The sequence below is a fragment of the Silene latifolia genome, chromosome X, assembly GCF_048544455.1.
Source record: "Silene latifolia isolate original U9 population chromosome X, ASM4854445v1, whole genome shotgun sequence".
NCBI classification, from domain to species: domain Eukaryota; kingdom Viridiplantae; phylum Streptophyta; class Magnoliopsida; order Caryophyllales; family Caryophyllaceae; genus Silene; species Silene latifolia.
The window spans coordinates 71,719,125-71,791,213 of record NC_133537.1 but is presented as its reverse complement, the minus strand read 5'-3'; the positions used below and the strand labels follow the sequence as shown (position 1 = coordinate 71,791,213).

Sequence of the window (72,089 nt, the reverse complement as noted above, 5' to 3'; positions counted from 1 at the left end):
AACTTCCTTAAAACCGCTTTACTATATCACAACGCAACATATTACACGGAATAACAGATAATAACCTTATAAATATCATCCATACTATTACTCAGGAGGCCGGAACATCACACTATCATTTACAGATATCATACATACACATTCAAGTATCACTAGCCATACTAGATCACCCAAATTACCACTTTTTGAATATCATCCTATTAGGTTACCGTACACAACATATGACGCGGAACACTTAGATAACGACTTATAACTATCACACCATACCACTACTCGTGAGGTCAGAACCACACACAAATATTTACACGCCTCATAGAGCCATAATCGAAACTAACTAGTCAATCCTGATCACGTAAGTTACCACTTGATAACGGATATCTCTCACCGAGCTTAACTCAGATGCCCTTCATAACATATCCTCTCATCCTCACAATTATCACCACCCGACAAACGTAACCATATTGTCATAAGTACCCAGCTACTAGCAAACACCTCCTATATCCACATCTTATACTCCCTCACAACCATACATACCAATCAGGCCTCCACCAAATCAACCTCTTTAGGACGGCTAACTTCCATATTTAACATCATCCTTAACCACAAGTGACAACACTAAGACACCACCATCTTTCATGTAACTACTCTCTTGCCATCACCTCTAAATATAACAACTCATTTCCTCTCTTTGGTTATCATCCCAAATAACGAATATTAAATCCATCAAAAAAATTTACCTCAACAACTATTCAAATTTTATCCTTGATTATATCGTCATCTAGCTCACCACCATAGTCTCATACCATGCAAATACTCTACCAACTTCCCACTCCTTTAATTCCTCAAAACTCATGACTAACAAGTCGTCCTGCAATTTATATATATCCCTTAACTCACACCGTCATGATAATACCACACAATTCCATGATTCCTTACTTTCGTGTCCCCTAATTCTTGTGAATATTCACTCAACTTACCATCATCCTTCTCTTCCCATTACTTCCAAAAATCAAATTCCATTAGCCTACATCAATATTTTTCATTCATTTCTTATCAACAATCCCTCACATCATACTTCTCACTCATGCTCCCCACCGATAGATCCATCCACTCAATGATTTCTCATAAATTGGTTACATATTCTTTTAATAATTCTAGGCTTACCTTCGAGCAATACAACTTTCCATTACGCATCTCCCCACCCAACATCGTCATAATCATTACTCTCCAGAAATCACTATCTATCCCAAATTACAATAATTTTCACATCCCTCATTTCAAACTTTTGTTCTCACATTCCTCGAATTTACATTACCACTCTCATCATTACTCAACCATATACGGTCATCACTACACCATTTAAGACAACGACTAATTCACTCACCATAGCTCACAGAATGTGCTCCTTACCTCAATAACTCGTCAACTTTGCTTATTCTTTCCACTATCCATCACAATCCCGTATACTCATGTTCTCCCTACCCCACACGTATCCTTCATAAGCCGGAATCCTCCACATCATAGTATCTAGTAACTTACGTATCAAGACCGTCACATATGTAAAAGAATGCTTTAAGAACCAAAACATACGTGTGCACATAACCTACGACTCAAAACATATGTAAGAACGTAGCCTCCGACTCAAAACAACCGCCCAAAGAGCTACTCGGTCGAGTATATGACGTACTCGGTCGAGTACAGGACACTCGGTCGAGCAACTATACCACTCGGTCGAGTTTTCGACTCCAGAAGCTGTCCCAAATTATCACAGAATGATTACGCGGCCGAATATGAAAGCTACTCGGCCGAGTAGGCCCTACTCGGCCGAGTTCCGGCACAGTTCTCAACAACATCTAGTTTTCGTAAAACAGTCATATCTCACTCGTTACTTGGTCATTTTGGGCGTTGACCTATCGTTAGAGTCGTAAGAAGACAAACTGTCGCCTCAAATTGGAATCACGGCAATATCATTTGTAGAACTCGACTTATGACAGTTGTAAGACAGCCCTTCCATAATCGGTCTTCATACAAATCATTTTTTCTTAACAAAACAACTTGAACATGAATAAGGCAAACAATAACAACTCAATACTTCTAAAAATCAGTACATAGATGAACTTTTATCATACCCACATCTAAATTAAACACAACATTCATATATGTATATATACGCATGACCTTAATCACATGCTACTACCAACAAATCAAACATTAACATCATCATGATCATATAGACATACCCCACATCACATTACATATACTCCAATCACTTCCACTCAACCCAAAAATATACTTCATCCAATATATACTTAAAGGCATACAATAGATAACGATACCTTGACACCCCGTCGTGACCGGCTCAAAGTTGTAAGGGCAAAGTTGCGGCCTTAGGACGTCTCTCAAGCCTTTGCGGTAGCTCCAAACAACTCCTACCCGGGTTCATTTTATTTAGACTCCCTAAGTTCAGTATGTTCATTAGTTACAAGTTCTAAAATCGTCGCTCTGATGCCACTTTGTAACACCCCCACATACCAAGGTGCCTTACCAAGGACCACCCTAGCATGAGAAGCTGTTACCATCTCGGTTGTCCGAGGTTAGTATATCAAAAGTAACCATTCCGAAACATTTATTAAAGTATAAAGTTTAAACGATTACATTGTCTCAAAACAAAACCAAAAGAAAGTGTATATCAAATCTCAATACAACTGGAAATCAAAATAACTACTCGCAACAGCGGAAGCTAGACTCGAAATGATGACATCCCATCTCGTCTTCATAGCTAAACACAACCATCACCTGTCATAATCTGCTCACCATCCCCGAATGGATCACCACAGGTTTACAAAACAACAATGGGGTCAGTTCACTGTATAATTAAGATAACCAATCACAATAAAAGCAATGACAACAATTCCACAACATTCTCCATTCCCAATCATGTCTCATAACTGAATACACACTTAAGTGTGACACACTTAAGTGTGTAGTCCTGCCAGATTACTGCCGCGACAGATAATCCACACTGCTAGTGGGGGACCGCAGCCTTGCCCACCTAAGCCCCGCTCATCGCAACGAGCAATAACCCATGTTCCTTAATGTGCACATCCTCTCTTGTGGCGGGTTCCACAATGGGCGAATCAAGGGCGTGAAGCCACTCCCGCAAGTGACTCCACTCAGCCGAGGACGAACCTCACAATCATAGTCAATCCGTCACAACTCCAATACTCTAGAATACATTCAACAACAATACTTATCATATCAACTAAATCACAGCATCACATCTTAAATCAATTATGCAATCAACTGAGTAAGGAAACACTACCTTTTCGCAATCCAAGCACACACAAGCAATAAATAGCAATTCTCCATGACACCGTCACCTACACACAATAATCACAGACCATCACTATAAACCATTCCCCCAAATTAACCTAAATCAATCATTAGGCCAAAACCATAAAAGACAAACTGACAAAAGGTATAAGACTAGTGACTTACCGACGCAATTGACGCAAGAGAGAAATGAACAAGGACTCACGAACAATCAACGATCTTGGGAGAGATTAGAGATGATTAGAGTTACGTAAAATGGTTTAGGTTTTGGTAAAAGTGAAAAGTAAAACTGTTAATCGTAATTTATTACTCTAATCGTCTTTAATCAAACCGCGGAAATATTTTCCGTCAGACCGGATACTCGGTCTAGTATTGTGAATACTCGGCCGAGTATGTAACACCCCGTATTTTATAATAATATTTTATTATAAAAGTATTTTATTAAATTAATTAATTCGAAGTATATGGATGTATTTTGGAAATATTTATATTTATCGTCTTCGTTCTCTATTTTATTATTTCTCGTTTTAATCTACCTTTGTAAGGGTTAAAATGTCCGGGCACGATTTGACTATTTTAATTTAATAACTACTGTTCTTATTTAAGCTCTCATAGCGTTTTAATAATATCAAATTGGTTTTGTAATCAGATAATCCATTGTATGAGCTAATGGATCCAAAGCCCATTAGTTAATCCTCTTATAAAAGAAAATCCTAAGCAAGCTAGCAAGCTGCTCTCTCTTTTTCACGCGGGAAGTCCGCACGCCTTCTCCCTCCCTTTCCCTCTTTTGTTTTTCTTTTCACCCTTTAACTCCATTGTTGAATATCTTTTCTTCTACCAAACTCAAAAGAAAATTATATTTTCATAATCCTTGCTCTTATGCATACAATATATTCTTCTCCAAATATTTTTATGAGAATTATTTGTATGGACCTTTAGACCTACCTTTAAGGTCTCTTATTTTAATGGGTGAAGAACAAGAATAGCCTTTCATGGCGTTTTCAAGGGTTTCGGTCTGTGCTTTTATTTTTGTGTCGCTTTTCGGGATGTTGACACGTGTTGGAGACAAGGCTTTGTTGGTCGTATTCTTTATGAAGGTTTTCATTAATTGCTAAAAAGGTAACTAGGTGTTTCTCTTTTAATTATGTTTATGCCAATTGATGTAATTAATGTGATTTAATGATTGATTTATATGATTAGTATATGTTTGATTGTTGATTATCATGTTATTTATGTTTTCGCATGCTTGTATATGTTTTAATGTATTAATTATCTATCATTGTTGCTTATGCATTAATTATGGGTGTCATGAGCGTAATTAGGATTTACGAATGAAACCCTAATGGTGGCATGATAGGCGGCCAAGGGTGCTCTTCAAAGTTATAGCTAAAGCTAGTATAACCTTGATGATGATTCGAGTGTTATAGCTAAAGTTAGTACAACTTTGGGTTGTTACTCAAGTTACGGCTGTTTGAGGTATAACCTTGGAAATATGAATCCACGTTATAGTTGAATCTACTATAACATTGAAGTACGAGTTAAGGTTATAATTGAAACTAACGTAACTCTGAGATTATGGCTCAAGGTTATGGTTGGAACTAGTATAACTTTGAGTTTCGTGTCAAGGTTATGGTTGAGGTAAGTATAACTTCAAATTATATGTGTTGAAGTTATAGTTGAGGTTACTACAACCTCGCATCCAGAGTTCATGTTATGGTTAAGGTTACTATAACATTGATCGTTAATACTTGTTTCACATGTTATGTGGCATTCAGTTATATTGTATGACAATATGTGTGTATGAATGGTTGGTTACTCTTGTTCATATGATAAGTAGGGTAGTCAGTTATACTATCCTATGAGTTTGAGTCGTGATGTTGTTCACGCATGTTGGTACAGTCAGTTATACTGTGCATTTGTTTGTTGGCTGGTTTGAATAGATGATGGTAGTATCAGTCATATATTATCGAAATGAACAAACACTACCCTTCGGGGACTGGTGAATGGTCTATGGTCCGGGGCGGGGGGGGGGGGGTGGGTAACAGAGGCAGTGCGTTATACGCTCTGTTCCCCGAGTGTCGTTCGGTGTACAGTTATTGCACCGAGAGTCTATCCAGGTCTTAGACATATAGGCAGTGGTTATACGCTATACATAGTACCTTGGACGCAGTGCGTTATACGCTCCACGCCGATGGAGGCAGTGCGTTATACGCTCTAGCAGTTAGAGGCAGTGCGTTATACGCTCTAACGGCGTTCGCTCTATTCGGCTATGCTTTGATGATAGCTTTGTGCCTTCTGTTACTGTGGATCGTGTGTCACCATGTTTGCTATGCTTTAATGCTAGCTTAGTGCCTTCTGTGCTGTGGATCGTTTGTCGCTGCAGGTCTTGTATTTGTTCATGGTCTACTGGTTGCATATGGTCTAGGTTTGCATGATTGCATCCGTCTAAGGTTGACGAAGTCTTGGTAATTTTTTGTTAGGTTTCATGAGTGTAGATGATCTCACATGTTTTTTGTTTATCCCTTTCAATTATTACTGATTGTTGATTATATTCAATTGTTGTAAACATGACTGGGAGAGCATCTAGTTACTCCCGACTGAATTGTCGACCCCCTTCTCAGGTTGATCAGATGTTGTAGCTTGATGATGCTCGTTGGGATGCATCGAGAGGCGAGATTAATAATGAATTAGGATTTTGTTTTCAGTTCAGCTTGAGAACCCTTTGAATAATGTATTAGTTTGGTTTTCGGTTTTAGTAATGGTCCGGATTTGGTCAGGTGTTTCCGCCACCTAGACCCATTTGTTATCACATACTCTGATAATATCTTTATATCATATGTTTTTTCTTTGTTTTATAATCCGGGTTGTTACAGAGTATTCCTTACTCAGTCTAGTATTACCATACTTGGCTGAGTATTCCTGGACAGTAGCTTGACCAGAAACACACGACGCATTACTCGACCGAGTAAGCCTTATTCGACCGTGTAACAGGACTTAGAAAAACGTAGTATTATAACCTGGTTGTCATTCGGACCAGTTTAACCCATCAATTGGCATTCGAGTCAGGTCGACTTGACGTGCCCTATCAAATTAAGTTCAGTTCAGTTCAGACAGTTTCAGTCGAAAAGAACAAGGCTTAAGAGTTAGTTATTAATTGTGAAGAGAAGAGCTGAGCTGAACTGAACTGAATGAAGCTGAACTGAAATGAAATGAATTGAATAGAGCTGAACTGAACTAAAATAAGCTGAAATTAAGTCCAAAAGAATAGAGCCTATATTAGGGCCCACTTAGGCCTTGTCTTATATTGGGTTGTGCCCAAACTCCGTCTTGTATAAATAATTCCGTATGCTAATGAGAAATACAACACACACAATTAACCTATTCTAATCTCTTAACATGGTATCAGTGTTCTTTTCCAAAAAAAACCCTAAAACTACCTCCTGCGTTGTTCCTTCTCCAAAAGGTCGAGTATGATAACTAAACAATATAAGACAATACAAAATGCCAACATCGATAAAAGAACAATATAAGAATACAAGAGGACTAAGACCAACAACAGTAACGTCACACGACCCCAGGGCCGTGGATATCTCACCATCAACAACGACGTCACACCTCCCAAGGCCATAGATACCTCACAATAACAATGATGCCACGCCTCCCAAGGCCGTGAATACCTCAACTCCAACAGTCAATATTTCAACACAATTATAATTACACAACCAACATAAGAAAATACAATTACACTAATCCATCTTATAAAACCGTCTCAGCAAATTCCACATTAACAAATTAACAACATCAAGGAAGATTGAGTAGTTAACCAACCTTTAGCAAACTACTCCAATAAGATAAGCAATTAAAGCAAATAGAAGGCTTCCTCCACAAATCCTTCACCTAAACAACTATAAATTGTATACAATTATAATCTAATCATATTACCTAATTTAAGATGCAAAACTACCCAAAGCCAACCACTAGAATCAACCCCAATCCCACGACATACCTATGGCAGCCCCACAACGGCCAACAGGCCGATCAATGCCGATCAGGGGGTCGGTCAACGATAGGTCACGGTGGTCGGTCGGTCAATTGATTAAAGCTAGGTTTAGATTAACTTACGAAATTAGATATAAGGCAAGGATGCTGCTTTGTGTCTCTAGAATATATTATGTCTTAAGTTTATGTTGTGAAATAATGTGTATAAGGTGATAGAGGAATGGAATATTTATAGTAGTTGGTAGAAGGCTCTAGAGTAAGGATAATATTATAATAAAATAATAAAATATCTTAAGGTAGGTGAGACTAGACAACACCTACAGTAGAAAGGCCTCCCTCTTCCCTATTTTCACCAAAACCGGCGACATCTTCAGTGTGCTCCTTACTGGCCCGGATTGATGCTTTGCATGGCCGGATTGATTCTTTGCCTGACCGGCAAAAGGTATGTGGCTGCCCGGATTTGCTTTTGTTTGTCTTTCAGCTATCATACTAACATATGTCGTCGCGTCCTAGATTCATTCTAAACGCATTTTAACATAAATATAGTTGACTTTAACAAAAAATGTAGTTGACCTTAATTGACTTAAAAATACGGATTATTACAACTACGATTTCGTAATCTTATCATTCCCCCTCATGATGAATGGCGTAGGCAAGAGTCCGATCTTGCGAAGTAGCATTTGAACCGAGGTCGTGGAAGAGGCTTCGTTAGTAGGTCTGCTAGTTGATCGTCTTGTACCACAGGAACTATATGAAGATTGCCGGCTTGAACACATTCACGGATGAAATGGTAATTGAGGGTAACATGTTTCATTTGAGAATGTAAGATGGGATTGGAGCTAAGTTGAGTGGCTCCAATTTTATCACAAGAGAGCGAAGGGGAACAACCGAAGGTAGATTGGCTCTTAGTGTCACACGAAGCTCACTTAATAGGTGAGTGAGCCACGTCAGTTCGGTAGCTGCATTGACGATAGATTGGTATTCAACTTCAGTGGACGAGCGAGCAACCGTCTTTTGTTTCTTATAACTTCAAGACAAGGGATTACGATCGACATACACAATGTAGGCAGCTATAGAGGTTTAGTCAGTAGGAGAAAGCATGGAGTGTAATTGGAGAGTCTCGATGGATCACAATGTCTTGAGTGGGGGTGCCTCCAAGATACCTGAGAAGCGGCTACAAGGCAGACTCGTGAATAGATGTTGGCTGATGCATGTTTTTGGAGATCGTATTCACGGCAAAGAAGATGCCGGGACAGGTTAAGGAGTCGTATTGGAGGGAACCCACAAGAGCACAGAACTAGACTGAATTAGAGTGTAGAGTACCGTCCAGGAGAGTGAGTTTATCAGTGGCGGGCTTGGCATCCAACATATTAGCACGCAGAGGAAGGTCAGAAATGTATCGGCGCTGATTAAGAAAAAGCCCAGCTGGTCCACGAGTGACTTCTACGCCTAGGAAGTAGGATAGCGTACCCAGATCCTTGAGGGAGAAACGCTTAGCGAGGGCAGCAATGAACTCAGAATCCGCCTTAGGGCAAGAACCTGTAACGAAAATATCATCAATATACACAAGAACAAAAATAGTGACAGGTGAGTGAACATAAAACAGTGAAGTGTCCGAGACGGAGTTAGTGAAGGCGTGAAGCCAACGCTGAGGAGATAGGTCCAAAGTTCCGTGTACTAGGCTCGAGGAGGAGTGGCTTAGAGGGTTTGTGAGAGTTAGGTATGGTGGCCACGGAGGGAAATTTGAGCAACGGGTTAGAGGAACCCGTACGGTATAGAGGCCGGATCATCCTCCTTATACCATGTAATATTGAGTATTCTGCGAAAGATAATTCTTATTAACGAATTGACACAAGTATATATAGGATACAATAGCTTGGAGAACAAGGGGGGAATTATACCCATACCTAAATGCTAAAATTTACATACTAGCTAGAATATAAGAAGAGTATAACATACATAACAATGTACAAGATTACGATTCCTTAGTCTTATAATGCTTGATCATTACCAAGAGAATTAGTAAGAAACTTCATCTTTTAGTTATCCTTGTTTGAAGTTAGATAGAATTCATATTTCACAAAATCTCATTATAGACGGCACATATCCGTCTATAACTAAAGACGGGCCAAATACAATGCCACATTCCTAATAGGACAAGCAGCAAGTGGGGTTGTGGGGGCAAAAAATGTCACAACTTTCAAGCTATTTGACCCGTCTTTAGCTATAGACGGATATATCCGTCTATAGCAAGACTAGTTGTTCATATTTACTCTTCAAGTATTTCTCCAACTTTTTGTGTGGAATCAAAAGTGTTTGCAATTGCTTGTAGTCTTATGGTACAAGAAATCATGTAATTCGGGATACATAGTGGATCGATTATTCTTGCAAAAAAGTGACTTGTTCATGATTCTACTTGATATCCAGGTCAATTTCCATTCTTGTAGTATTGTTTTGTAATTTGTTTATAGTTTTGTCATTGTTGTTGTTTTAGTGAGTGATAGTGATTAATCTATGGCCAACGACGGAATGAATGCAACGAATTTAATGTATGAATGAACAACGAAATAATAGAGTGACACGAGAAATTTTTGGTGACGCGGAAAACCCGGTGTGGGAACAACCGCGGGAGGAATCGGAATCCCACCAACTTTGCACTATAATCGAGACGGAATTATGCAAGTAAGGAAATACAAGACTTATTTGGCTAGCGAATTATTGCTAAGAGTAGACGGAATATTGAACAGTAGAGTGGTTGTGTGTGGAATGAGATGATCCTCTAATTGTGACTTGCTTCCCTTTATATAGTTGTTGTCTTGCTAGGTTAAGTCCACAATGTTTTCCTGCCTCTGCTCCTGGATTCCTGTGTCTGCTCCTGTAAAGTAGGAGGTAGTTGCATGATAATAGGAGGTGGTTGGTTGACTTTTCCACCCCTTTTGTGCGTGAGGTAACAAACACAAATGTGTTTGTTTATCTTTTAATCCAATGGTCCCTACTTGTCCATCTCATCAATTCCCTTGCTTTTTCATCCGCCAATGAAAAGATGCCATATCATCATGGATAAAAAAGTGCTATTTTTATCCCCAACAATTGCCCCCAATTTTCCTTCTCCGCATCAAGATGAGGAGGGAAATTAGTCTTTCTGGTTCTTGATGTTATGTCGTCTGATATGTAGCTCTACTTTTACTCTATTTGCAGTACTGCTGCTGTTGTTTGACTTGTTGTACTGTTGCTGCTGTTTCTTGACTTCTCACCTTCTTCCGGGATCTGCTAAGCCTAAGGCTACACTTACTGCGGTTCTGGCTCTGAGGGAGAAGAAACGTGCTGAAGATGCCTCCAAGCCAGCTGAGAAGAGAAAAGCTGGCCCTGCCTCTGCTTCTGGTATCCGTGCAAAAAAGAGATCTGCCTCTGGTTTAACCAAGGAGCAAGTTCCCATTGAGGCCACTCCTCTTGCTACGAAGCCTCTTATTCCCGGATATGTTCCACCTCGTGGCTTTACCTCTGCTTCTACGCAGCCCCTGCTTCTGAATCCTACCTTGCTTCTGAGTTCAACCACCGCTTCGAGTCTTACTCTCTGGGTCCCCTGCTCCCGGGGTCCCTCCAAAGTAGGACTCGATTCCCGGAGATTTTGGTGGTCGAGATCTACACGAGACCTGAGTCTGCATGGTCGGATGCTATTTCCTGCTCCTAGGTCTGCTGAGAAAAGAAAGGCAGATCCTGGTTCTACATATGGATCCAGCGCCAGAAAGATGGCCTACTCCTGATTTGGCCACAGAGTCTGTTCTTATTGAGATTACTCCATTTGCAGGCATGCCCCCAATCCATGGGTCTGCTCCACCATTTGACTTTGCTCCTGCTTCTGGGACTGTTCCTGTTTTAGGGTCTAACTCTGCACCTGGATCCCTCACTGCTGGTGAATGATGGATCCAGCTGGTGGATGCTGGGTCCAGCCTTCTCGTGACTCTACTGTTCTGCGTCTGGTCGGCATAGGTGATTCTGGTATTGAGAACCTCTGGCAAAACTTACTTACACTGTTTATATGCAACCGGTACCTGAGAAATGTTAGTAATACAACCTAGGTGTATGCGATGACCTTCTAATGCATGATCTAGCGATCTAACCAATGTAGACACGTTATGAACTTATATGTCGGGAATGCAATGTTTATCAATGTGTCGTGAGAATGATCATGTTTGAGCATGTGTTGCGAGTGTCGCAGGTGTTCTATCGTTTGCTTTGTATCTTGCCGTTTCTGGCGTACTTTTGATTTGTGCATGCACGTTTTACGTTGTATGTTTGGCCATCGTTGTTTGATTGCTGGCTAAGGGGTCTAGTACGCCCACTCATTCAGAGGAGCCAGGCTTGCGTGGGTGCTAATGCATCGCGGAAGACTGACTGTCCCGGTTGTACGTGCTTAGCCACGGACACACGCCTTCTGTAGTGAATACATACCCTGCCAGATTAGTTTGCATTTTTATTCACTTGGTCATTTATTTGAAAGATATTTAAAAAAAAAAAAGAACTTCTTCACTTAAAATATTAAAGTGGTTTACTAACTTGAAAAACTTTCAGAATCAGGAAATATCAGGGTCAGACTACATGTAGGGTCGTTTCCGAACCAGAAAATATTAAGATTGAAATATGTGCAGGAAATTTTCAGAACCAGAAAATGTTGAACTTAAAATATATGCAGAAAATTTTCAGAACTAGAAAATGTTGAACTTAGAATATATGCAGAAAATTTTTAGAACCAGAAAATGTTAAATTCAGAATAGATGCAAAAAGTTTTCAGAACCATAAAAATATTCAGAGCCAGAGAATGTTCAAAGCAAAATGTAGAACCTGGCTGAGCTGTATCTGGTAGGCTGAGTACCCAGTTGCTGACCATGCTGGTGGCTGACATGTGCGTGCCTCTGACAGGCGTCGTACCTTTTTGCGAATTCTACAGCATCTTTGCGCACTGTGGGCTAAAAGTATCTCTACCTCAGTACTTTATTGGACAGGCTCCTGCCCCCTGCATGGTTTCCACATTCTCCATTGTGGAGAGCATGCAAAACAACTTGAGACTCTTCCCGATCCAGGCATCTGAGGTAGGATCCAACGAGAGATTTTCTCCTTTTTATCTGTTGGCAGGATGTCATTCTGCACCCAGTCCAGGTACGATTTCCTCCAGTCTAGAGTATCTTCTTCACTTCTGGTGCTGCACAACACTCATGTTTCCTGCTTAGGGTTTAGTATTGCTGGCTCCAGCACGTGGACAATTGGTATTGTGGAGATGGCTCCTGCTTTGAAGGTTGCCGCCAAGGTGGCTAGCACATCTGATTCTGCGTTTTGGTCTCTGGGGATTTGTTTGATGTTGAACTTGGGAAATCTGAGGGTCAACTCCTTTGCTATATCTAGGTATGCCATCATCCTAGAGGTGTCTGATTTTCAGATCCAGAGCTAGCTTCAGACCCAAGATCAAGGCCTCATATTCTGCTTTGTTGTTTGTGGCCTTGAATTCACATTGTACAGCCTGGACTATGAGATCTCCCTGGGGTGACTTGAGGACCAGTCCTACTCCTGCCCCTCTTGCGTTGGAGGCTTCGTCCACATGTAGCTCCCACACTTGTTCTCCTTTGTCATCCTCCAGATTCAGAATGTCCTGCTCTGCTTGGGTCTGGTCCCTGCAGAAAGCAGAGACTTAATGACGTAGTGTACTGGATGTTGTGACCCCTTCTGCTCTCGTACTAGCACTGCACTTGCTGCTGCTTCTGTGACTGACATATACAGGAATAGTGGCTCCCCTGGCTCTGGTTTCGACATGAGTGGCGGAGTGCTGAGATAATGTTTCAATTCCTTAAATGCTTTCTCGTGCTCCTATATCCACTCGAATCTTTGAGTCTTCCTCTGGGGGTAGGTCTGCGTCGTCCTTCCCTTTTGTGCTTCCAAACACCTTATTCTCGCTTCTGCTGTAGGGTCCTGATCTTTCGTTCCTCTTTTCTACCGGGCTTTTCTCGGATACGGTTACAATCAGTAAGTGCCTCTTATGGGTGCAGAGTCTTCCTCTAGCCTCATGACAGCAATCGCCTTTGATTGTACCTCCTCAAAGGTAGTGAACGGATGCATGGTCAGGTCTTTGTATAGCTCTGAATTCTGGTGTAGTCCTCGGCGGAAGGCTTGTATAGCGGTCACTATATCGCACCTCGGGATTAACACCTTCTCTTTGTTGAACCCGTTCGAAGTAATCGCGGGTAGATTCCACAAACCCTTGCACTATCTGATAGAGGTCGTTGGTCTGCTTCTCTGGCTTTCTGCTGCTGGCGAACTGTTGGTTGAATGCAGTAACTAGGTCGGCGAAGTTGGCTATACTTTTATTGGGCAGGCCGACGAACCACTGCAGGGCTGCTTCAGACAAGGTCGATCCGAATTCTTTGCACATATAAGCTTCCTTTAAGGGCCCGGTCACGGTTATCACAATCATTTTTTGCTTGTAGTGGTTGACGTGATCAAGTGGATCTGTGGTTCCGTCGTAGAGCGTCATAGCTGGTGGTACACATCCTTTAGGAACGCCGACGAGGTCTATGTCGTCCACGAAAGGTGAGTCTGCATAGCTATCTCGTGCCGCTTTCTCTAATGGACGTGCTACGCCTGGTATCATGTACATTAGCTCCCTCAGCTCCTGGTATTGCTGCTCCAGCGAGTTACCTGCTCCTGCAAGAGGGTCGAAAACAGGCGGAACAGAACCAGCAGGTGTACCTCCTAGCCAGGGCACTCTAGAAAATTGGTCTGGTGCTGGGTGACTGGTTACTGGTGTTGCACAGATTATGGATCCAAGTTTCTATCCTTGTGTCCGCTGTGGTCCTCCGATCCAGGCTCCACTGGTGAACTGGTTGTAGGATGGAATTGTTGCGTTGACGACAGGTCCAGATTGTCATCCTGATGTCTAGTGCGCTGGGGTACCTGAAAAGGGTGGAAGGTCAGATCCTGACGGGGTGTTAAACAAAGCATTACCTGATGTCTGCTGCAGACTGGATGGATTATCAAATGATTGGCATCTCAATCCTCTGGGCTCAATTGGTTATTCGCTGGGTGCTACTCCTACAAGGTCCAGTCTGATGACTAGTTCTGACGGAATTGATCGACCCGATCCTCCACCGCCGTTACGTCGGAGCCTCGTGCTTGATCTTTGGTTTGGGCTGGACTGTTGTCACGATCTGAGCAATCAGGTTCTGGTTGTCCTTCCTCAGATCCTCAACGGCCCGACGCAGAGTGTCCATCCCCTGAATCATCACCTGCATCGGATCAAGCGCTGGAGATCCTCTGCTTCGGAGAACTTTTGCGCCTGAGCCTTCCCCTGGTCAACACGGATGCGGCTTCACCTCTGGGCCGCTTTCCTTACTGGATTTGGACTGACTGGATGCACCTGCTACCTATGGTATCTGCGGTGGCTTCGAGGTGGGCATGGCTCGGTTGATATCTCGACGGGGTCGTCGAGTGACGACGCCGGAGGTGCATTTGGGCGATCCTGCGGATGCAGAGGTAAGCCCTGCTCCAGAAGACAGGGTTGACATGCTCTGGTTGCTGGAAGGATTCTGGCTGGTTCCAGACATTGTGACGGCTGGTTCGGTTTTGCGAGATTTGGCTATAGAAAATTATCACTATGCCCCACGGTGGGCGACAAACTGCTTTGGTAAAAATTTACCGAGTTATTAATTTAATTAGTGAGTGATAGTGATTAATCTATGACCAACGACGGAATGAATGCAACGAATTTAATGTTTGAATGAACAACGAAATAAGAGAGTTACACGAGGAATATTTGGTGATGCGGAAAACCCGGTGTGGGAACAACCGCGGGGGGAATCGGAATCCCACCAACTTTGCACTATAATCGAGACGGAATTATGCAAGTAAGGAAATACAAGACTTATTTGGCTAGCGAATTATTGCTAAGAGTAGACGGAATATTGAATAGTAGAGTGTTTGTGTGTGGAATGAGATGATCCTCTAATTGTGACTTGCTTCCCTTTATATAGTTGTTGTCTTGCTAGGTTAAGTCCACAATGTTTTCCTGCTCTGCTCCTGGATTCCTGCGTCTGCTCCTGTAAAGTAGGAGGTAGTTGCATGATAATAGGAGGTGGTTGGTTGACTTTTCCACCCCTTTTGTGCGTGAGGTAACAAACACAAATGTGTTTGTTTATCTTTTAATTCAATGGTCCCTACTTGTCCATCTCATCAATCCCCTTGCTTTTTCATCCGCCAATGAAAAGACGCCATATCATCACGGATAAAAAAGTGCTATTTTTATCCCCAACAGTTGTAATACCGCTACTCCAACATATCATCTCCTTAACGATTACCTCTCTTTCAATAAGCAAGCTATAAAACAGAAAAAAAGTGACGATTTATGATCCTACTCTTGCATCCTAGCACCTTGCCCTAGCTGGTTGCACGTAGTCACGTTGTTGTCATGCTTAATTGCAGTGAGATATACAACAGGCAACCTTGATATTTGAATGCCCACTTACTAGAGACCGGATAAAGTCGTACTAATTCATTGAACAAGAGGGATAGAAGTATATGATTGAATTCATTGACGTGCTTGCAATTACAAACACTTAATTTACAGACTTTTATTACCACCTAACTATTATTTTCTCTTTTCTCATTTTGTGTTTGGGCAGGGACGAAGCTAGTTCAAATCCTACCTAGGTCAGCCGTCAGCTGTGCTTAGCTTCATCTCTGTATTTAGGGTTCTCATTTTAATTTGCAATATTATTCATGTAAACGCAAATGTAATTAGATTTAATTTGTCACGTTATTCATGAATTTAATTTTTTTTTCATTCTTAATTATTTGTCTCAAATAATCCGTATAACTTAGGTAAGGTGCTATGTGATGATTGCTTATTTATAAATTGGTGGATATGGGTATCTTTTGTTCATTCTTAGGCTCATCATTTAGTTTGCTTAACTTAATTATTTGTCTCAAAATATTTGTACGCCAAGTTTTTTCAACCAGTTGACTATATACATCTCAATGCTCAAACACGCTATCCGTGACAACCTTTATATTATGCTTTGTTTAGTGTTGTCATGAAAAGCCTGTCTTACTTTTTAAAACAATTCTCCACAAATGTACCTCTATGATACTCCGTATATATATTACTCTTCTGTATATATGAAGCCATTTAAAAACTTTTTACTAATTTAATAATCGTAATTGTTCCGGGAGTAAGTCTAGATAATGGGAGACATAATTTATAACGCACCGAAAACTAACAAATTAAAAAGGAAGCACAGAATCATGGAAAAAGAAAAATAATACGGTTAACCATTATAGAAGAGGACTAACGATAAGCTAATAATTAATTTAAAGATCGTTTCTTATGAGAATAAGTACGTTGTTCGGTTGTTCCTATAATTCAAGTTTCAAACGATATGTTTTTTTTTAAAATTGATTGCAAGTGGGAGAAGGAATTCGGTAATATTTTTTTTTTTTAATAAAGATGATGTAGAATTACACAAGTTACAGTCAGCTAGTTTTGCTTAAGGCGACACTATCCGTCTTATGTTTAAGACGAGTCAATTATCACCCCACATGTATATATAGAACAAACATTTAACCTTTTTCAATACATTCTGGTTTTTGTCCTATTTATCTCACATGAGTAGACCTGTCTTAAAATTAAGAAGGATAGTACCCGACATGAATAAGAATTTGTGAGTTATAATTAGGCATGGTTGGACAATATTACATTGTTATAGTTACGGAGTATTATATTGTATTGTCGACATGTTTTGCAGGGTCATTCACGTTGTATATATGGGTTGATAAATTGAACAACTCTATGAATCCATTTTCTTCAGAAATGCATTTCTATAATTACATTCAAAGAAAAGGTTACATATGTTTGCTGGTTTTATTTGTTATAGTGGTGGGAGGAAAAGCTCAAAATTCTAAAAATGCGTCAAATTCAGCATCTTCCAGGCCAAAATCTGTTGACATTGGTGTTCTTTTCACTTTCAATTCTATTATTGGAAGAGCTGTGAGGCCTGCCATTGAAGCTGCTGTTGACGACATCAATTCGAACCTGAGTATTTTGAATGGTACCAAGGTAAACATCATTGTTCATGACACAAATTGCAGTGGATACATTGGAACTATTGGAGGTATATATTAGTCCTTTCGTTTTGATCATTTTTTTCTCCTTTTTTTTTGGCTTAGAAACTTGTTTCTTGCTTAATTCAACTAGAATTTATTTGGTTTTGCAATTCTGGATGGTACGTAATCTATCAATACGTATTATAGAAGTTGACCGAATGTCCTAATTACTGGTTTAGCTTACGGTAATGTAGCTTGGGATGAAAATATAAAGAACTGCTGTTTTGTTTAGGCATCAGGTTCTAAAGGACTACTTTTGGCATTTTACTCTGTCAATTTTGACATTTACAGTAATTTCTTGTTCTTCTAATTCATTGATCACAGGTTTCAGTCATTTTAACTTACTAGTATTGGTGCCCGGCTAGTCCGGCCTACCTCTATTTAGTATTAAAATTTATTTTCAATTAAATAAAACTATTTTAAAGTTGTTTAACTCATAAATTTATTATTAATATATTTTTATATGATATATCTTAAAATTACGATAAAATAAATTATGAGATAAATTCATTACTCCCGCTATTAATATTTTACTTAGCTCGATTGGTTACCTAATTGTTCATATATACTTTACTAGTGTTACTTTCACTACTCCCGCCGTAATTATTGTTACGTTTACTACTGTCGCATTAATATTGATAATTTCACTACTCTTGTTGTTACATTTATTACTTTAACTACTCTTGCTCGCTGCTAATATTGTTACTTTGATAGTACTATATCCAATGTTACTACAATTTTTGTCACTACTAACAGAATTACTTTTACTATTTAGGCATGCAATTTTAAGAGGCTTATATATTACATATATATGCATTAAATCAAATCGAAATAATTATAGAATATTATATTTTTTGGAAATCTAACTTGATTTATTTACCTTTTAATAGTTTCCATAATATAACATACTTATATTATATTTGTGTATGTCAAATAATTAACATCTTTATAGTAATTAATATCATAAGTGAGACATGTTTATTTTAAGGAAAATCAGCATATTCTGGTGTTCTGCAAATTTATACTTCAACAAAAACTATATAATATTTACACCGAAATCCTTTGGTCAGGTCTATCACACAACGCTATCGATTAAACTATATAGTATAACTAATTTATATAGATTTATTTATTTATATTATTGAAATCCCTTGGTTTCCGGATTATATATATAGTACTAGTATTGGTGTCCGGCTACGCCCGGGTTACCTCTATTTACCATTAAAATTTATTTTCAGTTGAATAAAACTACTTTAAAGTTGCGTAACTCATAAATTTATCTTTAATATATTTTTCTATGGAATATCTTAAAATTACGATGAAATAAATTATGAGACAAATTCACTACTCCCGCTATTAATATTTTACTTAAATCGATTATTTAGCTAATTGTTCATATATGCTTTCTTTTGTTGTTAGTATTGTTACTTTTGTTACATTCGTTATTACTACGGTTACTTTCACTACTCCCGCCGTAATGGTTGTTACTTTTGCTATTGCCGCATAAATATTGATAATTTCACTACTCACATTGTTACTTCTATTACTTTCACTACTCCCCTTGCTAATATAGTTAATTTGATGATTCAAATTAGTGATTACTAACATATTATTATATCCAATGTTAGTACAACTATTTTCACTACTAACATAATTACTTTTACTATTTAGCCATACAATTTTAAGAGCTTATATATTTATATAAATATATTACATATATGCATTAAATCAAATCGAAATAATTATAGAATATTATATCTTTTGGAAATCTAGCTTGATTTATTTACCTTTTAATAATTTTCAAAATATAACCTACTTATATTATATTTGTGTATGTTACGTAATTTTATAATTATATGATGATACTAATTAATAACATAAGTGGGGCATGTTTATTTTAAGGAAAATCACCATATTTTGATATGCTCTAAATTTATACTTCAACTAAAACTATATAATATTTAAACTGCATTCCCTTGGTCGGGTCCATCACACAGTGCTATCGATTAACAATATTTAGTATAATTAAGTTGTATAGATTTATTTAATTACATTAAAATACCTTGGTTTCTGGAATATATATATATATATATATATATATATATATATATAGATATATTCCCAATATATGTTAGTTTATGAGTCTTTTATATTAAGTTTTTTTTAGAGTATGCCCTTTAAGATGCCAATTAGAGAAGGATTTGCAAGAATATATCATGAAAAATTGAAATATGAACTCATAATTACCATACTTAGAGAAATATTCTTGCAAATCCTTCTCTAAATAACATCATAACATGCGTCCTTGGGCACACGTTAGAAAAATCTTTCATCTTATAACGAGTATGATATTCTCAGTGTAATTAGTTTGTAGTGTTCTTTAAATTGAAAGGGCTAGCAACAAAAATATTATTGGGACCTTGGTATTCTATGATTATAGACAACTTCACTAAAGAAAGCACAAGTACAACATATCAAACAAGGGACAATGATATTATCATTGTACTTGCCTTTGACTTGTGATTTATGAAGGTCTTCTTTTTGCCATGTTATTGATTATTTATCAAGCTATATGTTTTTTTTAACTAATAAAGAAGATTTATGTAGGTAGCAAGAAGTTCAATATAAGATTTCTCTTACACTTTTTTATTTTGCTTGATTGGTTTAGATCTTGAGTTATTACTAGGTTTGGTGTCCGGTTCCGTCCGGGCTACTTCTATTTATTGTCAAATTTTATTTTCTAGGAAATAAAACTACGTTAGACTTGTTTAACTCATACATTTACTATTTATACTGAAATGTTAAAATATATCAACAAATTAAGAGACATATTCACTACTGCTCCCGCGGTTAATACTATTACAACACCTCCATACACCAAGGTGCCTTACCAAGACCATCTAATGCATGAGAGTGCTACCATCTCGGTTACCCGATGCAATGAATATCAAATAGACCATAAAAGAACGTACTTTAAATAAATAGTTTAAGTGAATACATCAAAATCTAAAGACTGTAAAGTATGATACAACTGTTCCAAATCCAAAAACCAACTAAAGAAAGTATACAGTTCGATAACACAGCGGAAGACTTCTAATAGACTCGTGAAGACTCATGCCCAGCTAATCCCTCGCGCATCCAAATCATACCTGCTCAATAACTGCTCACCATCCCCGAATGATTCACCGTAGTTTTTAAAACAATTAAACGGGGTCAGTTACTGCTTACACAATATAAGATAATACAACAACAATAATACACACAATTCTCCAACACCGTCACATCACCAATCACCTGACTAGCCTAAAGGTCTAGTCCTGCCAGATTACGGCCGCAACCAGTAATCCTCACCGCTAGTGGTGGACCGCAGCCGTTCCCACCTAAGCCCCGCTCATCAATACCGAGCGCAAACCCATGTTCCTTAATGTGCACATCCCCTCTTGTGGCGGGTTCCACAAGGGGTGAATCAAGGGCGTGAAGCCACTCCCGCAAGTGACTCCACTCAGCCGAAGGCGCACCTCGCGAACCACAGACAAACACAACCAACCAACTACTACAACAACAATTACCAATTTTACACGATATAGATCAACAACATCAATCAACCATCAACAATCAAGCAACCATCTACTATACATGTAACCAATAATTAAGTAGGAAAATCCTACCTGGAAATGCAATCACCAATATCGTCACAATAGCGAACAAGAAATGTTCCTCTACAGAATCACCTCCTATCAATCATACAATCATATAATCACCATCAACTATCAAAATACTCACAAAACCCCCAAATTACCCAATTAGGGTTTCAACCAAAATCAAAGAAACAATACAAAAATGTTACTAGGATCTTACTCACAATGCGACTGTCTCAACGATTTAAAGGACTCTGGATTCCGACAACACAAGCCTTGGGATTTGATAGCAATGCGAAAGAGAAAAGCAACGTAACTTTGTTTTATCTTTGTGAAGTTTAGAATAGGGTAAAAAGTGAAAAGAAACTGACGAAAGGTGTTTATATATCTTTCTCGCGTTGCTATCAAAACCCGGCAAAATAACCCGTAAAACCAACTTACCCGATCGAGTAAGTGACTTACTCGTTCGAGTGCCCCCTACTCGATCGATTACCCATCAAACAGAACACTGTTTCGTATGCAAAACTCACTTACTCGACATAGTAAGCCTTACTCGATAGAGTACCCAATAGCTCATAAATCCGTAGTATTACAGTCTTCCCTCCTTAAAAATGAACTTCTTCCCCGAAGTTCAAACTCAACATATAAAACATGAATTCCTAACACTAACTCCATCAACTATGCCTACCTCCACAACATAGCTCACGATATCGTATCAACTATATTATAGCCTCCCGACACTAACTCCATACACTACCGAATGCCATCCATAAACGCCACACAAGGCTCCGTCTCACTAACATATTACTTACTAGCAAATATAATATCAAGATAATCCACCTAACGAGATTAACCACCAAACGGAATGTTACATTCTACCACCCTTAAAATGAACTTCGTCCTCGAAGTTTACTCATACACATAAACATCATCGCCCAAACTGTTAACACTATCGATGTTTACTCACCCTCCTAAACATCATACTATTACAAGCACGGCCATGACCTTTAATAAAATCAACCACAACACAAATCCATCCTTTATTCTACACCAACACTCAAACTTCCAATTATACCGCAACATGTACAACCATCAAACTCTCTTTGTCGCATCCTACTCCTCTTAAGATAAATGTTGCGTCCTCGTAGTCCACTAATACTAGATCCTTTGCTATACTTCCCATATTTCTCATCACCACCGCATGTCAACGATAACCGACTATAACCTCAACACCTACAACCATTCCTATATCCAGGGCTCTCTTTCTCTAACAGTTCTCATACCTCAAATTATTCCGTACTCCATCTAACCAATACCATAAAAACCTCAGCAAAACCACCACACCAACTCTTCAACATAACCATAAAATGACACACTTCTATATATATGCACTCATCTCCACGATCATAACTTACGATCCACAATTGTTACACACACTCATATTAGCTTCTTAAGTTCTTTTATTTTATTACCACAAAACTCACCCATAACTTAACATGATACTAAGTCCCAACACTCCGTACTCCTTGCCCCAATAAAAGGTTATAAACCACCTGTAGTTTCCAGTTCAATACCATACATGTTCCACAATTCTCTTGCCACAACTATGTCCACCAATGCCTCATCTAAAACAAGATCAAAAGTACTCTAACAATTTCTCACAACTCTGTCCCATTAACAGAATATTACTATACCATGACAACAACGGAAACATACCCAACTCTCTTTCATATCATACTCTACCCTCACTCCCAAGCCGACACTAGTAAGAAACATTAATAAACAAAACAACAGTCTATATAAGTGGTATACACTTTCGAACACTCGCCTTATAAATATCCCGTCTACTCCACCACAACCGATGACGGCATCGCAACACCGCCACCAACAGCCGCACCGCAACACGAAAGTACCCGCATCACAACACGAATTACCATGCCCGGATCGGCACCCGAGGCACAACAACCACATCCATAGTCATCGAAACTTATACAATCCCATAAACACTAACTCAGTATAACTTTCTTGACTAGAAAACTTCCGTAAAACTGCTTTACTAGATCACAACGCAACATATTACATGGAATAAACAGAAAATAACCTTATGAATATCATTCATACTATTACTCATGAGGTAAGAACCTCACACTATCACTTACATATATCATGAATACACATACAAGTATAACTAGCCCTTCCAGATCACCCAAACTATCACTTTTGAATATCATCCTATTAGGTTACCATACACAACATATGATGCGGAACACTCAGATAACGACTTTATAACTATCACACCATACCACTACTCGTGAGGTTAGAACCTCACACAAACATTAACACACATCATAGACCCGTAATCACATCTAACTAGTCAATCCTGATCACGTAAGTTACCACTTGATAAAGGTTATCTCTCGCCCGAGCATAACTCGCATGCCCTTCATAGCACATTCTCCCATTCGCATAACTATCACCCGTTGACAAAAGTACTCATATCATTAATACCGAACTACTAGCAATCGTCTTCTATAACCACATCTTATACTCCATCACAACCATACAAACAGATCCGGCCTCTACAAAATCAACCTCTTTAAGATGTCTACCCTTTTCTATTAATCATCACCCTTAACCACTAGTGACACCACCACAACACCACCATTGTTCGTATAATAAATCTCTTACACTCACCTCTAAATATAACAGTTCCTTTCCTATCCACGATTATCATCCCAAATAACGAGCATCAAATCTATCAACAAAATTTACCTCAACATTCTTCCCAATTCTATCCTTAATTGTATCGTCACCTAACTCTCCACCAAAATCTCATATCGTGCAGATACTCTGCCAACTTCTTACTCCCTTAATTCCTCGAAACTCATGCCTAACATGTCGTCCTGAAATTCCTATATAACCATTAACTCACACCCTCATGATAGTATCCTACATCTCGACGATTCCTTACTTCCATATCGCTTAACTTCGGTCGATATTCTCTTAGTTTATTCCCCTCATTCTTTTCCTTTTCCACTCGACAAAATCAATTAACAATTCAACTCCTTATTCCTATTACCCAACTCTTTATTGCTCTGGTTACCTTCGCATTACTTCAAAACTCAAAATCCACTAATTCATGTCATTACCTTCTCACTCTTTCCTTACCATGGACCCTCTCTCATCATGTTACTCACTCACACTTGCCACCAATCAGTTCACACTATCAACGTTTACTCTTCAATTAATTGCATCTCCTTTTTTTTGCCTCTAGAAACCAAAATTCATTTCATACCGTTAATTGCCCAAGGAAATCACACACTGGTGTCACCTCTTGATGATAAAAATTCCCAAACTCGGCCACTACCTACACATCACAGCATAACTCGATCTCACTATACACCATTTGTTTCCATCCCTCTATAACGACCTTCCATCACATATATCCTTAACCAACACAATCCAATCCATCTCCCTCCATAAATCCTTACACATCCCAATTTGCCACTATTCGCATCCCTCATCTCAACCTTTTCATTCTCACGTTCCTTACACTTACATCACCCCTTGCGCAAATAAACTTACCTTACATTACCGAAACTTACAATCATATCACTCACCACGTCTCACAAAACATGCTCCATGCCTCAATAAAGCTCATTAATCTTCTCTTTCCTTTTTCCACTATCCATCAAAACCACATATAACTCATGTCGTCCCCACCAAACTCATATCCATCATAAGGTGCTACTCTTACATCATAAGATTGGGTAACTTACGCATCAAGACCAACACATATGTAAAAATATGCATAAAGGAGCAATGGAACACCTTTCAATTAAATACGATATGTGACGAGGTAAAAAGATAAGCATATGACCCAAAACAGAGGTTACTAGATCGAGTACAACCTACTCGATCGATTAAGGAGTACTCGATCGAGTACCAAGAGGTGCACTCGATCGAGTAAGGGCTACTCGATCGAGTACCCTACGCAGTTTTCAGCAATGTCCAATTTTCGTAAAACGGTCATATCTCACTCGTTTCTTGGTCATTTTGGGTGTGTGACCTATCGTTAGAATCGTAAGAGAACAAGCTATCACCTCCAAGTGGAATCACATCAAAATCATATATGAATACAAAGTTATAACAGTTTAAAGACAATTTCTCTGTAATCGGACAACATACCTACTTGATTTTTCTTCCAAACAACTTAAACATCAACAATGCAACCAAAAGAGGCCCGATACTTGTAAAACTAGTATCCCTAACCACATGTTACTATTCACAAAAGCCGAAAAATAACATCCATCATGTTCATACAATATTCAACTTACCAATCATGTACTACACGCATGTTTTTTTCTATAACTTTACGTAAAAACAATAACATAATATTCAACATCAAATTCCCATTCATATGTTACTAACATAACAACATTATAAAATTCATTTCCGTCATATAAACGTGCTTAAATCATGAAATCATATTCTTATGCAATATTACTTCACCTTTTCCACCAAATCATCCATCATACACTTTATCCAACATATATGCATATGAAATAACAGTAAACAAGTAGCTTAACCACAAATCATATTACTAAGATGTTAGTATAACATATCACATCTCCGCATGCTTTTAACTTTATAACTTCCGTAATAACAAATTATTATAACATATCACATTCCCTAATCGCATGTTACTAAGATTGCCACATTATAAATCACTTCCACCATACAACATGCTTATTCACAACATTTCATCACATACCACTACTTCACCTTTTCCATCACATTCTCCATTCCACCACAATCATTCATCCAACATTTCATATGACATACTCATCCAACATATTCAATTGAACATTAGTAAACACATAGTGATTCCATGACACCCCATAGTGACCGGTTCAATGTTGTAGGGTGAGTTCGCGACTTTAGGACATCTCCCAAGTCTTTGCATTAGCTCCTAACAACTCCTACACGAGTTCATTTTAGTTTGACTCCCTAGGTTCATTAGATTCATTAGTTACAGCTTCCAAAATCGTCGCTCTGATACCACTTTGGAACACCCCCATACACCAAGGTGCCTTACCAAGACCACCTAATGCATGAGAGTGCTACCATCTCGATTACCCAAGGCAATGAATATCAAATAGACCATAAAAGAATGTACTTTAAATAAATAGTTTAAGTGAATACATCAAAAATCTAAAGACTGTAAAGTATGATACAACTGTTCCAAATCCAAAAACCAACTAAAGAAAATATAGAGTTCGATAACACAACAGAAGACTTCTAATAGACTCGTGAAGACTCATGCCCAGCTAATCCCTCGCGCATCCAAAACATACCTGCCCAATAACTGCTCACCATCCCCGAATGGATCACCGCAGTTTTTAAAACAATTAAACGGGATCAGTTACTGCTTATACAATATAAGATAATACAACAACAACAATACACACAATTCTCCAACACCGTCACATCACCAATCACCTGACTAGCCTAAAGGTCTAGTCCTGCCAGATTATGGCCGCAACCAGTAATCCTCACCGCTAGTGGGGGACCGCATCCGTTCCCACCTAAGCCCCGCTTATCAATACCGAGTGCAAACCCATGTTCCTTAATGTGCACATCCCCTCTTGTGGCGGGTTCCACAAGAGGCGAATCAAGGGCGTGCAGCCATTCCCGCAAGTGACTCCACTCAGCCGATGACGCACCTCGCGAACCACAGACAGACACAACCAACCAACCAACTACTACAACAACAATTACCAATTCAACACGATATAGATCAACAACATCAATCAACCATCAACAATCAACCATCAACAATCAACCAACCATCTAATATAATGTAACCATAACTGAGTAGGAAAATCCTATCTGGAAATGCAATCACCAATGTCGTAACAACAGCGAACCAGAAACATTCCTCTACGGAATAACCTCCTATCAATCATACAATCATACAATCACCATCAACTATCCAAATACTCCCAAAACCCCCAAATTACCCAATTAGGGTTTTAACCAAAATCAACGAAACAATTCAAAAACGGTACTAGGATCTTACCCACAACGCGACGGTCTCAACAGTGTAAAGGACTCTGGATTGCGACGACACAAGCCTTGGGATTTGATAGTAATGCGAAAGAGAAAAGCAACGTAACTTTGTTTTATCTTTGTGAAGTTTAGAATAGAGTAAAAAGTGAAAAGAAACTGACGAAAGGTGTTTATATATCTTTCTCGCGGTTGCTATCAAAACCCGGCAAAACAACCCGTAAAACGAACTTACTCGATCGAGTAAGTCACTTACTCGATCGAGTGCTCCCTACTCGATCGAGTGCCCATCTGGCAGAACACTGTTTCGTACGCAAAACTCACTTACTTGACAGAGTAAGCCTTACTCGATAGAGTAACCAACAGCTCAAAAATCGGTAGTATTACAACTATTACTTCCACGACATCTCATGTTAATAATATCACATTCATTACTCCTCATGTTACTGTTGTTTCTTTGACTACTCACGCTATTTTTACAGTTATATCCATTCCCGTTAATTTTATCAAACTCATATCTCAAGAAATAAAATATTTTTCATAAATCGAATTGTTAACTGATTTTTCACACTTTCTCCGTTGTTCCTACTCTTACTTTCATTACATTTGTTTTGACTACTGTTACTTTCACTACTCCCGCCGTCATTATCGTTTCTTTCACTACTCCTGTATTTAATAAATGTTAATTTCACTACTCCCGCTATTTTTACTATTACATTTACTACTCTTGTTGCTATTATTATTACTTTTATTACTATCATATGAGTAATTACTATCATATTTGCTGCATCCAATGTTATTACAATTATTTTATCAAATTTAATTTTTAAACTAGTTGATTATCTAAATTTATGGAATATACAAATTATGGAATATATAGTTTCCCTTTACATAGTTTCCAAAACATAACCTACTTATATTAAGTTTGTCTATGTTAAACAATTAACATCTTTGTAAATCTAAGAAACTATATAGTATAATGAAATTGTATAAATTTATCTACTTACATTAAAGTCACTTGATATATATATATATCTCTTACACTCACCTCTAAATTTATCTACTTACATTAAAGTCCCTTGATATAAATTTATCTACTTACATTGAAGTCCCTTGATATATATATATATATATATATATATATATATATATATATATATATATATATATATATATATATATATATAGTATTGATTTCAAATTTCCAGCTATATATGTTTACGAAATTGGGATTATTTCTTGTTTGTTAACTATCTTTTAGATTTTTATTGGAGAATTAGGATTAAAATAAGAATTTGGGTTAATATCTATCTTCTCAGTCACAATTTGTTTGCCCGACAACTATCAATTATCACCTTTTTATTTGCAAAAAACTCATGACTACTAAACATGTATGCAACTTGAACCATCATTATGATCAAACGACGTTTATTGGACATAATTATATCTGTACTTTGCAGCTTTGCAACTGATGGTAAAAGATGTGGCAATTGCAATTGGTCCACAGTCCTCTGGCATTGCTCATGTCATTTCTAATGTGGTGAATGAGCTTCATGTTCCCCTTATATCGTTAGCTACAGACCCTTCTTTATCTTCCCTACAATATCCATTTTTCCTTCGGACAATACAGAGTGACTATTTTCAGATGAATGCTATTGCGGATCTTATTGACCATTATGGATGGAGAGATGTGGTTGCCATATACGTGGATAATGATTATGGCAGAAGTGGCATTTCTTCCTTGGGAGATGCTCTTGCTAAAAAACGTGCCAAAATATCTTTCAAGGCAGCCTTTGCTCCCGATGCTCCAAGGATTGTTATTAATGATTTATTAGTCCAAGTCAGTATGATGCAGTCTCGTGTTTATGTTGTTCATGTAAACCCTGATTCGGGACTTACAATATTTCAAGAAGCCAAGAGTTTGGAAATGATGAAGCCTGGCTTTGTCTGGATTGCTACAAATTGGCTTGCTACCGTTATTGACACCTCAGAACCTACGAACATCGTAAACATGGATCTATTGCAAGGAGTGTTAACATTTCGTCATCGCATTGCATATTCTAAAGAGAAACAAATACTGGAATCAAGATTGAAAGCGATGAAATCCATAGAGAGCAAGGCCATTATTTCATATGCTTTTTATGCGTATGACTCTGTTATGTTGGCAGCCCATGCTCTTGAAACGTTTTTTAATCAAGGTGGAAACATATCATTCTCGAGTGATCCTAAGTTGAGCTCCACAAATCGAGGCGCTCTAAACTTATCATCTCTTCGTGTTTTTCAAGGAGGTGAAAAACTAAATCAGATACTACTAGCTACTAATTTCACTGGTGTATCAGGAGAAATCCAATTTGATTCAAATAAGAACATACCTCATCCCGCACTTGAAATTTTAAATATTGTCGGAAGTGGAAGCAATAAGATTGGGTATTGGTCAAATTATTCGGGGCTTTCTGTTATTACTCCAGAAATCCTATACCAAAAGCCTGCTAACAAATCTACTAGCAGTCAAAAACTTAATGGTGTTTTATGGCCAGGTCAAACAAGCAATGTTCCTCAAGGATGGACATTTCCTAATAATGGAAAGCCTTTGTTGATAGGAGTTCCTAATCGTGCAAGTTACAAAGATTTTGTTGGCAAGGACAAGGATCCACCAGGAGCAGAAGGATTTTGCATAGATGTCTTTGAAGCTGCTATAAGGTTGCTTCCTTATGCTATTCCACGCATCTATGTACTCTATGGTGACGGTTTAAGAAACCCGAATTATGACAACCTCATCTACGATGTTTCACAAAATGTAAGTATAATTTTAAAAGTGTTTTTTTTTTTACTATCATTTCCCTTTGGAAAGGGTACCATTGCCATGTTATCCTCGTTCACAAAAATGTTTTCTTCAATCTATATGAATAATTGTGTCCCGGGGACTATTTAAATCAATTTTCTTGCCTTTTCAATTTATCCCAGTGTTGTTTTAGTAAGACATGAGAGTTTACGTGGCTATTTTTTCTATTCATGTGCTTTTGCTATCAGAAATTTGATGCTGCTGTAGGGGACATTATTATCACGACGGATAGAACCAGAATGGTGGACTTTACACAACCATATGTTCAATCAGGTCTAGTTGTAGTTGCACCAGTAAGGAAGGTACAAACAAGTGCTTGGGCTTTCCTTAAACCTTTCACTATCCAGATGTGGTGTGCTACTGGTGCTTTCTTTATATTCGTAGGAATTGTTGTTTGGATTCTTGAACATCGAGTGAATAACGAATTTCGTGGTCAACCAAGTCAACAATTGATCACAATTGTCTGGTATGTATCTGGTATTTCAACACGTTTAAATAAGATCATGCTATAGTATTGTACTTCTACGATTGATCTGCCAAAAAAATTGAAATGCTAATTAATGAGGAGAAAAAATAATAATTATGAGATCTGGAAAGGATTGAGAAAATAATTTTTTTTGTTCATGAAAAATGCCATTAATATCAATTCTGCCTCCATGCTAAGACAATAATGTGTATGTTATGCAACTGCCCTTTACAGTACTTATCAAATAAGACTAAAAATATTGAAGATTTTGGCTGACATATGATTTCTTTTGTCATTCTTCTCCAAGAAAAAACATATTTGTACTTCAACAACTTGGAATAATTTTTCACTTTTTTGTTAACTAATAATGTCCTATAGAAATCATTTTTCTTATATTATTTTTCTAATTTCGCAGGTTTAGTTTCTCAACAATGTTTTTCTCACACCGTAAGTAAATTAGGCTCCTTTATGTTTGTTCATGTTTCAACATCTTTGATTTTTCCTTTTTAACATCTCCCCAAGCTCAAATTTTGCTCAATCATATTGTTTATTAATTTTTTTGAGTAATTTTGGTCTTGGAAACAACATATGACATTAATTTCTTTAATTTTACAGGAGAGAATACTCAAAGCACTTTAGGGAGATTTGTGTTGATTATATGGTTGTTTGTGGTTTTAATTATCAATTCAAGTTATACAGCTAGCTTAACATCCATATTGACAGTACAACAACTTTATTCGAGAATTGATGGAATCGATACTTTGATCTCAAGTAATGAGCCAATTGGGATCCAAGATGGCTCATTTGCTTATGATTATCTTGTCAAAGAACTTAACGTCGCAGAATCAAGAATTAAAACTCTTAAGAACCAAGACGAGTATGTTGATGCACTTAGGCGTGGCCCGAACAATGGAGGAGTAGCTGCCATTGTTGATGAACTTCCTTATGTTCAATTGTTCTTGTCGTACAGCAATTGCGAATTCCAGATAGTAGGACAAGTGTTTACAAAAAGCGGCTGGGGATTTGTAAGTAATTTTTTTTTTTTTTTTTTTTTTTTTTTTTTTGCGTTGCACGCTTCGCTTCATTAGAAAATAATCGTCCGATATTCTGTTTTAAATTATTCGATTTACTAATCAACTTGCATTTTGTTTTACCTCAAATTTGATATCATTAAAGATAGATGTACTTTTCCAATGCACTCTTTTAAATAATTATTTAACAAACAATTTCTTAATCTTAAACGCATTACTGCTTAAAAAATCAAAAAACAAAAAAAAACTTTTTGTTGTATACAATTGATCTTTCAAATCAAAAACAAAATTAGCATTTATATAAATACTAATGTTGTGTCTGACCCCGTCCGGGCTATCTAAATTTATCATTTAAATATTATTTTGTATGAAATATAATAGTGTTGACGTGTCTCATTCATATATTTTTAATACATTTTTTTAATGACATTTCTTAAAATTATGATTAAGATAAAATTTATCAACCAAATTATGAGACACATTTAGTAGTCTATTTGCTACTACTATTACTTTCACTATTTTTCATGTTACTGTTATTACTTTCACTTTTTCATTTACAACATTTTTTTTCACTAATCCTTTTGTTACTACTATTTCTTTCCCTACTCTCCCTGCTACTACCGTTACTTTAATTACTTATTCCACTACTTCATGTCATGACTTTTTTTTAAAATTGATTTTAAGAAAAAAAATTATCAACCAAATAATGAGATATATTCATTACTCTAACCACTACTGATGTTAGTTTTACTACTAATGTTATTACTATTGTTATTTTTACTACTCTCATTGCTACTATTGTTACTTTTGCTATTTACGCCCCTACTATTACTATTTTCACTACCCCCGCTTCTACTATTATTAAAAAATAAATAAATAAATTATTTTGACATCATAATGATTATATTTCTTATTATTCTACTTCTAATTTTTTTTTTTATTTTTTTTATTTTGTGCTTTCATTATCATAATAATAATATATAATAATAATAATAATAATAATAATAATAATTATTATTATTATTATTATTATTATTATTATTATTATTATTATTATTATTTCTTCTTCTTCTTCTTCTTCTTCTTATTATTATTATTATTATTATTATGTTCCTTTTTAACTCTTCTTACTTAAATATCCGTATTTTATTGAGCCATATTGGATGTCCTTGACAGTTTTAGATGAAGCTTCATGTCAGCCGATCCCATATCATTTTAGGGTATGGCTATGATGTTGTTGTAGACATCACAATGATGTCATAAATTTTTAACTAAGAAGTCATGTAATTTTTTTTCCATCTTATTTAAACTTTCCAATTTATAATTGCACTCTTAGATTTTAATTATATTTTCTAAATTAATTAATTTCCTAATATTGCATTGTATTGTACAATATAGTATATTATGAAATTTTATATATCTAATACTATATTGCATAATGAAATTTTATATATTTATGTCATTTATTGAAATTATTGATTTGTGGTTTATATATATATTACTCCGTATTAGATAGATCAGAGATTTTTCGCCCATGAATATTACGTGGATCTTGCATCCACAAATTTTAATGTTCTTCACAAAATATATGGCTTTTTCTGGAGACAAACAACTAAATTATTCTTTAAGAAATATTAAACAATAATTCATGCAGCATTAAAAATTTTCATCTCCAATTGTAGGCATTCCAACGTGACTCGCCTGTGGCAGTTGATTTATCAGCGAATCTTCTTAAACTCTCAGAAAATGGTGAACTACAAAGAATCCATGACAAGTGGTTATCGCTTAAAGGTTGCTCGAACCAATTCAATGTTGACGATAATCGACTTTCACTTCAAAGTTTTTGGGGCTTATTCTTAATTTGTGGCATTGTCTGCTCTTTGGCACTTGGTATATTTTTTGGTAGAGTGCTTTATAAGTACATTAAATATGTTCCCAAAGTTGACCAAGATGAAATTGTGGATGTAGAACCTACGAGGCCCAGGCATAGTAGACATGTCAGGGCAACCAGCTTCAAGGACTTGATTCATTTCATGGATACAAAAGAAGCTGAGATAACCATGGGTAGTTTTAAACGAAAAACTAGTATTAATAGTACGCGATTACAAGCCGGTCCGAGTTTTCGTTTAGGCACATAATCCAATTCACCAATGTGATTATAGGTTATCCTATTGTTATGGAATCCCTATTTAAAAATAGAGATGATAATTTTGGGGGTAATACAACTTTTATATATATATATACATATATATATATATATACATATATAAATATACATATATATATATATATATATATATATATATATATATATTTTCTCTAGTTTATTATATTTAAAGGTGTATTAAATATAATAAGTTTATAAATGTGATATTCATCTGAATAAATGCATGTGTATCCAGCATGTGTGTGTAATAAGAATACACATATATCTTCTCAATGTTCTACTCTTCTCAATAGTTTATCTTGTATATTCTAACTTTCAAAAGATTATCTTCTCTTATGTAAAGTGTATATTGTGATGTATGATTTGTAGCTAGATTACGTAGGATTTAGTCGTTGCATATATTATATTTATATTTAAAAAGTTATTGATAATATAAATGACTAAGCCATCTTATCGTCATATCATATTACCTTGAACGATCCCTCTCCTTCTTCCCTATAAGCGCCGTTAATCATGGTTAGTCATGCTACTACTCTCACCAACCCTCATGATAACCATCATCCTCTACATTATTGTTAATTTTGCTAATTGTACCAAACTCACTCTTACCACCAATTTTCATTGGCATAACGAAATCATGTCCATTGTATTCGGCTATAACCTTCTCAAATATATATTCATGCCTCTCATCCAGTGCCATAAAAAACCCTTTATGTTATTTTCAACGACAAATCTACTCCTATTCCTGCCTATCTCAATTGGTGTCCCAAGTTACTTGTTGGTTCCCTTCTTGGCATGTAATATGACTTCATCTTTACCTTAGTTGTCCTTGATGATAGTTCTCACATTATATGGAAAACCTTTGCTGCAACTTGTGATAACCCCTCAAGAGTTTATATTCTTCAATTCAGAACCATCTACAAAATCTAACCAAAGACTAAAACTATTTTGAATACAAGCAGACTATATAACCGATTAATCGTCATCTGATCGACTTTATCGAATGAGCAAGCCTATGGATCTTGAAGACACAATTGAATAAGTTATCAAATAACTTGACTATGATTCCTGTAAAGACATTGTCGACATAGTACATGCTCGTGACATTATTATTTGAGACGCTTCATGAGAAATTTATGGACTATAAAGTCACTGGCTCTCGCCCTGCTACCAACTTCATACACTTTCTTGCTTTTATACACGCTACTACTTATCGCTCCAACCAAAATTGCAATACCTATCATCCACCTCCCTCAAACACCTCTCCTACCATACTTCTTTCACTTCCAAATCAACCTGCCCAATCTTTTCTTAAATCTCCCACCACCACTCCATGCAAGAGTTGATGCTAATATTGTCGCACCCTTGGTCACTTTATCTCTCAATGCTCTACCCTAATGTGTCTTTCCATCCTCTCATCCATTTTACACTATCCAGTCCTTAAGTGCACAAAATCACCATTCCACCTCTGAACCCCCGCAGTTATATAATATAGTAAACAAAAATGGTTCAACGGAAAATATGAGATTTTAAAAACTTTAATGATAAAACCATGGTGTCACTAAAACATAAACCAAAATTCAAGTTTAAGAAATATTTTAATACAAGTTACCACTTAAATGAATTTAAGGAATACCGATCCCTTGATAATACACAAATACAATACTAAACATGACTATAAGCTATAGTGAAATGTTAACCGTTGTAAGTACAACGCTCGCTAACTCACTCGTCGAAACCCCCAAATAAGAATCAACCTACAACATTTTCATTCATTAAAAATGAATGCCATAGTCAGTAAGGCGTAACTCAGGGTTCTCCCAGCCATATTACATCAAAACAGACATAGGCAAGAGCATATTAAAGCATGTACAACATAATCAAATGATGACCTAACCACCATGACATAAGAATAGTAATCAATACAGGTGAATTCAACCGTGAACAATGACATACAAGACATTTATATGAGATAATCCAATCAAACCATCATAAATAATAACACAACCAATAGTCGATACACACATCCTGTGACATGGATAAGGAGAGGGCAACAATATAATACATGTGAGTGATGACTGTAGCCATTTACTTTGAAAGTATTTAACATACAATGTACAGGATGTCGCCAGTAATGTCACACGCATACCTATGACTAGCATCTCACCACAAGTACGAATGGGCACATCCATCCCGCCGATCATATCGATACTAGGTGGCTTGCATCTCACCAAAAGACTCTTAGCATCCAAAATATTCAAGACATAAGTCTCATGGTAAATGACATATGTAAAGCATCTACTAAGCAAGACTTGTACTCAAACTCTTGGGATAAATATTTCCCAAGTCAACATGCGATAAACATTTCGCAATCTCTAGACTCAATCGTCCTGGTAGGACAACGATAATAATACGGTCCTAATCTAAACCTGGATTCAGACTCTTGGGATGAACATTTCCTGATTCGAAATGCGATAAACGCCTCGTATCCAAGACTCGATGGAACAGATTGGAAGCCGAGTACCCCGAATCCGGAAAAACAGCCAACGGAAGGGGTGGAAAGAGAATGAGCATACCAAATCCGGCAGAATGGCCAACAAAAGTAGCGTAAAGAGAAGGAGCATACCAAATCCGGCAGAACGGCCAACGAAAGTGGCGTAAACAATGTCAAGCTAGCATGCAAAGCACGATGACACTACCATATGCAAACAAGATATAGAATGTACTCTCACCACTTAGACATTAAGTCCAATAAGCAATGAGGGCCCAAAAGACATGAGAGATCGACTCTATCAAAATATACATGATTCCAAGGGCCATTCATGGTAAACATGACACACTTGAGTCAACATCCAAAAACCGTTAACAAGCATGTAAGTAACTCACATAGGAATAATCCATGGTGATATTATGCATACATAATACCAATCATTATAAATATGAAATACTTGGGTCAAACACACATAAACTTCACTTAACATGTGAATATGTCAAATATGATATACATGTGTGAAGCATCTAAAAATCGTCACTAAACATGTAATGAGACTTAATTCAAGTTCTCCAATGTTAAACAAGTGTTAATACGTCATTTAACATGTGAGCAAATAAAATTCAATGCATAAGAAGCTATGTTACAAATGAATAGCATAAATATTTCTTTTTGTACGAAGGAGAACCTTCTAATAAACTTAGAAAAGTAAAATGGACGCCATTTACTCGTACGGACTCCGAATTAGGTGTTTCAAAAGGCTAAACCACTTAATTTTCCAATGCCGATCCATCCATGTACTTAAAATAAGCAAAACAGATCAGTAAGGGTCATCCCGGTCAGGGAGCAGACCATCCCGGGCGGGAAGAAGCAGCACTAGGAAGAGGGAAAGTCCTGAGGTCGATCCCAGTCAGAGATCATTTGGTCCCGGTCAGGGATGAGGCCGTCCCGTGCAGGGAATAGTTGATCCCGGTCAGGGATGGGATTTAGGCGCAAGGGAAGGAGTTTTGAGGTACATCCCGGGCAGGAAGGGGGAACATCCCGGCCGGGAAGGAGCAGAGGCGCGCTAGAGAGACTAGGGACGAGTTTGGGGAAGACTCATTTCGTTCTTAAATTCGTTCCAATGACATTAAACAATACGAGGAGTGCAATTAATCACTAATTATGGTGTGAAGTTATTTCTCGTCGTTAAAGCTATCAACCAAAACAATATTTCTAACTCTACAAACTACTCTTTAGTGGAGTGGTAAGTAAAGGTCGGATCCCAAGGGACATGTATTGATTTAGGATTTCAATTGCAAGTAGTTTATGTCTTAGGGTGTCACAAATTTGGGTTGAGATGAGATGTAATCTAAACTAATCAACAAGATGAATGTAAATTAAGAAAACAAAGTAAAGCAATTAAAGGGGTTTTGTAAACATTGATTAAGGGCACTAGGGTGTCATGGGTTCATAAGGGAATCATAGAAATAGATCATACAAACATGTTCTCAAATAGATGCAAGCAACTTATTGTTGTGATGGAATCGAGTTAGTGTATATCTTACAATTCCTAGGAAGATTTAGGTCCCGGTGCCGAGTCGATCAAGACTTTACAACACCTACAAGTCGACTTAGTCTATTCTTATTCAACTCTATGCATGGTCTAACAAGGTTTGAGTTGGCTTATAACTTACAAGCATCATTGAAAAGATAAGAGATGGGTACAAAATGTAAGGTTTCATAGTCTAGCATTTTATCAAACATAATATGTGCATAGGTTGAAATCACAACAAGCAAGCATTCAATTATGAAAGCATATTAATTAAGCATAGATTTAATCCCATGATTGATTCCCCTAGTTCCCCATTAACCCTAGCTTAAGAGACTACTCACTCATGATCAAGTTTAACATGCTAATAGGGTTGTCAATCATACTAACAAAGAAAAACATGATGAACAAGTGATGTAATTAACAATATTTAAGCAAAGGTAAAAGGGATTATACCTACTTGAGATGATCCAAATAATAAAGCAAAGAATAATAGAAGTAAACTTGATGATTGATGGAAGGTTGTCAATCCTCCAATAAACCCCAAATAATCTTCTAATTACCCAACTAAAACTAAAACAATTGAGAGATTAGGGAAAGATTAGGATGTGATTAATATTGAAATGTGTATTACAACTTGAATTAAGACTAAACTAAGAGAGATTACTACTTGATTAAGAGATAATTATTATATGATGCTAATCTAGGTAGTACAATAAGGTATTTATACTAAAATTAAGTACAAGGATTAGGGTTACTAAGGGCTTAAATGACGATTAAGAACCTAAGAGAAGTTGACGATTTGCAAGTCCCATAGGCACACGCGCGAGCTGGGTTGCAAGACCCTCAGGGCCATGCGCGAGCTGGCTGAAGAATGCATGGGTCCTATGAGAAGATCCGCTCGAGCCGAGCCTTGGGACGCCGGGATCCTGGCTTGAGATGCCCGTGCTGAGTTTGGGACGCCCGAATTTTGGGACAGGGTTTCTTCTCTTATTCTTGACTGCCTAACAATCGGTGGGGACCATCTTAGGGTCGTGGGGATCTTCATCATTGCCCAAATCACTTGTTTTATTTGCTTAGGCCTTTAGTTTTGGTCTCCTCTTCGATGCGTGGTCATTAGATGCGATCCATTTAGCTCCATTTTGCTCCATAAATGCAAGGCTAGCAATTCTCTCCTACCAAGGACACAAAACGTTAAAGAATATGCAAAATGGGGAACTAAAGATAAGAAATGACCCTAATAGTCGCTAGAAAGTATGGGAACGAGGTTAATTCGGGGACTAAATGTGCACAAATATGAGTCACATCAAACATCCCCAAACCGAACCTTTGCTTGTCCCGAGTAAAGAGGTGACTAAAACTATGACCTTTATTTAAACTAGCCTACTAATATAGCCGATGTAAGACAATTAGCGGGTCTCATTCCGCCCATTCAACTCACAACAAGACATCTATGAGGTAAGATGCCTTCTTGCAAGGCAAGGTGGGGCTTGCCAAAATGGCGATACATCCAAGCATTAAGCACACAAAAATAAGTAATGGATGCATCTATAAAAGAATAAACACTTTCCTCATTTAAGTGGCTGGAATTATCTAAAGGGGAAGCAATCTAAGGATACACACTACATTATAGATATGGTTTCTTCAAGTTACTAAGCCTAGGAGGATACCAATAAAGCCCCTCCAAGTTGTGTCAAGTTAGGGTACCTTTGTCCACAATCGCTAAATGCTTTTGTCAAGAGTAGACTCCCTATGGTGTTAGAAACACTGTAGGATTACGGAATTCCCTTTCTTGCCTAGACAAGAAGAAAGGCTGTCCCCTATCTACCATGCACAAAAGTGGAATCAATGGATAAAAGGGATCAATATGACTTTGAGTTTCATAATAGTAGTTTGATTTTGACTTGTTATTCCCCCCAATTTCTTGTGGCTTTTGACATTTGAGAACATTTCTTTTGCCATTTCTTTGATGTTTGGCATTTTGATACTTGGCAAATTTTCAATTTTTGCATTATTTGAACATTTTCAAAGTCACCCTAATTTGTAACGAGGGTGCTTTTATTAAAGCATAGGAGTTCTCATTTTTGTACTCCTCTTTTCTTTGATGCAATTTTGTGCAAACTTTTTTTTTTGACTTTCATTTTGATGCTTGAACTCAAATTGAGATTTTTGTGCCCATTCCCTTTTTGTTGACAAAAAATGATGATAGAAGTGGAATATGGTTGCATGGTTTCAAGGGTCACCTTGGAATAAACGGTAGTCAAGGAGTAATCACACCACAAGGTACTCTTGACTAGGCCTTAGTCCATGAGTCAAAGGATACTAACATGACACATCTTAGGGTGTTTTGGGGGTATTCTAATGAGCAAAGTCTCAAGGAGAAAAAGTATCTACAAGGGCCTTATATACACTTATCAAGCTTCCCAAATAGATGTTTTCACAAAATTTTCCTAAAATGCAACTACATGTCATGATGCAACTAGCATATATACAACCTAATGCAAATGCTTCTATCAACTAGTATGCCATATAAAGTAAATGCAAGCTCTTAACAACACATTGGTTTGTACCGCATCCACCAAAATAAAGCCGCATTGTCATTAACATATAAAAGGAGGAAAGAGATTTGGAAATATTATACCATGCGGTCTTCTAATTCCTTCATGCCTCGAATGTGGCGTAGTCGATCCAATGTGATAAGAGTGACAAACAAACACAAATATATACAATATATACAATTCTACACTATAAAGGAATGAACATGTTTTTGGATTTTTGAAAAAAAATTCAATTTTTATGGATTTTTAAGAAATTTTCAATTTTTATCATTTTTTTGATTTTTTGAATGCAAGGTTAGAATTTTCCATCCCCACACTAGTATGGGCATTGTCCTCAATGACCAATACGATAGGAAATTATGTAGTGCAATCTATATGAAAATGCATGATTTCTAAACTAGTATGAAAACTATATGACATATATAACAAGTGATGCAATCTAATTTATCCTATATGATGCATGCTTTCGATTAGTCGGAGAGCCAATTTGAATTGACTCGTATTCCTTGTGAGTGAACTTCCCCAAACCAAACAAAACACTATGGCTAGTGCAAAAAGAAGAGAAGTTCATGCACAAGGTAAGAATGCAATGCATGAATTCTAATTTGTCATTTTGGATTCTTGTAATGGGAGCAAAAAGATAAACACCTCAATGGGACCGAGGTGGGAGTCCTTTGAGTGGTGCTAGGACTCCAAACTCAAAATTACCAGAACCCAAAATGACCCTACAAAAGATCAAGATTATAATAAAAAACAAGAGATAAATACAAAGCTAAAAGAGGTGATGGAAACTCACAATGGAATAGGTTGAAGTTAAGCAATCAACCCCGCACTTGTGGTATCCTACAATAAGCCTTGTCAACCTTCAATTGTCGCTCATCGCGATATCATCATCATCGGTCTCATCACTGGTATCATCATCATCGGAATTGTTATCGTCATCATCATCAATTTCATCATTATCCACCTCCGTTGGACCGGAGGATTCACCAACTTCATCACCATCAGAATTCGGACTTTGTTCTTCTTCATGACAAGAACCAATACCTTCCACATCTTCCTCAACAACAATCTCCTTTCCATTAACCACCCGGCTATCCTTATCGGCATCTTGAGAAGTACTAGGGAAGAACACTTTCTTATCTGCCCAACTAGGCAAAGGACATGAAGAATAAAGAGGCCTTGCTTAGCAAGATGTAGTAGTGGTGGATATTGGGCATAATAAGCATTCACCCGGTCTTCATAAGCTTCTCTATGCAAGTGTTGCATCAATTGGGTCAAGTAATCATTGCCTACCACAACATTAGAGTCACTTGGTTTAAACTCTTGGTAGACAAAAGGATAGGGTGGAGTCACAATGGTAGAGTATGAGGGATTTGCAATTGGATCCCTTTGTTGCTTGATTATCAATTCGGCTTCTTTGGAGATGGGAATGAGGTAATTGGTTCGATGGGCGGAGATACGACAAATCCTGCTTGGCAAGATAATAGACTTGGCTTCTTTGGTGAGCCACTCAAATTTATGATCAAGATTGTCATTTTTGACCCAATAAAACTTGTTGATCACAATAGTCATGTCAAGAAGGTTGCTTCCCTTAACTGGTTTGTAGGTATTATCCTTGTTGAACTTCGGGTTAAAGTGTTTACCTAAACTTGTCACCAAGCTCCCGTTTACAATAAAGGCCGCTCCCTCTTTCCCATTATCAATATCTAGCCACCACTCAATCAACAATTGAAGAATATTATACTTATGGGTGGACTTTCCATCAACGTTCAAGAAGGACTCGAGGTAGACAAAGTCGAGTTCGGTTAAGTGGTTAGCCTCTTTCCTAGCAATTAGAGTATTAGCCACAAACTTGTGCCAAAACCTTATGCCCGGATGGTGAACATATAAGGCATGGCACTCCCGGAAAGAATCAAATTTACGACCGGTTATAGCTTTCCATAGGAGTGCGGCATTAAACTTCAAAGGCTTCTTCTCAAAATGATTATATTTTACAAGTCCAAACACTTTACCAAATTCACCCTTAAGCATTCTTCTACTCTCATTTTCAAGTCGGAACTCAACATAGGTTCGATTCTCTATCTTGTACTCCGTCAAGGAGCTTATGAACTCTATGGTCAATGAGGGGTAAGTCAATTCATTCATATCGAAGAGGGTCTTCAACCCCATAGACTCGAAAAAGGCTCAAGATTGCTCAAGTACACCTAATTTTTGCAAAGTATCTTGGCAAATAAACTTGGTAGCTAAAACTTTCTTTTTGGCAAGGGATTGAAATGCATTCCTATGTTTGTCGGATAAGAAAGTTACCTCCGAAAAGTTTGTTAATTGTTCTACAACCGGAGTAGATGTGGTAGCTTCCTCAATGGTGTTGACAATTTCTTGGACTTGCTCCCTTGGTTGAGCTACTACCAAAGCTTTAGATTCTAGAAGAGCTTGTTGCCTCTTTGACAAATTTGGAGTTTTGGGTGCCTTAGTTCCGCCTTTAGTCATTGCCATTGTATGCTCCTTATCAATTTGCTATCAACAAACCAAGATGATTCTTGAATGCTCCTTGATTCTTTAGATTTCAATCAATTCCTCAATCAATTGGGGATTTTCGGATGTTTGCCCCAAACCTTAGAAAGTTGATTCAATTTGTGAGGAAATTGATGATTAAATGGTCTTTTGTTGATGAAGGAGTAATTTAAATGTGTTTTCAGCAAGTTTTAATTTGTTTGTGATGAATTTTGGTGAGAAATTGATGTTTTTGGGTGAGGGGATTGAAGGTTTAAGTGAGGGAAAATGGTTGTGTTTGTGTTTGAAAGGTGTAAATGAATTGGGAAGAAGTATAAAAATCCCGTGTTTGGCTTAGTAGCAGGTCTGGAACGGGCGGCTTGAAGTCGGCTCGAGCGGATTCTGCTACAGGCAAATTTGAAAGATGCAAAGCAGTCTGGGACGGGCGTCTTGGGACTGGCTCGAGCGGATTCTGGCCTGGGACGCTCGTCTCAAATTGGGGACGGACAGATTTTCTTACAGGAAAATCTAACAAATTTGAAGCTTCTCAGGACCCACGGCTCGAGTCTGGGACGGGCGTGTTGAAGTTGGAGACCCTCGTCTTGAAGCCAGGTCGGGCAGATCTTCTTACAGGACATTCTTCAACATTCGAACTCTTCCCAACTCCCACTACCCAAAGCCTGGACGGGCGTCCTAGTGCTGGAGACGTTCGTCTCAGTGCTAGCTTGGGCAGATCTGCTCGTCTTGATGTCAGTGTAACACCCCCGCACACCAGGACGCCTTACCAAGGACCATCCCCGTGTATGAAGGTGTTACCATCTCGGTCACCCGAGATAGTAGATCAAATAGAAAATAAAAGAACATTTATAATTAATTACTTTATGACTTTACAACCACGGTACAAAACTGAATACAAGTAATAATTATGACAGCCAAAAAACTCATGCGTCTGACACCTATGCCGGTAGCATGGTGACTCGATCCCCTTCATACCCAACAACAACAACCAACTGTACCTGCTAAGCCAACTGTTCACCATCTCCGAATGGATCACCATAGTTTTGAAAACATAACACGGGGTCAGTTACTGAGCAATTAAGATAAGACAAGTACGATAAATAACCAGCTGATCATCCACCAACCCCGGTCTCTCGATCTCACACAGTAACCGACTACACACCGAGGTGTGCAGCCCTGGCAGACTACCCATCACAACGGGTAGTCCACGCCGCCAGTGGGGGGCCGCAGCCCAGCTCCTCAACGAGCGACTAACAATCCCTGTCCCTTAATGTGCACATCCCCTCCTGTGACGGGTTCGACGGAGGGCGAACTAGGGTGTGAAGCCACTCCCGCAAGTGACTCCACCACAATCACAAACACCACAGCAACACAGCTGTCACAACACCACAACCATCACAACACAACCGCATCACCACCGTCACCACAACACTCATACTCCGATGATCAGCAGATAACAATAATTACAAACAAACACAATCTTAAATCAATTAACAGTAACCGAGTAGGGAAACCCTACCTCGTCGCAAGCCATGAAAAGCATCCACACACAGCCAAACAAGACTCTAATATGCATCCTACAACGATAGCCATCCTCTATTATACAACTATCCTTAATAACCTACTAGAAGACACAAGGCATAGACTTACCTAATGATGCGAATCAACGATAACACGGACGACGACCACGCACGCAACCTTCCTAAGCGAATCTCGTCTTTCCCATGGTGGAGATATAGGCTATATATATATATATGGAGGTAGGGGTGATAGGAGAGAGGGGCAGGTTAGGGTTAGAGAAAGAGGAACTGTCGAGAAAATGATAAAATGAAATGAATCTCGCGAACTTGCGTTTTATATTAACACGTCAACAACAGCCATACTCGGTCGAGTACTGGAGTACTCGGCCGAGTAGGCTCTACTCGGTCTAGTATAGGCGATACTCGGCCGAGTATCCTCTGCTAGGTCGAGTAATCAATCCTATAAGGTTCATGTTCCAAACTTAGTCCCTCACCCATTCCTCCCTAAGGTCTTTCTTGGTCAACAGGGTCGGTCAACAAAGTCCTAAAATATCCTGAGTATTACAGTCTTCCCCCCTTAAAAAGAACTTCGTCCCTGAAGTTCAGTCCCCACGACGCTAATAGCAAGGTTACGCATTATGAACACAATCCACATACATAAAGACATACGAACTCGAAGTTCAGTCCCCACGACACCAATAGCAAGGTTACGCATTATGAACACAATCCACATACATAAAGACATACGAACTCTGACCAACCTTGATACCACCACCCCACCACATTATTCAAACAAACAATCATTTATTCAAACAAACAATGATACCACCATAACTATTCTCCCATGTGTTACCGGCCAACAACTATCACACACAAAACATACAGGGAAATAATCCTACCACAGATTCACAGCAAAATATGTTCCTATCCCATACTACCTGTTTTTTATTATACACCATCTTGTTAAAAGTAACACAACGACCAACAAGGATACACATCCGCAAAACTTCCATGCAACTTCAAGGAATCATACATGCAACTTCAATGCAACTTCAATACATGTAATATAAATGTAATTTCAAATACTATAGACATAACTTCATCATTTGCTTTTGCGACATTACTCTTCCCCTCTTAAAGGAACTTCGTCCCCGAAGTTAACTACTAACAACTTCCCCGCTCCCATAATAAACACATATATCCTAATAGTGACATTACTCACAAACTGCGACTAACCTTGATTCATGCTACGAAACTCAATTTATAACGTTACACAATTACGACCCATAGCCATATAATGTGACGGAAATTAAGTAATCCATATATATACAGAGACATTGTTACCGAATAATAGTAACTCAATCGATTAACCGTTATCTAGTGACGTAACGACCATTAAGTTTCACTCATCCAGTTGGACCTGCTATAATAGTAATCAATTACTGACACCATGGAAGATTGCATTAAATAACCAAGCATATATACGTACAGGACTTATGACAGCTTCGACACTTCTTGTCATTACGTCATCATTCACACATTATGTATATATATATATATGTATATATATATATATATATATATATATATATATATATATATATATATATATATATATATATATATATATATATATATATATATATATATATATATATATATATGTTTATATATATCGAATTGCAGCACGTTGAACAAGATAAGAGCCTTCATGTTGACCATGGCAATGTGAAGAAATATTCATATTTTGACATATTATCCAAGCACATGCATACATGTAACATGATCGTAGTCCATTCTTGGACAATTGGTTACGCTAAGCGATACTATGAGGCACCCACACACTTCACACACCAATAATCAGATAAATTTGATGGTTCGGAAAATATCAAACACAAAAGGTTCCTGTAACAGTCACATTCGGCAGAGTATGAGTGACTACTCGGTCGAGTAAACTCTACTCGGTCGAGTATAATAGTATACTCGGCCGAGTAAGCTTTACTCGGTCGAGTAGTGCTTTTACTCGGTCGAGTTTAAATAGGCAAAGAGCTTTCTAAGGCACTGCAACACAATGTATCCTCGAATTCAACTGCAACCAAACTTACTACCACCATACTAAACATAACCAACTCAAACGAGTCACTACACAATAAGCTAAATAAGTAACGGCCTTATGGCCGAGTACAGTCATCCAACAGTAAGGAATAAATCTGGAAAGTAAACATCCAACACAAAAGAAACAAATCCAGGAAATACAACAAAAGGATCAATATCTAAGACCCTCCTCCATGTTCTGATCACCACCTCCACCAGAAGTACCTGCAACTGAGCTACCTACTCCCGGAAAACCTGCTACTGCTGAGTAGTCCCCTCCTAGCTGGCTGCCGTAGTTGGCTCACCACGGTCCTGCGAGGCAGCCAAACTCAGTCTCCTCAAGTGGCTTCTAAAAACCGGGATCAACTCCGTAGCTGTGGAAGACTCTCGTGTCCACTCCAGGTTCTCTCTACTAAATAGGCTGTGCTAGCTGTGCCCCTATTCCTTGATTAAGGGCCATCTCGTGCATATTGTGGAGCACCAAAGTAGTGGAGATCTGCTCAGACAAGTCACTCGGCTGCATCCTAGGGTCATGCACCGTGGGGGAGGGCGAGTACTGGTGAGAGTAAAAGCCAGGGGCAGAGTAAGAGGGCTCAGGTTCGACCGGGTCTGCCCTAGACTACCTAATCCTATGGCGCTCACAAGGTGGGGGAGGTGCATGCTGTCCCTCAGGTACCGTGACAGGCTCAGGTAGATCCAAGAGAATGGTAGGATCAATCAGATAGGTCTGGGAGAGCCGTTTATCTCGCCAATAGGCTCGCGCCTTAACAGGGCTGCCTGGCACTGTTCTGTCCCATTTTGGTACTTGTCTAGGACAATCCCGATTACGGTTTATCCAAATACGTGACGGATCAGATTGACAAGTTTACAATTTTTACAGTTTGTCATTTGACACTCTTTTTCAATAAATGGATCACCCATGGCTCGCGCCCCAAGAGGCCCCCTTCTTTCATATTTCAAAACCTCAAATCTGTGGACATGGGCCATAGGCCGGTCTGTGGATTCGGGCCACCTACCGATCTGCGGTCACGGGCCACCTGCACGCCAAGCCAATCTGTGGACATGCAGCGGTCTAGAAAGCCACGCTCGGCGGCGTAAATGCTTTTGACCGGATCGTTTTAGATCAGTCGGTTTCGTCTCGGTAAAGGTCTCGAAACGATTAGAGATGTTCGGAGTCGCCACCAAGCATTTGTGGGATGCTTGGAACCCATTCGAATCCACTTTATACCTCGGTCAAACGAAGCACAAAGCAGTGTTTGACATAGGTACTAAAGATAAGGACTCATCCCCCTTTTAGCATTCTATGCATAAAATGACTCTCGTACGCCCTGGATAAGGCCATCCACTATCCAAAGGTTCTGAGTAAGGGGTGAGAGTACATATTGGGAAGCCCTTTAATCGGACACCCAATCCCGCCCGCGTTAGCGACCTCTACTGATCTATCGTGGTTGTTTAAGTGCAAGAGTTGATAAAACGGTGTAAATGCATGAATGCACATCCAAAAGTGTTAACCTAACATGTGAGCTTCCTAAGTCGGTTTGTTAATTCAAGTATCAAGCATAAGATGCCAAGTTGGATTTATGGTTGATTTGCATGTGAGAACGGAAATTAAACATCCATTTACCAAATTCGGGTTATGATGCTTTACACGATCCATTTATTGAAAAAGGGTCTCAAATGACAAAGTGTAAAAAACGTAAACTTGTCAATCTGATCCGTCACGTATTCGGATAAACCGTAATCGGGATCGTCCTAGACAAGTGTTGGAATATGTATCCTCCGACAATAATGCGATCACAGCTGTCGATCATGATGATCACATATTTAAGTCTCATTTTAAGAATACATGTGGGATGTAATGTTTTACAGTCAACTGGTCCACACATATTGGTAATGATTGGCTGACTAGAGTTTGACATTGCTGTCGTGCGACGGTGCTGATCAGTTGATCCCCTTAGGTCATACCTAAAGGGTAACACTCTTAATTGAATATTTAATTGATCGTATGACGATACGAGTTAATTAAATTACTTAAAATTGACGAACGATTTTGGAAGTAATATTTACGTGTCTCATTATAATTTGATTAATAAGATACGGTCTAAGTGATCGAATTGTTTTATTACTTAGATGAAATTATTGTTTACGGAAACAATTGAAACTGAATGAATAATTTATTATAAATAAAAGATGTTGTGATTTATAAATTGGTAAACCATTTTGGTACAAGTAATTGTGAATTACTATGTTATTTTTATAAATGACATATTTTATTGATATGTTGATTTTTAATTGTTAAAAATAAAATTCAATTATAAGATGTCATGTAATGTGTCACATGTGACATATTGACAAAATCACAAATAAAATGGACACATCCATTTTATGTGTGTATACCGAAATGAAGAGGGTATTAGGTTAAAATTGTGTTGATTATTTGTAAGTGGAAAACACAATTATGAAACCAACACCTAGCCTTGCATGCCTACATTCTTGGTTAGAGAATCAATCCCATGCATAGGGCACCCTTCCCACACCACCGGTTTTCCCCCTCTATGAGAATCAAATGGGTTGTTTTTCATTATTCATTCATACAATATACAATATTTCTAGAGTAAGAAATAGAAATGCTCTCTAAGAAAAACTAGAGAAATAAAACCCCAAATATCTTCCTCTCTTCGTCGAAATACAAGAGATAATAACAATAGTTTTGGGTCAATTTTATTAAGATTAATATTGTTCTAGTATTAATAATATTAGTCTTTTAGGAGGTTATCTTGGGTATAATTCCTTGGGAGAGATTCTATCCTTGAATCTTTGTTCATCCATATTAGGAGAGCTCAAGAACAAGTAAGAAGGTGATCTTACTTGTGCCCTTTGATCCGAAATCTCAATGTAAGGATGACGATTTCTTCTCTATATTTATTTATGTTTGCATGCATAAGATCTAAACTAATTTTATGACTAAATTAAATTGTAATATATAAGAATATGTTCTAAGATGAGATATAGATTTATAAAAAGCGGTATCATGAGCCTTAGGTTGTTTGCATGCAAATCGGTTATAGTTTTTCCGAGTTATACGATTAACAAATAAAACTTACAAATTTGTGTTTATTATGATATATCACGAAATTAATTATGCATGTTAAATTTTCTGGTTCAAAAATATATTTAGGATATTTTGGTTAATTTATGGATTTTTATTGTTCATTTTATATGATAATGGCATTAAAATGTGATTTTATGATAAAAAATGTCATTTTTGGACTAAAATTAGCTAAACTTTGTTTTTTCCAGTGGTTTTTAGATATGTTTTTACATATATTACCTATAGATGACCTGTAATTTTTCAGAATTTTATGAGGTCTTATGCTCGAAATATGGATTTTTAAGATAAAATCGAATTTAAATGAAAAATAGGTTAATATGAGTTATATTTCGAATCTGGTCATAGAAATTTAGTATGTTGTCACTTGAAATTTTGTAATATGTGTGTAAAATAATTGGCTATAATGAAGTCTTTATTCATGATTTATGAATTTTTGATGAAAAATAACATAAATAGTGACTTTAATTAGTATAAATTGCTAAAACATACTTCATGACTAAGGAAAAACGTCACATGTTGCATTTTATCATATATTTCAGATCTAAAATTGAAAAGTTGATAAATATAATTTTTCTCATATTTTTATGATTATAATTGATAAATCCAATAAACTGCAACATTGTTTTTCCTCGATAATTTTCGAAATTTTAACCTAAGGTTTTTGAACATTATGAGTGTCATGGTATTTTTTCCAGAATGTCCATAAGTTTAAATTTCAAATTTCAAATTTATTTGAAATTTTTTATGATTTATTTGAAGTTTATGGCATTACATTGTAATTTTTAGTCCTTTTATGAACAATATTAAGAAATATAAGTTAATTATAGTCAATATGTTAGTAAAGACTAATTTTGAGTCCTAAGATGGTTAGGGTAATTAACTAATACATAAATATGATTTTATGTAATTTATTGTGATTTTAAAAGGTTGAATCACGCAAATCCGTAAAAACCGATTAATATACGATATTGGCTCCTTAAAGGTGATTTAGCATAAAATTGGGCATATTCATACATATTATAATGCTGCATTTTATTTATGATTGTCATAATTTTATTTTATGTAATTTTTGAATTATGTAATTTTACTTAGTATGGCCTTAGTTTTTAATTGATATTACCCGAAATGTATGGGAATATCGATTCGGTTGTAATTTATTGTGATCTCGTATCACCGTTTTGTAATTTAATAGATTATTTTAATTACAAATGTATAATAGGAAATTATGTAATTTGTTATGTAAGTTAGTTATTCCGGAGATCCTTGAAGACGATGCCACTTAAGAAGGCGATCCATTAAAGACGGTGTTACCTCGAGATGCGTGCCAAGACTGAAGTTTAAGGGACCAAAGGAGTTGGTTTCCGAATATGTAATAGTTAATTAAATTTACTATTTTAGGAAGGCCATACTAGGATTTAATTTATGCTTTGCATTTTATTTATATGTTGCATGCATCGCTAAATCGCCATAACTAAAACATGCATTATCTTTTTATCGAGTCTATCGACCGTGTCAATTACAATTATCGTAGTTCACCACTTTAGTTCACTTAAAACGTGATAGATAATAAATTGACATAACCTCTCGCTAAAAATAAACAATTGAGACATAGCCTTACCAAAAAGTAGAAACCATGAAAACCTATTTCGTGAGGGAGTGCACTCGGCCACACCGGGGTACAAACCTTGTTACGTAGGGGAAGTGGGTGATAAATGTCTATCCACCGAATTTATGTTAATGAAGGGTATTTCGGCACACCGTGCCCTAAGTTGATATGAGTTTGGATCATAGACACATTTATTCGAAATTTGGGTTGAACTCAACGAAAGTATTCACGACGATTTCCGGAAGTGTTTCGGGCTAGAGATAAATGTTAATGTAATTTTATCGACCAAGAGTTCTAAAAGTAGAATCTATTAAAAGGTTAATCCACCGAATTATGTTAATGAAGGGTATTTCGGTACACCGTACCCTAAGTTGATATGGATTTGGATCTTGGAATCATTTATAATAGTTGGGTAGAGGTTACTATATAAATGTATTCATATCTTGTTGAAATATTTACAAGTATGTTTTAAAAAGACAAATGTTAATATTTCCTTTTCCTCCATACTTGTAGTTCATTACAATGAATCCATCAAACGCTACTACACCGATAACCATTGAGTCTTGCCACAATATTTTTGACGACGTTTGCTTCAACAATGATTTCGACACAACTAGAGAACTTCATTTTGGGATAGGTTCGGATGGAAACCTTAACTTCATCACTTCTTCTAGACCACCTACTACTACTAGATCTCTTGTGAGCCGGTCTAAGGAAGACCGCCTCATAAAATCTATAGGATCTTTGTCTTTGGAAGAGAAGGATGCCGAAACTAGTGGGAGCTCAAGCAATCAAGCTCTTGCTTCTAAGGGCAAAAAGTTTAAGAAGAAGGGAAAGAAAGGGAAAAACTTCAAGCAAGTTGAAGATGAGTGCCATTATTGCTATGGCATGGGACATTGGCTTAGGAATTGTCCCGTATATTTGCGAAATATAAGGGAATGAATCATCGTTCCAAAAGGTAAAATTCCTAAGGAAATTTATGTTATTGATATAAATTATTCTTCCACTACGACATGGGTACTGGATACCGGTTGTGGTTCTCACCTTTGTAATCATTTACAGGGTTTAAGAGACGTGAAGAGGCTTAGCAAAGGAGATGTGGATCTACGCCTTGGAAATGGAGCTCGAGTAGCGGCCGAATCCAAAGGAGCTTATGTATTAGCTTTGCCTAATGGATTTGAGTTGTATTTACATAATTGTTTTTATGTGCCTACACTTTCTAAAAACATTATTTCTATCGCTATGTTAGACGTGGACGGATTTTGTTTTGTCATTAAGAACAATCGTTGTACTATTTCAAGGAGCGACTTGGTTATAGGCCAAGCTTCTTCCATTAATGGCATTTATATTTTAGAAACCTCGAATCCGACTAATGATATCTATAACATTCAATCAAAGAAACTAAAATCAAGTGACCCAAATGAATCATTCATTTGGCATTGTCGATTAGGTCACATAAACGAGAATCGCATCAAAAGATTAATTTCGACTAGTTTGATTACACCATTTGATTTTCAATCATATGGAACATGCGAATATTACTTTCTTGGCAAGATGACTCGTAATCCTTTTAGCTGTAAAGGAACTCAAGCAAGTGAACTATTGGGACTCATACATACCGATGTATGTGGACCAATGAGTATCACCGCTCGAAGAAATTATGACTACTTCATAACCTTCACCGATGACTTGAGTAGATATGGGTATATCTATTTTATGAAGCGTAAAAGTGAAGCTTTTGAGAAATTCAAGGAATTTCAAAACGAAGTAGAGAACCAATTGAACAAAAGGATAAAGGCACTACGATCCGATCGTGGTGGAGAATATCTTAGCCTTGAATTCGATTCACACTTGAAAGGTTATGGTATTATATCACAACTTACTCCACCTGGAACACCACAACTCAATGGTGTTGCCGAAAGAAGAAATCGAACCCTACTTGATATGGTTCGATCCATGATGAGTCAAACCGAGTTACCGAACTCGTTTTGGGGATTTGCGATTCAAACCGCAATAAAATCTTTGAACATAACTCCAACCAAAGCAACTGAAAAGACTCCATATGAGATATGGAGAGGAAAGGTTCCAGTTCTATCCCATATGAAAATTTGGGGTTGTGATGCTTATGTCAAAATTAAAAATGACAATAAGTTGGCACCACGATCCGAAAAATGCATTTTTGTAGGTTATCCCATGGCCTCACGAGGCTATTACTTCTATAAGCCTCAAGAAAACAAAGTGTTTGTGTCTCGAGATGCTGTCTTCCTAGAAAGTGACTTTATTTCTAGGGGACAGAGTGGGAGAAATTTTGAACTTGATGAAGTTCAAGAGCCAGAAACCGAGATAAAGACACAAGAAGATGTTCCTTCGTCGTCTAACGCGGTTGTCTCTCCTCCACTTAGAAGAACGGGCTGTGTTATTTGCCATCCCGATCGATATGTGGGACTTATCGAAGAAGATGGAACACTCGATGTGTTGCTTTTAGAAAGTGACGAGCCCGCCACTTACAAGGCCGCAATCTCTAGTCCAAATTCCTCCTTATGGCTTGAAGCCATGAAGTCCGAAATGGATTCTATGCATGAAAACCAAGTTTGGAACTTGGTAGATTTGCCTAAAGGGGCAAGACCTCTTCGATGAAAATGGATTTTCAAAGTCAAGAATGGCATAGAAGGACATGATGATGTCTACAAAGCTAGGCTAGTGGCAAAAGGATTTACCCAAGTTCAAGGTCTCCATTATGATGAGACCTTCGCCCCCGTAGCCATGCTAAGATGCATACGGATTTTGTTAGCGATTGCCGCATTTCTTGATTATGAAATATGGCAAATGGATGTCAAAACCGCTTTTATAAATGGGCATTTAGAAGAGGAAGTGTACATGATACAACCCAAAGGTTTTGTTGATTCTAAGAATCCTAACAAAGTGTGCAAACATAAGAGATCCATTTATTGTCTTAAGCAAGCATCTAGAAGTTGGAATTATCAATTCGATCATGTTATAAAAGAGAATGGTTTCACTCGAAGTGTTGAGGAACCATGTTTATACATGAAATTTAGTGGGAGAAATATTGTGTTCCTAATCTTGTATGTCGATGACATACTACTCATTGGAAATGATATTCCGATGTTATCTTCTGTTAAGAAGTGGTTAGGTAACCACTTCCAAATGAAGGATTTAGGAGAGGCACAACGCATATTAGGTATCCGGATCCATAGAGATAGATCCAAGAGGATATTGGCACTAAGTCAAGAGTCTTATGTTGATAAGATTCTTCGATGGTTCAGCATGGACAAATCAAAAAGGGGTTTGGTAGTTATGGTAACTGGGACAATATTGAGCAAGTCTCAATCTCCCTCCGAACCCCATGATGTTGAACGCATGAAGATGATCCCTTATGCTTCCGCTGTTGGATCAATATGTTGGAGCTTGTGTCCTCCACAAATTAGTGTGATAACATTTGTAAATCTCTTATAGGTTTACAAGGGTATACTTTGTATATTTAATCAGTTGATTAACGTTTACCTAATAACGGTTGGCTTGCTAGAAAGTTTGACGTTATTATCATACAGATGGCGGTGATCAACTGGTCCCTAAAGGTCACACCTATAGGATGTGTTTGAGAAATGTGGTTATAGAAATATAATCACATTGATGCCAATATGACTAAACAGTTAGTCAATGTGTTGATGAGACAATTATTTAATGAAGATTAAATAATATTAGTTGAGACGAATTAACTGTCAATTCGTAAATTGAATATAATAAGTTATATTTAATTAAATGTATGTAATGTTAGCTTGGACGAATTAATCTGTTAATTCGTAATTAAATGTAATCAGTTATATTTAATATCAACAAGATGAATGTGTCATAGTGGTAATAGTGAGGGTACACAAACCAAGAGGTCATGGGTTCGATCCTCACTAGATGACAATTTAACACATTTTATACATTTTTGGAAAGACCAAAAATAAGGAGATTACACTCCTTATTTCGGTTATATGGGCCGAATTAGGGAAGATGATATTTCCCTAATTCACTCCCATATTTCGGTCACCATAAGAAGAAAAAGGGAGATCATTATTCTACCCTAATTCTTTTTTTGACCTAGCCTCCTCGCTCATCAGAAGAAAAACACAAACAACTAAATTTTACAGAAAATTTTAGATCGATTCTAGCATTATCAATAGGGCATATCTCATATCGTCTTGGGTGCAACTGATAGGCGAATATCTACTTTGATATTGTTCTTAGGCCGTATTTGCTAGGACCGAAGGTTATTTCTGAATCCTATATTTTGTTTATGTATTTTAATTTTATGACTAGTGATCGTCATCATTATATTCGTTATAAGCCTTAATAATAAGGGAAGTATACAGATGATTTCCCACACAATCATATAGGCCATGATATGCACACGTCCTGATGTCTCGTATGCCTTGAGCATGACGAGTAGATATCAAGGAAATCCAGGTGAGAGTCACTGGATAGCCGTCAAGAACATCCTTAAGTACTTGAGAAGGACTAAGGATTCTCTCTTAGTGTTTGGAGGAGACACCGAGCTCCGTGTTAATGGTTACACGGACTCAAGTTTCCAAACGGATAGAGATGACATGAAATCACAAGCTGGTTTCGTTTTCATGCTCAATGGTGTGCCGTTAGCTGGAGAAGCTTCAAGGAAGTTGTGACTGCGGATTCAACAACGGAGGCTGAGTCCATTGTAGCATCAGAAGCTGCCAAGGAAGCTGTGTGGATCAGGCAATTCACGGAAGGTCTAAGAGTAGTAACTACCGCCAATGATCCCATCACTCTCTATTGTGATAATAGTGGGACGATCTTCCAAGCTAAAGGGCCTAAGTCTAGTAATAGATCTAGACATGTACTTAGAAAATACCATGTAATTAGAGATTTCATTGAAAGAAAGGAAATTGCGATATGTAAGGTTGGGACGGATCACAACATAGCTGATCCGCTCACCAAGCCTTTATCGCAGGCCAAGCATGATGGACATGTTGCGTCCATGGGACTTAAATGTGTACAAAGTTTAAGTTAGATTTTGAAATGAAATAAAAGTGTTATTTTTGTTCATGTTCATAATCACATTTGTCTTTTATCTTTTCTTTATACATTGTTACATCTAAACGGGTTGTAGTAACAAATTGAACCCCGTTAAAGTGAACACGGATTAACATAGTATTCGCCCATAGTCACTTGTATGAGGTGACGTCTCGAAGTGACTAGAGTGTGATGCGATTGATGGCAAGTTCAAATGCCATGAAGTCATGTGAGATGACTAGTCGATCACATAGACAGACTGTTAGGAACACTTTGTCTGGCCTAATGACCGCTTATAGAGTTCTGGCAAATTTATATAGCCTGGTCGTGGCGAGAGCTACTATAGTATTCTAATGAGTCGATTCTTTTAACTAAAGACTGTTCTCCTAAGGTGGCACAGTTTCAGATTAACTTTGATTTATGTTACTACGACCTTCGTAAATGGGGTCAAATGGGCATATTTTGGGTTATGATGGCTGTGGCTAGTCGAAGGGAATAAGTGCGATAGGAATTGTCCACCCCTTGTCAGGGTTATAACAATATCTCAGGGCCACTCGAGGAGTAATGAACTGGAAATGCGTGGCCACGCTCGAAAGGTATCCATGGTGGATAATTCCGGTCAATCAGTTGTTCTCCAGATCGAGGAAACCACTCTCGATATGATCACTTGCAAGTAAGGCCTTAAAGACACCTTGCATTGAGTGGGAGATAGTAATAGGACAAGAGAATTGGTGACGCACACTTGTCGAGGACAAGTGGGAGATTGTTGGAATATGTGTTCTCCGACAATAATGCGATCACAACTGTCGATCATGATGATCACATGTTTAAGTCTTATTTTAAGAATACATGTGGGATGTAATGTTTTACAGTCAACTGGTCCACACATATCGGTAATGATTGGCTGACTAGAGTTTGACATTACTGTCATGCGACGGTGGTGATCAGTTGATCCCCTTAGGTCATACCTAAAGGGTAACACTCTTAATTGAATATTTAATTGATCGTATGACGATACGAGTTAATTAAATTACTTAAAATTGACGGACGATTTTGGAAGTAATATTTACGTGTCTCATTATAATTTGATTAATAAGATACGGTCTAAGTGATCGAATTGTTTTATTACTTAGATGAAATTATTGTTTACGGAACAATTGAAACTGAATGAATAATTTATTATAAATACAAGATGTTTTGATTTATAAATTGGTAAACCATTTTGGTACAAGTAATTGTGAATTACTATGTTATTTTTATAAATGACATATTTTATTGATACGTTGATTTTTAATTGTTAAAAATACATTTCAATTATAAGATGTCATGTAATGTGTCACATGTGACATATTGACAAAATCACAAATAAAATGGACACATCCATTTTATGTGTGTATACCGAAATGGAGAGGGTATTAGGTTAAAATTGTGTTGATTATTTGTAAGTGTAAAACACAATTATGAAACCAACACCTAGCCTTGCATGCCTACATTCTTGGTTAGAGAATCAAGCCCATGCATAGGGCACCCTTCCCACACCACCGGTTTTCCCCGTCTATGAGAATCAAATGGGTTGTTTTTCATTATTCATTCATACAATATACAATATTTCTAGAGTAAGAAATAGAAATGCTCTCTAAGAAAAACTAGAGAAATAAAACTCCAAATATCTTCCTCTCTTGGCCGAAATACAAGAGATAATAACAATAGTTTTGGGTCAATTTTATTAAGATTAATATTGTTCTAGTATTAATAATATTAGTCTTTTAGGAGGTTATCTTGGGTATAATTCCTTGGGAGAGATTCTATCCTTGAATATTTGTTCATCCATATTAGGAGAGCTCAAGAACAAGTAAGAAGGTGATCTTACTTGTGCCCTTTGATCCGAAATCTCAATGTAAGGATGAGGATTTCTTCTCTATATTTATTTATGTTTGCATGCATAAGATCTAAATTAATTTTATGACTAAATTAAATTGTAATATATAAGAATATGTTCTATGATGAGATATAGATTTATAACAACAAGTACCAAAATGGGACAGAACAGTGCCAGGCAGCACTGTTAAGGCGCGAGCCTATTGGCGAGATAAAGGGCTCTGCCCAGGTTTTAAAACATGAAAACAGACGACCTCTTGGGTCGCGAACCATGAGTCGACCCAAGAGGCGTCTTCTGGTTGTTAAAAAGGTTATGAAAAACCGTATTTTGTAATGAATGATTTGCAAGTATTGTTTGCATGCCTCGGAATAATTACTATTATGTTAGTAATACTCGTTGTCGGATTTGCAAGTTTGAAAAGCATAATAAAATGTGTAAAAGGAAAATGTTTGATTTGAACTAATTATATTAAGTTCAATTATTTGTAATTAGTCGATATTTGTCATCGTACTCGGAATAAAACGACATCGTATAAAGAACCAAGGATGATTATGAATTATGACTAATATATTTGCAAATGTAAACAAATGAGAAAATTGGCAAATAAAATAAAAGGGTGTTAAAATACCCATTAAAATGTAATTAACCAATTATATCATCGACTCACGGAATAAACCGTCATGGTATAAGGAACCAAGGATGATTTGTGTAATGGTCAAAATATGTTTATCATAAAAATGAATTAAAATGGTAAATAAAAGAAAAGGATTTCCTTTAAAATGTAATTAACCAATTAATATCACAGAGTCATGGATTAAACCGTCATGGTATGTGGAACCAAGGGTGATTATAATTTATGGTTAAAAAGTTTGTCATAAAAATGAATTAAAATGGAAAAAACCGTAAAAGGAAAGAAGTAAAAATAAAAGAAAGTGTTGGAGGAAAGACGAACTCAAATACATTTGAGTCTGACCTGGATACCCACAAGAGGCGCGAGCTTCCCTGCATAGCAAGGAGCTCCTGTCTGAGGCCAAAACTCGGTTTTGGCTCGTTTAACCTTATATTTGAATCGTGTTATGCATTGTTCAAGCTCATAAACTCGTAAAAATAGTAGAGACTTGAAATAAAGGAGTTTTTTAAACCCTAAAACTTACGTGTATTGATGTTTGCAAGGTAGACGACTTTAGAGATGGTTTTCTCGTAGCAACTACTCACGATCAAAGAAGTTTAAAAGAGTGCCTTAAAAAAGGATTTTGTTTTGAAAATATGTTAATTAAAACATGTTGATTGATGAATTGAGTTGGTCAAATGGGTCGGTCGAATGCACGGCGACGGTACCAAACAATATGTGTAAGGCTTGTGTTTACGATCGGTAGGTCGTAAACACGTGTTGATTTTATGACTTAGGAAGTCGAGTCTAGAAGTTTAAGAGAGAGGTGAGGGGGCGAACACTCGCGTGAAGATTATGGTGTGTGAAAGGTGGTATTTATAGAGAAATGTGGGATGGTAGGTCGGTTGTGTTTTCTTAGAGGCTAAGCAGACACCTGCTTTACGCGCGAGCTACCTCGTGATGGAAATGGTTGTATTGTTCCTTTCAATTTGGACGTGGCCTATTCTCCATCCATTATTGATTTGTGGTAATCAAATAGGATGTCGTGTAACAATATGGGCATCTAATAAGATGATTTTGGTGTTACTTGAGGTAGGTGTTTTGTGTGCTTGACTCGGGTTTGACTCGGGTTTGACTCGGGTTTGACCCGTGTGAGTCGGGATTTGAATTTCGAGTCGATTTTTGGCCCGGTGTCGGTTTTGACTCTAAATAGGGTCATTTTAATGGAAATGACATGATAAAGACATTCATGACATTATTTTTGTCATTCGAGATTTGGGTTGACTCAGGTTGACTCGAGTTGCGGGTTTCTGAGTCGGTTTTGGGTCCGAAGACGGTTTTAACTCTAAATAGTGTTATTTTAATGCAAATAAAGTTAGAAAACCATTTATGAAATCATTTTTCATATCCGAGTAGTGCATTAAACCATCTCATGTATAGCCAATCCACGCACGCATATCAAAAATACGTTATAGTCCGATCATCATCGGGTGGTTTTGGAAGGTGCAGATACTGGGTATCTACAGAGCCCCCACTTTGACTGAGGCTTGGACAGGGTGAAAGTCAAAGTATGATCTCCAGGTCAATCGAAGATTACAACCTGAAGACCATTGCGACGTCGAGGCGACTTAAAATGGTTTGAGCCAAGGACCTGCCGTCGGGAAGGGCGACTTCGAGGCGACTCGGGGATTCGAGTCAAGGACCTACCGTCGGGAACAGTGTAGAGTCTGTCGACTTCCGGTTCGGGTCGTTTAAAGTCCATTAGGCTACGTATAAAGGCTCGCCAGCCTTAAGAAGGAGTCATACCTGAGGCATCTTCGGGATATGTCCTTGAGTCGTATCTTATGTGCGTGCAAAGGCTCACCGGCTGTGATAAGGATGTGAAGGGGCTTGCCCGCCGTGGTGCATTGTAAGGCTCGCCAGACATGGTGCGTTGTAAGGCTCGCCAGCCATGTTGAAGGTGCGTTCCGAGGCTCACCAACCATGTTTAAAGTGCGTTGAGGCTCGCCAGCCATGCATGGTCGAATGATCAACTATGGAAAATAGCATTTGTGACATCCATTTGAAAATCGGCACTCACTAGGGAGTTAGAAACTCCTCAGCACTCGCCGGGGATATGAGTTGCTGCTCGTTGGGAGGTAGCGTGTGCCATGTAATCGGCGGGGTTAAAGTTCTTGGACTTGTTGGGTCGCCGTTTGTTGGGAAGAACCCAGTACTCAGCTAGAGTGTGTTTGTCTTCTCAAGATTATCTCAATGGTTAGTGACCACACAAATCCGCAGTCTCATAGACAAGCACATTGGATGCAAGCATATAAGCATGTGAGCAGTTAGCATATAAGCAACTAGCACGTAAGAATATAAGCACGTAAGCACATAAGCATATAAGCAACTAACATGTAATATCTCACGCAAAGGGAGATAGAAGTTTTGAAAGTTGTGAAGCTTAAAATCTGTTAAGATTTGGAATTTATTGCTCGCAGATCCGTGATTTGACTGACTGGAGACACGTGACCGTTGGGATACTGACTCTGCGTCTACGCACACTGACAGACTGACAAATGGGCAGTCGTGAACGTGACACAAAGTCAGTGTCGACACAACACGGGGATGACTCTGACAGACTTTGCACATGTAAGTGCAACTCCTAGCCAAGAAAGGGTGAGAACGCGCATCAGATCCCTGGATTGGAAGGTCCGCTCAGCTGGGGAATCTGAATTGATTATCTTCTCCAGACATCTTTGCCCTTGTTTGCTTGTTTGAGATCCCTTCTCGAGTTTTGATGATTCAGAGAGCGGAACCAAGACCTTATCATTGTCCCAACCGAGCACTAGGCTATGGGCGGTTTTATTTTAGACTGTAGTTGAGACTCAAAAGATGTTTGAGGACAAAGGACGGGTGGCGTCTTGAAAGAGAAGCCCGCAGAGTGAGAAGGTGGGATTTTGACAAAACAAGGAATGGGCGACGTCTTAAGAAAGAAGCCCTAGTAAAGAGGTATAAGATTAATTTTTACGGCTAGGTGGGCTGCTTTTGAGGATTGATGTTGATGGTTGCGATTGAAATGGGTGTGCGGTTGCGTCCTTGTTGGGGGACTGCCTACGTATTCGCGTGTTTGCGAAATCAAACCAGGTCGTAGTTCTGAGTTGGTTATTGAGGATTGAAAATTAGAAATGTTTTTAAAGGGATGTGCGGTTGTGTCCTCGTAATAGGACTGCCTACGTATTTGCGTGCATGCAAAATCAAACCAGATCGTGGTTCTGAGTGTCTGTTTCGCGTGTTTGCGTAATCAAACCAGATCGTAGTTCTGAGCTGGTTATTGAGGATTGAAAATTAGAAATGTTTTTAAAGGGATGTGGGGTTGTGTCCTCGTAATAGGACTGCCTACGTATTCGCGTGCATGCGAAATCAAACCAGATCGTAGTTCTGAGTGTGTGTGTGTAATGGGTTACAAATTGAAGGTTTGAAAATTGAATGTGTGTGGGGGTGTGGTTGTGCCCTTGTAATAGGACTGCCTACGTATTCACGTGTTTGCGAAATCAAACCGGATCGTAGTTCTGAATGTGTGTGCCTAAGCGAGTTGTTAGGAACTTAAAGTGATTTTGAGGGGTATGGTTGTGTCCTTGAAGGACTGCCTACGTATTCACGTGAAGTGAAATCAAACCAGATCGTAGTTCTGAATGTGTGCCTAAGCGAGATGTTAGGACCTTAAAGTGTGAGGGTCACGATGGTAAATTCCGTTTGGTGACTCGAAAATTGATTTGAGACAATTCCCCTCGATCATGAATCGAAGAGGCGTAATTTGTGAAAATGTTCCTTATCATGTGAGCACACTAAAAAGTGGACCCTAAGGGTAGATTGGGTTTGTCCCGTTCTCGGTAGCAAAGCACTCGAGGACTCCGTATCTGGGTCAGGGTGAAAATGTCTTCGACATTATGGAATGTGGAGCTTGGTAATAAAAGGTTTGTTTGATAGATAAAAATATGGAGTTGAGGGTCATGATGGTGAATTTCGTTCGGTGACTCGAAAGTTGATTGGAGAGAAATACCTCTTGATCATGAATCGAAGAGGCATAGCTTGTTAAAATGTTTCTTGTTGTGTGAGCACACTAAAAGGTGGTCCCTAAGAAAGCAATGTGTTTTTTGAAGACTCTGAATCTGAGTCAAGGTGAAAATGGCTTCGACATTATGGAATGTGGAGCTTGGTAAAAAAGGGTTGTTTGACAGATAAAAATCTGGAGTTTGTATTTTGTGGTGTTTAGTCCGATGGGTTACGGCTTGTAATGTGGTGCGGAATGGGGTCTCCGGCTTAATGTGGCCTGAGCACGAAATGGTTGGTAAATAATGTGGGATCAGATTCCCATGTCTGGACCTTAAAGGTTAAGGTGTGATATTACGAGCTTGAGGGGAATCCTCAGAAGCCTAGATGGTTCTCCCTATAACAGTCTCTGGAAGGACTTAGGGGTGAAGCGATGTTGGTTGTGACCTTGAAGGGAATCCCGAGGATCCTAGATAGGTCTCCCTGTAGCAGTCTCTAGAAGGACTTATGGGTGAAGCAGTTTTGGGTTTGTTGTTAGTTGACGAGTCTTGAGCCCTTGTTTTAGCTCTTTGACATTAGGTTTTGGTATTTTTGTGTTTTGTACTTGTTGGTCCCGGAGTTTGGAGGGAAGAAACGTTGGTCATGGGCTTTGGACTTGTTGGTCCTGGACTTGGTGTTTTGGACTGACTTGTTTGGCGTTTTGGACTTGTCGATCCGGGATTTGGGCTTGTTGGTCCTCGACTTGGTGTTTTGGATTTACTGGTTCGAGATTTTGTGTGTTGGATGTTTTCTTTGGATTTTGGCCTTTTTGAGAAAAGGGTTTCAATCTTATTTTGTTTTGATCTGGGCTTGGGGAATGGGTATTGGCTTGGGCTTTTGATTTTGGCCTTTCGCTTTGACTTTGGATGAATGGGTATTGGTTTGGGCCTTTGATTTTGGCCCTGAGCTTTGGCTTTGGGGAACGGGTATTGGTTTGGGCCTTTGATTTTGGCCTTTCGCTTTGACTTTGGGTGAATGGGTATTGGCTTGGGCCTTTGACTTTGGGTGAATGGGTATTGGCTTGGGCCTTTGATTTTGGCCTTTTGCTTTGACTTTGGGTGAATGGGTATTGGCTTGGGCCTTTGATTTTGGCCTTTCGCTTTGGTTTTGCTTTGGATATATTGGTTTTTTGCCGTGCTTCGTTCGAGGAAGGTAGAGGTGCAGACGGGGATGTACCCGTTGGCGAGAGGTTGATATTTGGTGATGGGATGTTTTTGTGGGGAATGGGCTTGCCTTCCGTCATTGATCATGAACAAGGAGATGTTCTGGTTTGTTACCTAGGTTCGTCGTAGGATGCCTTTGATTGAGAGCTCGTTCTAGATCGGGTGCTAATGAAAGGTTTCTATTGCCATACATGGAATAGGTAAAGAAATGGACACGGAGTTTCGAGTCCTCTGCTTACTCGGTACGAAACGTCACTCGAGTGTACTCACATTGAATTGGAACATATTGTTTGTTTTAAATCAATTCTCAAATCAATTCTCGTTGTCAACGGGAAATGGTAAAGGGGAGAATATATGATAGTTGAAAATTGTGCTTTTATTTAGATAAATAAGATGTTAGCACAAACTCGAGGAATACATGTTACTCATGCGGACAGCCCCCAATTTGTCACTTAGGAATAAAAGGATAGACACTAGGATAGATATGAGAAAGCCTAAGACTCGGACTCGGACTCAATCGTAGATACGAACTCCTAATCATCATCTTCCGCCTCGAAGGTCTCCTCCGCAACATCCAGCAGCTTGAATGTCTGGTTTTCAGCATTGACCCACTTGAGCACTTCACCCTCGTTGTTTGGGACGCCAGAAGGATGAGGTCCTAGAAGGTTGTCCTGTTTTTGAGGAGTAAGGCGTCCATGGGGACCTTTCTTTTCCAATAAATGATTCAGGGTTGATAAAGAACACCTGCCACCATTGAGCATGTTTTGGATGATATGTTTGAGCTTCCAGCACATCTCTATATTGTGCCCATTACCCCTATAGAATAGGCAATATTGGGAACCTTCCCAAAAGCGGCCTCTTTTCTTGGGTGCAAGATCTGGAGTGGGGCCAATTGATTGGATTAGTCCTTCAGAGACAAGCACTCTAAAAGCAATGGCATAAGGCATGCCCAAGTCTGAAAATTGTCTTTGCCCGTGTGTGGCTCTTTCTGGCGAAGGCTCCACATATTTTACTTCGGTAATGCGGAAGGTTTTATTTTCGGGAGGGGTCGCAGATGTTGAGCCTCCTTTAATGATTTCATCGATGCGAGAAATTTCTTTGATAGGTCCTCGATGTTGTTGATGTTACAACCCTTCAAACGGGATGCATAATTTGGGTGAAGGCAGTCAATGACATGTTTAATTAAAGCCTCATCTCCATGATGATAGGATGGTGTTGAGCCTACCTTTCTCCTTTTTACCAAATGATTGGCAGAATACTCATCTTCTCGATCACCCAAATCGACGAACTTCCTATTAGGCCGCCCAGGTTCTTTGTCTGGAGTGGTTAAGAGTAAGGTGGAAAACCTGCCATCCTTAATTCCGTCTTGTATGGCATTCTGGAGCTTATAGCACGCTTCAGTTTTATGCCCCTTGCCTCTGTGATATTGACAATATGTGATACTGTCGTTTTGTACCAAAAATAAATACCTAAGTTACTACTAACAGAAGTCAGCGGTAAGTAGGGTCGATCTCCACAGGGAGGCTAAGTTGCTAATTATCTGTTTAACTCAGTCTGTCAGGGTGTCACAGAAATGGGGGTTTTGAATTGATTGTGAACTAACTAAACTACTGAAACTAAAGGCAAGAGAAGGGAATAAAGGAAATTAAAAATAAGAGAAAGGAAGTATGCTAGGAGTCGGTCTACCGTGGCAGCTATCAGATCTTATACTATCGGGAATACTAAGGCGATTAGACTATTGATAAGAAGAGCTATGGTCGTCACCTTTCGGTCCTTAAACCGCCCTAGAGCGTAAACAGCTTAACCTTCGCCCTCACTGCAATACCCTATTTTAATTAAGCAAGCCTTCCCTTCCAATCTTTCGATCTAGGTCGGGGTTAACTAAATTTATGGTCTCCTGCATGCATTCATTCGACCGGATAACAATTAAATTGCCTAATACAATTCCTATCGCAAGACTAATCTATATAAGTCAATTAAAAAGTCGCTACCACGGCTTCCCTAATCCTAACATACTACGGGATTTAGCTATGCATAATTAAATAGAGAACAAGAAATAAAGGAGAAGTAAACATTAAATAAAAGTAAAGAGAATAAGGGGAAAGAAGAATTACTGAATAAATGATCCGGAAAAACAAGGAGAGAATGTAACAATGTACTCGAACAGTAACCAAGCAAGGGAAAGAAATGGAGAGAATGCGAGAGAGAGTCTTTAAACTGACGTCCTAACTCCTATTTATAAGAAAATAGGAGTATAACTAAACCTAATGACGGAATTAAAGCAAAAAGCCCAACCCATCAGCGAAATCCACTCGATCGAGTGGATTAAAACCACTCGATCGAGCAAACTTGACTCAAAACCGTTCGATCGAGCAAGAAAAGCTCTCGATCGACTAAACACAATTAAGCAACTGGTCGATCGACTAGCTAAAGCACTCGATCGACTTATTTCATGACCTAAAACCACTCGATCGAGTAGTTAAGTGCTTGATCGAGTGGATCTTGACTCCAGCAGCTCATAATTCTCATTAGTTGACTTTGACTTGCCCTTTTAGCTCCCGAAACACCTTCACGCATCCCAAGACAGCAACATTTCCCGCTCCAAATCATCTCTTCCTCCAAATGCATGCTAAACGGACGGTAAATAGCTTGATTTCACTACTTTCGGATCCATACCTGCAAATAAGACATAATAACCCAAAGTAGCATATTCGGGGCATTTCGTAGCATAAAACTACGATAAAAGCATAGAAATACGTGCATAAAATAGGCTAAAAAGACTATACAAAATGCACGTATCAAATCTCCCCAAACCAAACCTTTACTCGTCCTCGAGTAAACTCAAAACTAAACTAATGGAACGGAAATGATAACTCAGAGCTAGCTACAAATGGCCACTTAAACCAATTTAATGCAAAGAAACTAACACTTATAGCAAACAGTCAAATGCAAACGAGTTATAAGATGTTTATAAAAGTAGCTGAACCGTCGACCTTGCAAGACCTTTGATAATGGACTCTCACGGGTCACTCTTCTCTCATGAAGCAAAGGGTAAGCATATATATGTAAGAGAGAAAGAAAAATAGTCGCTCACCTAGACTACGACCCACATAAACATGCATGCAACTAATATGATAGACAATTCTAGCTACCGTACACACATTCCAACCAAACGAGGTCCTGTCACAGCCGAGGGCTTACAAAAATATGGTAAAGTGAGGCAATGGGTAAGAAAAGGCAAAACATGTTATGGGAATGTGGAGGTATAGGTGATCAAGCTAGTACCTAAACAGAACCATATGAGACATATCCATTTCCAACTCAATTATGAAATTAAGCACAGTGCCCTTCATTTGGCACAAAATCTCACTAAACCAAACTGAACTAACTCCTCAAAAGATATAAATAAAGCATAGGAGCGAAACCGTCTAACAAACAACATCTTTTTTTTTTCTTTTTCTATATTTTTTTTCGATTTCTCTTTCGATTTCTCTTTCTTTTCGAATTCTTCTTTTTTTCCGAACTCCTTTTTCAACTTCTTTTTCACGTTTTTTTTTCATCATCCTCCTTTTCTTCATAAATTACCAACTCCAAATCAACAGATACAAGCCAAAATTTGATACAATGAAATATATACCGCAAAACATACACTAAACTAGCTTGACAAGGCAGGCTAAATTTGGATGTAGCTAAGGGTCAACTGGCAAATTTGGCTAATGTGGAGTTAAATGGGTAAAAATGGAAGAAAGGGAAATTGTAAGCACCTCCCTGCATGTGACACCAACCACTAACCCGAATGTATGTAGGCAAAAAGCAATTGAATTTCATATACGTGCAAATTAATGAACATGTTATGCAAGGAGTAACTACTCACAATCCTACATGACACTGGTCACAAATGACACCAGTTTATAAGGCTCTAGTTCCTCAGAATTTATAAGTAGGTTGCCAAAATTTCAGGTCAAGTCTATTCGTTCAGCTAAATTAAACATTAACTCGTAGATATGCAAAATGACAAAGCTAAAAGATAACAGTTCAATGCAAGGCTTAAGCAAAAAAAAGAACAGATATAGTGCAATTTCATCATTGAAATCGACCGTTCCGACTCAACCTATATGCTAAATTAAACGTGAAATTTTTTGAAATTTTCAACAATTTTTATTGAATTTTTTGAATTTTAACGAAAATAAACAACAATGCAAACATAAATTAAATGTGATAAATGAAATGCAATAAAAACAATATGCAGACACAGATATGGATGCATAACCTCCCCAAACCAAACCGTACAATGCCCCCATTGTACCAAAACATGGAAAGGAAATGCAAACTGAAGGGGAAAGAGAATAAATACAGAAAAACTCACAAAATGCGCGAATAAGGGGCCTCCCCAAACCGACCATGAACATGGGAGGTTGCTAAAGGTCCGTAAAACCGTCTCAGGAAGCTAATCCAAGTCAACACGTGAAAGGGCATCCAAAAACTACTCGATCGACTGGAACAGTGGTCGATCGAGTGGTTCTCTAATCTCCAGGTGGTCGATCGAGTACAATTGCCACTCGATCGAGTGAATTCATCAGCAAAAGTGCTCGATCGAGTAGAATGACTACTCGATCGAGTGATCCTCGGTGTAATTCCTGCAAAACGCAATAAAAACAGCCCGCAAACTAACAAAAACAAGCATACTGAGATAGTCTATGGTATAAAACCATTTATTACAGCTGAAAGTAAATAAAAATGCAAAATAAAATCGCCGGGTTGCCTCCCGGGTAGCGCTAGCTTCAGTCAGGTCCCAGCTCGACCTTCTTTTTCCTCGAGCCTCTATAATTAATCACAATCAAAACAGCTCAAAGCGCGCAGCAACCTGTCAAATAGCTGCGCATGTGCTACACAACAGCATAAGTAGCACCAAAGTGGAATCAAGAAATAGGAAATGAAATTAAACAACCGTTTGAGTCTAACAAATTTCCTATGTGAGCTCCTAAATTTATCCACAAAATAAAGGAGCGCGGGAGCAATTGTCAATATATAAGGGTCCCGATTCAGATTAGCAAACTTGAAATGATAAGGACGGTGAAAATTCGTTAAATTATGCGTCCACATATGAGAGGGTGTAGCATTAAAAGAAGGAACACAAATTAAACGAGGCAATATACTGTTAAAACAAACAATAATGAAATTATCGCTTACTACCTCGGGTTGGTCGCTCTCAACGACGGAATCACTGACAAAGGAATGGATTACCTCATCCGTGCTAGGAGCAATTACCGTCTCAGCTGCTTCTTCATCAACCTCCTCAGTGGAATCCATCCCGTAAATCGCAGCTTCAAGTGTATCCGACTCGGCTGTGAATAAGGGAGGTTCACCGTAACCTTCACCATCGTCAAACTCGTCATCCAATATGAACCCAAGTGACGAATTAAAGCTCCCAATGGCCAAATCAGTCGATTGAGAAAAATACTCACTCGATCGACCACTTTCCTCCCGCATCTCACTCGATCGAGTAACAAAATCACTCGATCGAGAACTATCCTCCTGCATGTCACTCGATCAAGAAGAGATATTACTCGATCGAGGACTTTCTTCCCAGTACGCTGATATCCTCGCATACACTGGGAAATACGATAGAAAGTCGTCATCCGAAATATAGAAATCATTTTCAGCATTGGGCAACGCGGGTTCTTCATGGGAAAAACCGCTCTTGGTCAAGTACACCTCTTCTGGTTGCCGATCATCCAACCCAGCTGTTAACCGAGCAATTTCAGACTACAACTCGGCAATTTCAGTGACTTGAGCACCCATATATCTATCATATTCTAGAATTAAGGATTTCAGCTCCGCGATTTCTTTTTTCTGTATATCACGAGGATCTTGTTGCGGTGGCCATTGATGGGGTGGATGTGGCGGCACAACTACAGCTGCATTGTGCTCAGCAGCACCACATCCCCAAGATTTCTTCCTTTCCCAACTAGCAGGTTTCTCAGCTTGGGCTTCAAACTGAGCAATTAGTCGGGAGACAGATGTCATCTTGGCAAGAGGGGTCGAAGGTACTCAAGCCTTCCCTTCGATAATCTCCCTCAGTAGCCTGTCTAATAAACCTGTAGGCCTATCAAAACAACACTAAAGAAAAAGATAAGAACAGCCTCAAGGTACTTAGTCTTCCCTTGAGGCGAAAGGACAAACAAAATAAAACAGATAAAAAGCGTCGCCTCCCCGGCAACGGCGCCAAAATTTGATACTGTCATTTTGTACCAAAAATAAATACCTAAGTTACTACTAACAGAAGTCAGCGGTAAGTAGGGTCGATCTCCACAGGGAGGCTAAGTTGCTAATTATCTGTTTAACTTAGTCTGTCAGGGTGTCACAGAAATGGGGGTTTTGAATTGATTGTGAACTAACTAAACTACTGAAACTAAAGGCAAGAGAAGGGAAATAAGGAAATTAAAAATAAGAGAAAGGAAGTATGCTAGGAGTCGGTCTACCGTGGCAGCTATCAGATCTTATACTATCGGGAATACTAAGGCGATTAGACTATTGATAAGAAGAGCTATGGTCGTCACCTTTCGGTCCTTAAACCGCCCCTAGAGCGTAAAATGACTTAACTTTCGCCCTCACTGCAATACCCTATTGTAATTAAGCAAGCCTTCCCTTCCAATCTTTCGATCTAGGTCGGGGTTAACTAAATTTATGGTCTCCTGCATGCATTCATTCGACCGGATAACAATTAAATTGCCTAATACAATTCCTATCGCAAGACTAATCTATATAAGTCAATTAAAACGTCGCTACCACGGCTTCCCTAATCCTAACATACTACGGGATTTAGCTATGCATAATTAAATAGAGAACAAGAAATAAAGGAGAAGTAAACATTAAATAAAAGTAAAGAGAATAAGGGGAAAGAAGAATTACTGAATAAATGATCCGGAAAAACAAGGAGAGAATGTAACAGTGTACTCGAACAGTAACCAAGCAAGGGAAAGAAATGGAGAGAATGCGAGAGAGAGTCTTTAAACTGACGTCCTAACTCCTATTTATAAGAAAATAGGAGTATAACTAAACCTAATGACGGAATTAAAGCAAAAAGCCCAACCCATCAAAAAATCCACTCGATCGAGTGGATTAAAACCACTCGATCGAGCAAACTTGACTCAAAACCGTTCGATCGAGCAAGAAAAGCTCTCGATCGACTAAACACAATTAAGCAACTGGTCGATCGACTAGCTAAAGCACTCGATCGACTTATTTCATGACCTAAAACCACTCGATCGAGTAGTTAAGTGCTTGATCGAGTGGATCTTGACTCCAGCAGCTCATAATTCTCATTAGTTGACTTTGACTTGTCCTTTTAGCTCCCGAAACACCTTCACGCATCCTAAGACAGCAACATTTCCCGCTCCAAATCATCTCTTCCTCCAAATGCATGCTAAACGGACGCTAAATAGCTTGATTTCACTACTTTCGGATCCATACCTGCAAATAAGACATAATAACCCAAAGTAGCATATTCGGGGCATTTCGTAGCATAAAACTACGATAAAAGCATAGAAATACGTGCATAAAATAGGCTAAAAAGACTATACAAAATGCACGTATCAATATGCATAGCCATTCCGAAATTGGGTTATGTTTTCGGGTTTTGGATCTGGAGTGGAACCAATAGGTTGCAGTAATCCTTCTGAAAAAAGTATCCTCAGAGCGGTGCCATATGTTATTCCCAGATCTGTGAATACCCTTTGATGTTTTCCCCTGATTCCAACATTGGTGTTTTTTGGGATGTTTTTGTGAGTTTTGTTTTTGTCAATCCTAGGCGGAAGCAGGATTTGGTTGTTGTCAATGGGAAGTTTTGGGGACGTTTCTTGATATTTTGAAGGGTATGTTGGCGAGGCAATTTCATGTTTTTTGTTGGTGGTTTTTTGGGTGTGGGAACCATCAGACGGTTCCTCACTTTCAACATTTGTTTGTTGGGGAATCAGGTGTTGGTATGCTCCTTGGTGGTCAGGTTCATTTTCGGCATTACCGATCTTTTTCCCCAAATTAGCTACTTGAGTGTTCAAATCATCGATAGCAACTCGCAGCTTTGAGAATATGGTGTTGATGGAGACGGAGATCATGGGTATATCGCTTTGTAGTCCATCTTCAATAATTGCACAAATTTTCTCATCGTCGGGAGGGATGAGATGGGAGCAATCAA

The 72,089-nt window shown here is 38.2% G+C and overlaps 1 protein-coding gene across 1 annotated transcript; it reads left to right on the top strand.

The window, feature by feature from the left end:
* The first annotated feature begins 17,089 nt into the window (after nucleotides 1-17,089).
* On the top strand, nucleotides 17,090-33,741 carry LOC141621444 (glutamate receptor 3.4-like). Its single transcript, XM_074437959.1, has 6 exons — nucleotides 17,090-17,486; nucleotides 28,646-29,982; nucleotides 30,216-30,493; nucleotides 30,909-30,940; nucleotides 31,109-31,518; nucleotides 33,207-33,741. The coding sequence occupies exons 1-6, from the start codon at nucleotides 17,165-17,167 to the stop codon at nucleotides 33,660-33,662; spliced, it is 2,835 nt and encodes a 944-aa protein (XP_074294060.1). The 5' UTR covers nucleotides 17,090-17,164; the 3' UTR covers nucleotides 33,663-33,741.
* The last annotated feature ends 38,348 nt before the right edge of the window (nucleotides 33,742-72,089 follow it).

Excerpts from the sequence above, each read along its gene's own strand:
- LOC141621444 (XM_074437959.1), top strand. The coding sequence starts at position 17,165 with ATGAATCCATTTTCTTCAGAAATGCATTTCTATAATTACATTCAAAGA. Across the intron at positions 29,983-30,215 it reads TCTACGATGTTTCACAAAAT|AAATTTGATGCTGCTGTAGG; the intron begins GTAAGTATAATT and ends TTTTGCTATCAG. Across the intron at positions 31,519-33,206 it reads CAAAAAGCGGCTGGGGATTT|GCATTCCAACGTGACTCGCC; the intron begins GTAAGTAATTTT and ends CTCCAATTGTAG.